Below are 72089 nucleotides of genomic sequence, written 5' to 3' on the forward strand. Positions count from 1 at the left end.
ATATTTGTTATTGCCCACGTAATGGATTGCCGAGCTTTGTAACGGAAGCTTGTCACCTGAGTGGGGGCATTAAGATGAAGGGACATTTGTTCAGCTCTTTGAGACGGATCCCGTGTGGCTTTGCCATGGCTTGCCCGTTCCAAGCCAGGAGTTGTGCTATGGGACCTCGGTGAAAACTGTTGGTGTCATGGCTCCTAGAGTGAAGGGTACTGCGTGAGGCTGGTTTCACAGAGCAGCGAAGATCTTCCTCTCTTGGCAGTGGGAGGATTACAGATATTTACTCATAACTCAGAGATTTCCAGGTTAAAAGTTTTTTCAGACATTACTAACGAATTATTAGGAATTTTTCATACAAAAGTATGATCTCAACCATTAAATCAGTAATTTATTGGTTTAAAAAACAAATTCTCATGTTACTTTCTCATTCAGAGTCAACTTGGACTATTTTTACCTCTCAAGGGCATTTTCGTAATTTCTTAACTAGATAATTTCGGTATTAACTCTTAACGAAAATAATTATACTTTAGAGATTCAATGGTTAATTGTTTTCCCAAACATTCTTTGATCTCGAAATGATTCCTTAACGGACTTCTAGTATCTTGCATAAACCTTATTGGGTTAAAACCCGGTTATCCAAATTTTCTAAGCAAACTAGCATTTCTTGTGCACATCTGTAGTTTTCTCAGATCAATATATCCTTTCAAAGTTATTAGTCAACTTCTAAGGACAATTCTTGTCATCTTACAACATAAGTGTATTTTCATAATTTTACCCTACCAGAATATTCTCATAATTTCCCATCCAAGTGCCTTTGATGAAATAAATTATATGTTACAGATCCAAGTTGATTCCTTTATCACTATACACAGAACTTGTAATTTTAATTCTAACAATCCATCAATTTCTTATAAAAATCATCTGAACCATAATCAGTTATCGAATTTTTATCGTATTCGGATCTAGTGTAGAAATTAATTAACTACACATATGAGACCAATATTATCTTATTCGTGTATTTACCAATATTCACATGTTCCATAAAGCATAAAGAGGTAGTAAAGTATTACTTCGATTTCCGTGCAATACTGATTTACCATTAAATTCCATTTGAATGCCCTCGATCTTGAAATCATCTTCCAATATTTCCTCAGATGCATATCAACAGAAATTACATAAAAAAACTGAGCTTAATTTTGAAAAACGGATCGAATCGGGTAATAAATCAGTCAAAAACAGCTTACCAGGTTCGAATTTGGCGAAATGGACTTCGGATTCGGATTCAAGACGTCGAAAGCATAAAATATGACTTTTCGAAAATTTGGAATTTTCGGTCAAAATCAAAGTCAACGGGTTTGATTGGCAATTTCGAGGTCTTCGGGTCCGAATTTCGAAAAACGAACTGTGGAATCGGATTTGGAACATCGAAAAACATCAGGATAGGTGTACTCGGTCAAAGTCAAATGTCGTTTAATGCCCGGTCAACGCCGGTTAAAGTTTTGGTCAACTGTGATCAACGTCAGTCAACAGTCAATGGTCAACAATCGACCATTTTACACAAATATCACCCTAACAGAAATTAATTACAAAATTAGCCATCTTCTGCAAATATTTACTAAACGAACACCTGAATTTTACACAAATAGCACCTAAACATAAATTAATTACAAAACTATCACCCATACGATGCCCACTCTCGGGGGGTGGCGCTGCGGCGCGTGAATAGTACTACGGTATCGGAAAATTCCCAAAAAATTTCCTAAAAATTATTTTAAGCGATTTTGAGACACTTACCAAGCTCGGTTCAAAATTTTGAACAGCGGAGAGCTCGATTCTGAAACGTCAGAAACTTTGACAGTCTCACCCCTCCACGCGCCGTCGACGACGGAGAAACGGAGAACACTGGCAAACTCGGAACGGTACAAGGAACACAATGGTGCGGGAGGTGTCGAAAACGGATGACCGGATCGTCGTGAATCGACGAAAAACCAACGAAAATCGAGTTAAAACCGACGATACTTCCGACTGAAATTTACGACGAACGGCGATGATTCACAAAGAAAGGTTTGAGGGGTTTTGTTCATCAGTTGACAACAAACACGATGGTGGTTTCGGTTAATCAAACGGACGCCGGACAGTGAGTAGATCGGAGATCAAAATAAGTTGACTACAGGAGGAAAATAATGAAATTCTGCATAAAAACAATAGGGGGAGATGTTATAATCATGCCTAAAGAAAAATGGGTAAATAATGAGTTTAGTCACTGAACTTACTCCACTTCTTAAAATGGTCTGCCAACTTTATGATTTTATAATTTAATCCTCAAGTTTCTTCCAAAATACCAATTAAATCCACCGCTTTATAATTTCTAAAATTTAGCCTCTAAATTGGGGTGTTACATCTTGTTTGCAATTGGGAGCATGTTTGCTTAATGAGATAATCACAAATAACTATAATCACTGTGAAGGACAACTAACATAACATCATGCCTATAATACTCGTACTTGTAGCAGTTTCATAACTTATAACAAATCATCAACTTGAATTATGAACATGAACATATATAAACATATACTTAATCTTTCTTTATCTTACAAGTAACTGAATCATGGAATCATATTCAATATTTAGCCCAATGGAACTTAATTAACTATGGATATATGAATCCTTACAATATCACCAAATCGAAGCATAAATGATCATACATGTCATCATTGTCAAAAACCGACTACACACTACCTCTAACATCGTCAAAATGATCAAAATCATACTTATACATAACCTCAATTGGACTCTATGACATGCCACACATATCCGACACTTAACTAATGTCCGAAGGTAATATAATATCATGTTTAAGTTTACTTATATGTCAAATTACATAGCAAACATAATAAAATCATAACTTGATTTTACATATCAAAGTATCACATAATTGAGCCTTAAAGCTCTATATTTATTCCGGATTGTACATCGAACATTCTTTCATGTACTTGGCATGTAAAAAATCTTTAACATACTTATATACAAGTCATCATATTCATTCTTAGTATTTCACAATCGATGCATTATAAACACATACTATTAGTAATTAGCTTATCATACATGAAATTAATCGTCATCCAACATTACTCTATAAGAGCCACTCATGAATTTAATCTTCAGCAATCAAACTATTATTAAAACTAATCCAAAATAACATACTTGACATTAAACTAGCACAAACTTCAGTGACCTCAGTGGTAAAGAAATTGTTGTTATTCCTTAAGGTTTCGGGTTCGAGCACCGTCAATTCCTTGAGGTAATCGGTGGTAATACCATTTATTATTATTTCAAACAATTAATTATAAGCTTAGGATACCAATCCAAGGACTGAAAGCACAAAGAACTTGTTGTAACCGCTTCTATTTTCTTCTCCGTAAACCATCTAGGCAAAAATGTCATCAAAGATATAAACCATGTTCACTGGTTTGCATATGTTAGAAAAAACATAACAACCTTCTTGTTTCTTTATGTGCCAGCTTCAACCATATGTGAAAATTGTATTATCCATCATTGACTTGGATCCATTTGAGTTGAGTTAAATGTTATTGAAAGTGACGTCCACAAGTAATTATGGTTAGAAAAGAGATGATTAGTCATTCACCTAGCCACCTACCGGCAAGTATTTTATAGAACAAATAATGAATTTCCTTCCTTCATCTTCTCATTTCTTCGCTTGATGTACCTGGGGGTATAAATGAGATATTGTATCCGTAGGCTCTCATTTAGCTTTCTTTTGCTGGTAAGCAGTTTACCTGCAGTAGCATGTATGGTTAAAATAGAACAAAGAAAACCATTTCCTCTGTGTTGAGCTTTAAACATATCACATAGCCACTGCTTAATGCTTTGCTGCACCAGCCGAGTTAATGAACACACTATGTCCTTTGCAATGAATCCTTTCCCTTCCACAGCTGGTAATTCACACAAGAACTATCAGTAACTGACTTAAACTATTCAAGCACATTATCTAATGTGTAACATTTTCAGTAGAAAGCCTAAACAACAGTGCATAAAACCAGCCAACATGTTACACTGCAGGAAATGAATTTGTTCGCTGTCTTTAGGCCTATTCTATTCAATTACTCTTTTAAGCTCTGTCCATTTTGATGTCTCTACTTTTCATGTTCAAATGTCAATCACCTTTTTCAGGCTTCAATGTCAATTTTACTAAAAAATTTCTACAAAACTTCCAACAGTAGAAGCAAAAATGAGCAGTCCTTATCAACAACATCAAAAGGTCAGTTCAGATCACCTTCTAATGAATGAAGCTTGAAGGGAGCATTGAGGGACAGTTTTCCCAAAAAACACCAATACGTAGTCAAATTGATATTCTAATTCAAGTAGAGTATTGTAGTATATTATTTGCATGCCTTTTAGAATGTTTGGACTGTGACCAAATAAATAAATACTGAAACATAACATAAACAAACAATAATTTCAAAACACGATTAAATGAAATGTTTATAAAATAAAAATATACAAACATGAAGAAAAAAAATTCTAAAATCTATTTTGACATAAGAAAGCATAGGAGTGCTATGCTCTCCTCAAAATGTCCAATTAACATGTCGTATAATTTGTTTATTAATGATAACAAAATATTCCAAACGAAGTCGTTGTAGTATAGTGGTAAGTATTCCCGCCTGTCACGCGGGTGACCCGGGTTCGATCCCCGGCAACGGCGTCTGCTCTCTTTTTCGTCCTTTTCAAAGAAAAAAGCTGAAAAACAAAAATTTATGGCTTCGCCCGGATTCGAACCGGAGACCTTCAGTGTGTTAGACTGACGTGATAACCAACAACACCACAAAACCTCTTCGCCTCGTGTTCAATGAAATAATTTATAATTTTTTTTTCTGTCATTCAGATTATGTGCTGTAAGGGCGTGAAGGAACGCCTTTTGCAGGTTGGCTTGATCATGTTCTTTCTCAGTTCATCCTGAAAGTTGGAACCCTATGTGGTATGTATCAAGGTATTTGGATTATGTTCAATTGCGAGTTCCTTTTCATTGTTGTTGTTGCACCTATAACTGTCACAAGGTGTTGTTTAATAAACAGTTGCCAAATATTGTATTTGCATTGTAAGCCCTTTGAGTTAAATTCTTTTTGTTTAATAATGCTGCATACTTACAACCGGGTTTCTCTCTTTCATGGTGAGACTTGATGTTTTTCTTGTGCTTAAATAATTTAGACTTCAATTTTGTTACTGGGGATACGTCCTTTGCTTAGATGGATAGTGCGAACACTACTGCTGCTTCTCTTTATTTTTGGCAGCTCTACATTCAGAAAATTGTTTCCGGAGTACGTGGATAAGTACAAGAAGCAGCAGCCTGTGTCAGATCATTTATCATCAGAATCACCTCGAGGAGAAAAATCTAAATTTGAGCTTGAAAAAGTTGTGAACACTTCAGAGGAATATGTTAAAAAAGTAGATACCCTATGGGTATGCGAAGAAACCGGAAACAATCTTTACCGACATGGATCATAGATGATATTGTTGCTAGTTTCGACATGGATGATGTTTTAACTTTCTGTGCCGGTAGTCAGTTTAGCAGTAGCAGAGCATGTATGGTTAAAATGGAAAAAATTCAGCCATCCAAGAAGTCATGAACATTAGAAAAAACATCTTAGAAGAAAGAATCCCACATGGATAAGCAAGATCAGGTATTAGTTTTTTATATTTGTTGTTACTCACGAAATGGATTGCCTGGCTTTGTAACGGAAGCTTGTGACCTGAGTGGGGGCATTGAGATGATGGGACGTGGGTTAGGCTCCTTGAGTCGGATCCTTGTGGCTTTACCATGGCTTGCCCGTTCCAAGAGAAGAGTTGGACTATGGGACCTCAGTGAAAACTGCGTGTCATGGCCTGCTAGAGTGAAGGGTACTGCGTGAGGCTGGTTTCACAGAGCAGCGAAGACCTTCCCCTCTTTTGCAGTGGGAGGATTTACAAGCTTCATTCACCAAGATCCAACATGTCTCAGCGAAGCCTACCTTAACTGAACCATCATCTTTTCTTTTTTGCCATCTCTCGTTTTAATTCACAACCCGCTCAATTTTCTTCTGCCTTTTAGCCCTTTTCCTCAACATTAATTTTGGGGGGATCTTACATCGAAAAATGTTTCTGGCCAGGTACCGAATCGAAGTATATTTGCTACTGCTATACTTTAACTCTTTTTAATGTTTGGTGATTGGACTGTGAAAGACAAAAAGAAGGTTTTTAATCATAATGATTTCGTTGGCATGTTTGATAACTGGTTTAGATGTTGTAACTGGAACATGAAAAGGAACAGAGCTTGTTACAGACATTGATCTCCTGCTACATGGACGGAGGTGGATCAAAGGAAGAGAATATGTTTTACACTTTGGAACATGACAAAGCATTGGTTATAAAGTACTGCAAGATTTACTTTTTATTATGAAAATGTCAAAATATTATTTCATTATGAAAAATGATAGAAGAATTATAGATAAATGTTGGGAGGTTAATGTCTTGTCATGGTTTTGCAATCAGAAGTTTTTAAAGGTTGCTGCTGGTAAAGACTGAGTCAGCTTTGTGATCGATTCTGCTTCTTTTTTTCTATACAATCTGTCGGCCCTTTACTCATATATTAAAAGCTTCTTTACTTAAAATCTTAGAAACTTATTAGCCTAAGTATTGTTCATAGCATACATTCACCTAATGACTCATGCTTAATTCATTCGACATGAGTAACAACCTAATATATGCATCAAATACCAACCAAAACATATAAGCAACGAATGAATAAAACTTTACAACTTGTGCCAATATCAAAATGACTCAAAAATAAAACACATATGTATACATAAAACGATCATACCATTAAAAATATAATATATACCACATTAAACATGCAACCAACTCTAAGAGTTTCAGAACAAATATTTAAAATGACAAAATATTTTGTGACTTGTTGAACTGTAATATGATATATAAAACTTATAGAGTTCCAAAGAAAAATAATAAAAAATACAGAGTGTGCTCCGAAAAGTTCAGTGAGATTATTGTTTAAATACACACTCATATATATAACACATATATAACATAATCTTTTTCGTATAAAATATATTATAATTGTGCAATGTATTGTGGCATAGTCTACTAATCATGATCAACATATTCAAATTATAATTTTGGGTAATTTAGTACAATTTAACCTAATTTGGCACACGGTAACCTAGTGTATATGAATACATGAGTCTAACTTCTCATCTCCAAGGAATAATGCCAGAATGTTATCAAGTGCATCCCTCCATTTCATGGAGATTCAAAATCTTTTAAAAACACAACATATCCCTCTGCCTCACCATAAATAATCGCAATCCCTACATAGACGTTATAAACTCAATGATATGCTAATTGTACATGATACAAAGTTAAGATAACCATGACAACATTTGAAGTAGAATTCACCGTTTGATTTTCAAAACACAATACGTAACATGATTCGAAGCACTTAACTTGTTATATTTTCATCTTTTTGCATTATAACACAATTTTTATTTTTTTATTCATCTTATATGTCAATCAATTTAATACAAACCTTTTGAAAGATCAAAATCGTATCAAATACATATTCAAACATACCTCAAATGAATCATATGATATCCATGAGGTTGGTACACATCTAAATATCTTAATTTAGAACATTTTAGGAAAACATGTTTCACACACAATGTATATTGCACCCTTAATGATTGGATATAAAACAGAGCTTTTAATCTTGATAATTATCTGAACAAATTTCTTTCAGTGTCACTTATCCCTATTGGATACCAAAGTGATAAAGTTGGATTTGAAGTGAAATTAAAAGGTGCCTAGAATTGGTACATCCTATCAGATCGGTGAGGAATTCGATACCCTATGTTTCCAACCGTTATCTTTTGCAGACTTGATTTACTATCACTCTACCCCTAAAAGATTAGTAGCTATCACGTAATTCCTTGTGGACAATTGGACATCACTTTGTATAACATTAAGCCTTTTAATTTCTTGTTGCAGCTCTCTTACATTAAACCTTTTTTTCCTCCGGACTCTTGGTCATCAACCCATCAATGTGGAGCATGCACTGCCACAGAAGAAGAAGAAGAAGAAGAAGAAGAAGAAGAAACTGAGCAGACCAGATAGGGCTAGGTAGGATCTAGAAAGGAATGTCCTCCTTTCTCCCTAGTCTATAGGACATTGAAGCTTTTTATGCAATATTAGCGCATACAAAACATGGTTTAAATCCATAAAAGATTTATTCAATATGGTAAAAATCCATGATGTTTCTTTTATTCTCATAAAATTAGTTTGTGTACAAGACTTGTGTTCATAATAAAAAAAATATTAAGGAGACGGATTTGCAGCAAACCAGAATATGTTATCTGAAACTCTTGCATCGTCTCATGTTGAGGGTATGAGGTCCTTTGGCAAGCATCTAATCAGTTTTTCTCTTTTCTTTTTCTTTTTTCAGTCCTTGATCGATCTTGTAAAAACTGGAACATTGAGATTGAAAGCTCTCATTGGCTTTCTTTGCTGAATTTGAACTAGAACAAATTCAGCTATCCAAGAAGACATGAACATTAGAAAAAACACCTGGGAAGAAAGAATCCTACATGGATAAGAAAGAGCAGGTATTAGTTTTTTATATTTGTTGTTACCTACCAAATGGATTGCCGAGCTTTGTAGCTAAAGCTTGTAACCTGAGTAGGGGTAATGTGATTGAGGTGGCAAGAGTTGGACAATGGGGCCTCAGTGAAAACCGTGTGTGTTGTGGTTTTTAGAGTTAAGGGTACTGCGTTAGGCTGGTTTCACAGAACAGGTTTTCTGTTTTGCTATCTCTATTTTCTTGTGTCTTTTAGCCCTTTTCGTCAACTTTAATTTTGGGGGATCTCACATCAAACATTTACCGAATCAAAACATACTTGACATTAAACTAGCATGAACCCTATGTCCTTTGCAACGAATCCTTTTCCTGCCACAGCTGGTAATTCACACAAGAACTACCAGTAATTGACTTAAACTATTCAAACACATTATCTAATGTGTAACATTTTCTGTAGAAAGCCTAAACAACAGTGCATAAAACCAGCCAACATGTTACACTGCAGGAAATAAATTTATTCGCTGTCTTTAGGCCTATTCTATTCAATTACTCTTTTAAGCTCTGTCCATTTTGATGTATCTACTTTTCATGTTCAAATATCAATCACTTTTTTCAGGCTTCAATGTCAATGTTAATAAAAAAATTCTACAAACAGTAGAAGCAAAAACGAACAGTCCTTGTCAACAACATCAGAAGATCAGTTCATATCACCTTCTAATGAATGGAGCTTGAGGGGAGCACTGAGGGACAATTTTCCTAAGAAACACCAATACGTAGTCAAATTGATATTCTAATTCAAGAAGAGTATTGTAGTATATTACTTGCATGCCTTTTAGAATGTTTGGGCTGTGACCAAATAAATAAATATTGAAACATAACATAAATAAACAATAATTTCAATACACAATTAAATTAAATGTTTATAAAATAAAAATATACAAGCATGAAATAAATAAATAAATAAAATTCTAAAATCAATTTTGACATAAGAAAGAATAGGAGTGCTCTGCTCTCGTTGAAATCACAAGGCATTAAACATGTTTTTTAGTTTGTTTAAGAATAATAACAAAGCATTAGCAACGGAGTCGTTGTAGTATAGTTGTAAGTATTCCCGCCTGTCACGCAGGAGTCCCGGGTTCGATCCCCGGCAACGGCGTCTGCTTTTATTTTCGTCCTTTTTTGTTTTTCAAAGAAAAAAACTGAAAAACGAAAATTTATGGCTTCGCCCGGACTCGAACCGGAGACCTTCAGTGTGTTAGACTGACGTGATAACCAACTACACCACGAAACCCGTTGGACGTACCTTCCATGAAAATTATTAATAATCTTTTTGTTTTTCTAATTCAAATTATGTCGTGTAAGGGAGTGAAGGAACGCCTTTTGCAGGTTGGCTGTTCATCCTCAAAGTTGGAACCCTATGTGGTCTGTATCCAGGTATGAGGATTTTGGATTTTTTTTTTTTGCACCATCTGTTCAAACACCTATAACTGTCACAAGGTGTTGTTGAATGTAAAAATAGTTGCCAAATATTGTATTTGCATTGTAAGCCCTTTGAGGTGTTCATCAGGGTGGCGCTCGTAGCCCAACACAGGACTGAGGATCCAGGCCAGTCAGATGGTTTAGACGGTAGAGCTAAATAGTATGACAGAGTCACGATTTTATAGTGTAGAGTGACAAGTATGAGTGTAAATGAACATAACGTTCGACGACATGTTCATGAATCATTCTTATAACATTTATTTATGTCCGTTGATTAAGTTAAATAAATGAGTATAAACGAAAAATTTATGTTCATTTAATAAATAAACGAATACTAACATAAGTGTATTCGGTTCCTTTATGTTCACGAACAAGCTCGCTTATAAATTCGTTTATCGACTCGTTTATAAGCTCGTTTACTAGATTTTCAGTTTCTTTTTATATTTTAAATATCGATGAAGGTGGGGATTAAATTGAACATAAAATTTGAAATTGTTTTGGTTTAGTGTGAAATTACACCATGGCCTAAGGTGAAATGGTTTTCATTAAGCAATTTCAATTTCAAAACAATTTCACCATTCGTATATTTTAAATTGAACATAAACGAGCAGTGAAATTACACCATGGCCTAAGGTTAAATGGTGAAATTATACCATTCGTTTATCGACTCATTTATAAAATCGTTTACTCGATTTTAATTCTTTACTTCCTTCTTCTACATTCGAATGGCCTAGGGTTAGATATAGAGAAAGAACCAAAACAATTACCTTAAATCCTAATTAAGTGATCAATTTTAATGTGTGCTTAACCTTGTTTAAAGCTCAAATTGAAGTGGGTGACGACAAGCATGGGCAACGAAAGGGTTTAAAATTAGGGATTGAGAGATTATAATCAGAGATTTAGAGGTTTGGTGTGTATTATCAGTGGGTGGCCGTTCGACGACGTGGGTGGTGGTCCAAGATAAACGATAACGATAATGAGGATTTTGGAATTAGATATTTTCGAAAAAATTTAAACTTTTTTGAAGAAAAAAAAGAATAATAATTTTAAGTTTTCTTCAATTAAAATTAAAAAAAACTTAGCCGCGATACATGTCAAATAGAAATATTTTAAACGGTTATTATAGTGTAAGTACTTGAAAAAAACTAATGTTTGTTAGACAATTATTTTGAGAAAAAAAATTTAGGCGCACAAAGTTGACTTTGTGGTTGGGTTTTGAAACCAATATCATATTTCTAAGACAAACCCCAAAATATTCCTTCATCAACAAGAAACATCAAATATACACCAAATCACTTTTTGAAATTAATGGAATTAAGTCTTGAGCCTAAATTTGTATGGTTTAATTACTTTTAAGACCTTTAATCTCTTAATTTTTATAGTTTAATTACTTTGTAGGAATTTATTTGCTATAAAATTAAATAATTTGTCTCCTCATAGTTCGACTTGGACTCCATCTCTAACCATAACAAGCAAGAAACTTTGACATGGAAAAAATAACAACAAATCATGAAGTTATTGTATTGAACCTTAAAACGAAATTATCCACCAAGTGAAGCCACCCTTTTCAAAGACAAACAAACCTCTACAGTTAATACGAAATCGATTTCAAAAATATTTCCGACAGTCACGGGTCTTATTGATGAACATTTGCTTAATTGTTTCATTTCGGGTCTCTGTCTTGATGTACAACGAGACCTACTAATTTTGAAACCTTAAGCTCTTGTCTTGCTAAACAACCTCCATCACCACCACCTTTCCCTTTCGCTGTCTTAGCCCGACTAAAATATGAGAGTAGGCATGGACTAGAGACGTACTGTTAAAATTTTAAAAAATAAAATAAATTATTAATTAAGATTGTCATGTTCGTTTCCCCTTCGATCCATCCTTCACATGATCATACAACGTAAAAATCAACCATCCAAACTTCGTCCTTGATAACAAGGTTGCTCTTGAAGGAGTGAGGAATGATATAAACCACAATTCACCAAAGTCAACAGCGATTAAAAAGCAAAGTAAATGTCAAAGTTGGACAAAAGACTTTCGTCATGGGACGACAATCAAGCCAAAAAAACTTTGACTTGGGAAAAATAGCAACAAATCATGGAGTTGTTGCATTGACCTCGTATCCATGTTAACATTGCTAAAGAGTGCTTACCATGAGAGACGAATTTTCAAAATTTTAGGAGGAGGAGAATAATTTATAAAATTTGAAGGTACAAAAATAAATTTTTAAAAGAAAATACATAAATTAATCAAGAAAATCATAAGATTATAAAATTTGGATTAGGGGACGAAATTTTAAAATTTGCAAGGGACTGTCTCACCTGCCCCTTGTTCCATCCGTAAAAGAGTGATAAGATTTATGGAGAAAACCACAAGATTAGCCATACGATACTGGCTTAATAAATAATGTTAAAAAGCATGAATAAATATATAAGCAATAATCTATTCTCTCCCTCCTTTTATCTTCCTGCAAGATTCCTATCAATCCTTAACTCCGGTACGTGTCTTATCCTCCATTGCATCACCAAGTGGTCCTGTGCACATGTCGACATTGCCATATGGCCCGTACTTTACTCGCTGCTAGTTGGTGCCATTTTCGCAGTGTGCGAAGGCCATTGCATTCATTAGCCGGCTAGAACTGGACAGTGGACACTGCGAAAGGGGACCAAATTATAGCAGACAGCCTATATATATATATATATCAAAAGACAGAGATTTAAACTCACACAGTAGATTACGCTGCTCGGATCCGGATCTCTTAGGGAGAACAAAATTCTCTTAACAATTGAGATCACTCCAAGGATTCCAGCCTAAATATATTTAAGTGCCGATGGAGCAGTTATTAAGTGTCACACCTCGGAGAAGTTTAAACATTAATCTCATATCGAAAAGAAAAGAAAAAATCTTGTAGTTTAAAAGTGGTTACATTGTACATTCTGTTAGACATTGAAAAGGAAAATATATTCTAAAATTTAAAAGCGATGAAGGACATTTTCAGACATTTTTGAGAAAGAAAATAATAATCTTGTGATATAAGGCACATGTTTGATTGATTATACTATGCATCTGTTGCCCTAAGATACCTGCATTAATCTATAACATTTCCCTATATCTTAGATGGCATTGGAATAATATATGTATTCATTGCATTAGTAACTACAATATTGCTCTTAGCATTATCATTTTCAATAGCGTATACATACAATAACCAATAGTAATATTCATATCCATGTCTTTTCGTCTTCAAGAATTCAACTACCTTTCATCAAATCACTAGAAACCATCACAAAGTTCATAACAGCAATTGACACACTCGAAGCAAGCGAGAGCAGTGCAGATTTGTGACAAAACGATCGTGCATTGGTTATTCATATACGAACAAGCTTGGATGAAGCACATGCAACAGCAGCGATCAAGGAGCATGCTGCAGCAGTTGGAAGCAGCCTTAACCAAAATATCTGCTCCTTCGGGTGACTTGGGTTCCTCGATACCCGGAGGGATATTCTTAGCTGTAGCAGTGAAGTTACCAAAGCCAACACCCAGGCATCCCAGTAAAATTATCTTCCGACCAATCGGATCTCCCTTGCTTGGCAGCTTTATTTTGTTAAATATCTGGTTAGACTTATAGAAACTAAGTGAGCACAGACAGATTCATTTTCGGCCTAAATTATATAACAACCAATGTAAAAAAGAAGAGTAAATTTATGCATAGCCTTAGGCAAGTAATTCACCACCTGTAAAACATACATACCTCACTTACTACAGTCGAATCCAGTACTTTCTTCCCACTATCAGTCTGAAGTAAAACCAAGCAGGTATACTCCGATGGAAAACTTGTTTGCAGACTTATTTTGGCAACCTGCACCAGAAACAACACAAAAAAATGGTTAGGTGTATGTTTAAAAATATAAACCTGGCCAAATAAAGCTTAATAATTTCAGACAATTACATGCATTCGTAAGGGTGTCAATGTGACCAAAAACATAGACCTGATTATGCCAGCCACGATGTGATTGCAGACCAAACAATAGTTTGGCTCAATACCAAACTATACCTAAACATGCCAAAAAATATATATACCTTGAGCCGGCCCGATGTGTTAAGGTGAAGCGAAGTTTCGGAAAAGTTACCTTCTCTTCTAGCTCTTTACTCTCTGACAACCAAGCATGACATGTAATAATATCGATTTGCCTCCTTGTGAGTATCTGACAACATAACAATAAGAAATGTAGAAGCATCAATAATCAATCAATCTTCTATATGTGCATTCTATGGGGGATAAACAATGTGTTGAATTTGAAAAGATAAACCACGGGCCCAAAATTTAATTGCCGAAATCGGACTTTAAGGGAATTAGATTTGTACCCTCAATACTGTTTCAACAATTCTGAAGTAGATTCAATCATATCATTGGAATGCATATTAAGGATGTAAGAAAATTTAGAGCAAACTGGGCGAGTTTCATGCAAACAGAACATTCAATAAGTAAGAGCTGGCAGGGGTGAAAGGCAATTAAGGCAGACTTGTTAAAGGCATAAAGAAGATGCAATTTTCTTTATTGAAAAGAAATGCTTTGTTCTTGAATTTAACTACTGTTGTTGTAAACAAAAAGATATGAACAAGTTGTCCAGTATAAACTCCAAAAATTCAGCGATATTAAACCCGGATGTAGAAAATTTACTCTATCAAAAGGCACGTCCTTTGCATTTTGCACTTTCAAGTCCGTTTGAAATGTGCTCATATCTTCTAACGTTCCATTAACTTTAATAACATCTGGAAATTCTCCTTTGTATCTGCCTGATACGATCAAAGGACTTCCAAATGAGAGGTCCGGAATATGTGATGGAAACAACTGCAAGATAAAAAATGAGTAAGATATCTTGTTAACATGGCTTAAGAGGATAGTAGATCTGGACAAGCTCTCATCTTAAAATAGATGGTAAAATCGAGACAAACATATAGAAGCTCATTTGACAAAGAAAATGATCCGGGAAATCTGCAAACAACTCCGATGTACCTCAAGAGAATCAAGATGTTGAGGCATGTCCAAGGTTATATTGGCTAGAACAACTGAAGAAGCTGTAGTAAATAATCTCTCCATTCGTGATTCAATATTGTCTGGCCAATAAAGGTGAAATCAGAATGAATACCACCAGATTCCCTGATTATACTTAATTACGGAATGATAACAAAAGCTTACTACACCGTACTGTAATGGCCTCTCCCATACAATTTATTTCATAGAAGCTTGGAAGAATTAGAAAGAAACTAACCCACATCATAAGCGTAACCGTAATGGCCTCTCCCAATTTGAGCCAGCATTTGCAAGAAGTAATGATTGCAATACAAACCTAGAGAAAGATTTAAACACAAAAACAAGTAATAACGTTGCAAGAATGCGGTAGACAAACAAATATGGCTCACATAGGCTGATAAAATAATGAAAGAGTTATCGACAAATTCATCAGTGGTATTGACACCGTAAAAGGACAACTAAGGCAGTCAAATTGTGTCTACTTGCAGAAGAGAAAGATAATTTACTGCACACCAATGCGAGATTTAAGGCACTCGAGAATGTAAAGACAATTTGTAGTACAAACAAGAACTATTAAGTTCAGATTTTAGATTTTCTAGAAAGAAAGTATTATGCTAAAGTTGCATGAAAAACAGGGAAAGAACTTCAGAACACCTAAAAACTCACCAATGCCAAAAGTACATATACGAGGAGAAACCGATCCTGTACTTTTCAAATAACCTTTCAAGACATTGCAGATCTCTCTCTCATCTTCAACAGATCCATCAGTTATAAGGAAAATAAGAGGAATTGAATCACTTGTGTCAGACAATAACTTCATTGCCTACAATAAAACATAATTAGATGATGAAACTCTTCTATGAGTCATTAAACAGTTAATAATTTACATATCTGAAAGCTAGAATTGTTAATTCTTAACTGGGAATTGATCAGTCGAGAAATGCTGATAAAAATTAGTACCTGTTGAAGGGCAAGCATGATATTTGTACCGCCATCTGCGGTTAAATTACTACTAAGCCAATGAGTAGCCTTTAGGATTGATCCACGAGTAGCAGGCACCATTGTTGATAAGAACAAGTGAATCTCGCTATTGAAAGCAATAATGTTAAAATAATCTTGTGGATTGAGCTTAGAGACCGATGCCAATAATGAATTCTTTACATTCTCAATTGGGCATCCTTGCATACTTTCACTTATGTCAACAACAAAAACCACTTCTCTTCTGAATACCTATCAGATTCACCTCATGGTATAAGAATAGATGAATAAGACTTTTCAGAATTTTGAACTCTGGATAAGTTATTGTTTCAACTAACCTTCCTGTTCTGGTTATTTCCAGGGAAAAGATAGAAGAAGAACATCTCCCTTTCATCAAAATCATGCAATGGTGGAGATTGCAAGAGAACCTGACCAAAAATGTCACTCGAAGAAACCTGTAAAGGCAGCAGCAGTCAAACAGGACGACTTAATTATGCATCAATTCATGCATTATGACCCTCAGAAGTCCAAAATTCTTCAATAAAATGGTCAGTTCTCAAAAGATCTTACCGTATAAGCAAATTTGAGGTCGATAGTTGACCATGCTGGTACTTCTGCTTCGTATATGAAACTTAATTTACGAACATCCCGACTTAGCTCCTAGAAAGTTATAAGATCATGTCATTTCATCCAGATTTCAGAAGCCAGATATTATTCTTAGATCGTCATACCTTTAAAGGGTGGCTACTACATTTGATCAAAAGTTCCGTCCCGGTACAAGAATTAACATTCAACTGAATCTTTTCTCTCTTCGGGATTTTCTTCCCAGCAGGAATTACATATGCCGGAAAACTAAACGGTACATTAAGGCAAAACTGACCATCTTGGTAGGATAACTTCTGTGACCATCTGACTTTAACCGATATATTAGACCCTCCATCAATCTAACACATGTTAAGTAGCTCGGTTAATGCAAAATCACCATAAGATGTAGTATCCAATGGATTCGAGATCCAAATGTCAGCGTTTACGACACAAAGGGATCAAACAAAAAAAGTAATTACTTGTGGAATTCTGAAAGTATATATATCATGAGCCAGAAAGTATCCGTCTCCAGATTTCACAGTTTGTCCCGTCTCTTCGGAATCGGCAAATGTGATCCACGTGGAGTTATAGGACCTCTCAATCTCAGAGACGTTAACCTCAACACCTAGAAGTGAACCCTGTTAGCCACACCACGTTTATCTTGAGAATTTATGAAATAAAAGTCGCATCAATTTTTTCAAAAGAAAAATAAAATTGTCATTATCTGGTGTATTTATATATGGCCATGGTGAATCTTCACTCATCATAATCAGACAAGAAAGATTAAGGAACAGTCAAAAAGTAGCTGCATATTGTTTTCTGAAGTATGATTCTTGGTGAAAATGACCAAATTCAAAGGCCATTTTTTTCTTTGCTTCCATTATTGCAATCAAACGATTTGGCCCACACTAAGAAATAAAAATTTCGGTTTACCTTTACGATTAAACAGATTACAAATTTAATTTCGGCAAAGATTTAAATAATCATTGTTTCAGCAACAAACTCTCCACTTGATTATAAAGTAAACAACATTAGCAAAGTTAAAGTATTACTGAAAACATTTTTTAAAATAAATAATAGTGGCTTTTTACTTTAAGGTTACCTGCTGTCCCATCGGAATAGCAATTCGGCAATCACATCTTCGACCGGCCATTATACAGTGAACGCGCCACGCGCCGCTAACGGTAACGAAGGCGGTATCCATACAACAGTCCACCTCCATGGAAACCTCGTGCATTTGTAACGGAATCAACGCCGGCGGATCGCACCGACCGTGCACGTACGGCTGGTAGCTAGGGACGTCGGGGTTATCCACCATGGCCGGCTCAGTAACTACCGCGTACGCCATCACCGCCGTCGGAAGGTAACTCTCGGTCGTCGATGACAACGACCTCGACATTACAGCCGGCGCCGGTGAAGCGCCTTTGCCATAGTAAAGCCGCTTTGATAACATGAGACCACAAGTGACCGACGCCGAGAATTCGCGGGCCATGATGCTGGTGGTGTTTTTTTTTTCTCCGGTGAGTTTATAGAAGCTGAAGGAAAACTCTTTTTGCTGGTGAGTGTTTTAAATGGAAGGAGATAGTGGAAAGCTGTTGTTTTTAAAATGCAGTTATAAAAATTGGAAGATGTGGGATTTCATAAAATTAATATTTTAAGCAGAAAACTAATCAACTATATGTGCCACGCGGCTTTCATTACAGGAAACATACAAATATATTTCATTACATCCTATCAAATTATAAATTATTTCATAACATAATAAATGAGGTGATCTCAATAATAAAAAAATATTTTTTTAAAAATTTAAATTCGAAGAGCTATGATTAGAGAATGACGCGTTATTTTGTATTAGAAAGAAAACTTATAAAATTTAAAGGAAATATAAATTTGTAAAATTTTAGATGAGATAAAAATATATTTTCAATAAAAAATATCTAAAATATATAAAATTTTGAAATATTTTTAGAGAGCAACCACCGTCACCATCCCTATCTAAATCCCATCTTTGATTGTGTCTATAGGATGTGCACATTTTGTCAATTAGCTAAGAAAATTTTTAATAAATATTATATTTAATCATTTCATATGTTTTGTATTGTCTTTGTTAACGTGGCAAGAAATTTAACCAAAACTTTTAATATATGTATTATTTGAGGTTAAAATGAAAAAAAATGTACATATTTATATGAGTATAAGTCACACGACGACAACATATGTAAATAAGGTATGTCTTTAATCACTCAATGAATGCATATTTAATTAAGAATGATGATGTCACGCTCGAGCATAAAAGGGTATTGTAATGATGAGCATCATTAAATTAATTTATAAAATATTAAATTATAAAATACAAAAAGTATAATTATAATTTAATTAAAATATAATATTTATAATACATTAGTTTTTATAATCTTATTTTTATTATAATTAGATTACATATTAATTTGAAAAATTAAATCTTAACTTATTTTCATAGCTTTGAAGCTCCCTTGCCGCCGCCGCCATCGTCGTTGTCATCCTTCATCACCAATTAACGATAAAGATTAAATTGACGGTGAAATATGATATCGGTGGCGGCGACGATGGTGACGACATCGACGGGGGCGACGATAACAACGGTGGTGGTGGCGGCGACGATGGCTTCAAAGCTATAAAAATAAATTAAGGTTTATAAATTTTCCAAATTAATATTTGATATAATTATAATTAAAAAAATTATAAAAACTAATATTTTGTAAATATTGTATTTTAATTAAATTACATTTAGATTTTTAACTAATTTATAATTATATGTTTAGTACTTTATAGTTTAACGTTTTATAAATTAATTTAATGGTGCTCATCGTTAACCGTGATCATCTACGCTCGACGGGCGTTGTAAAATTTTTCATTTAACTAATATATATATAAAGATTTAAAGACTAATATCTAAATAATGTGGGAGTTAAGAATTTTATTTTCAAACATATTGATTTTTAAACTATCTAAAATAAATTCTAGACTTTGATTAGACTTAATTAGTATGATGGTTAAAAAAATTGGATACTATCTAGATTGAGATTATATGTAATATTTTTCTAGTAATTTATTTATAGGTCCACGCCATTTTTGTTTTATTTATTAATAGTGTGGTATATTAGAGTTCATTGATGATATATAGAACGTATACACCAATAATAAATCAAATACAAATTTCATTTATAATTATAACCGTACAAATAACTTTAAAATAATAAATCATTTTCAGTTTATTTAAAATAAACAAGGATTGCGATTAACGCGAATGGTGCATGTTACTAAATAATTACAATTATTATCCATCATTATTATAAAAAATAATGTATTCTTATTGGTCGAATTATTTTATACAAACAAATATTAAAAATGTAAAGGTTATTTTTAAAAGAAAATTATTTTGATTTTGTTTGGCTAGTTGGGTTCTAATGACTTGTTTGTCATGCGTAACATGGATTTAGTAACTTTAATATTATTAATATTGTTTTGCTAAAGTAACTTTAATGATTTTGAAGATTCACTTTGGAGTTCTATTTTAATTGTTATTATAATATATTGTTTTAAAAAGGTTATTGTTGGAATACATAATCGTTACGTTTCGAAATAAAATTAAAATTTTAAACATATTATTTTTTATTGTATATACGATGAATTAATTTTTGAAGTAAAATAATTTAGTGTAAAATTAGACTAGTATGATATGCTATTCCATGAGACACAACATAGATAGTTTTAAAAATAACTTATGCATGATAAAAAAAATCAACATGCCCATAACGAAATAGGTAAAATTAGGGTATATTGTAGATGAAAAAGATTAAAGACATATAGATTATGAAAAATTATTTACGAAAATAGTATAGACAAGAGATATCGGTAGTTGAGAATAATTTTTTAAAGTCATCGGCAATTATCGATGATTTTACTCTATTTTCTTTTGTAATGTTTGGGATCAAACTGTAAGGAAATGAAATTACATGGACTAAAACATGGATTTTAGAAATGATCCCTTTAAGTGAGAATGGTGAGCTTTAAAGAATTAAATTTTGATGTTTGTATAATAATATTGTAAAACTTTGAAATAAAATTAAATCACAGGTACCAAAATGAAACTTTATATAGAAAATTAGAAGTAAAATTTTGCATTTAACTTAATATAAAAAAATATTGTGTGTTCGTTAACTTAAATCGACATTGTCAAAGTTGATGATAGTTGGCGGCGAGTTTTGATCTGATTACAATTATATTTTGCACCATAGGGACCAAAAAAATAAAGAAACTAAAATTATAGAGACCATACTGAAAATTTCAAAAATTCTTCAAAAAATTATGTGTATCAAATACTTATAAATAATTATATATTTATGTAAAAATCAAATATTATAACAAATTCTATAAATACGAATACATTTAAATAATAAATTTCAATCACTACAGCAAATTTTATAAAATATAAATGAATCAATGCAAGAATGAATACAATATAAGAAGATAACTGAGACATAATATAACTCAAAACAACTTAAATATTACATTAAAGGGTGAATGGTTGTAATCTAAAAATACATCCATAAATATATATATATATATATATTATAATATCTTAAATAAGAAAATAACATCTATTTAAAAACAATAAAATAGCATAAACATAGAGATTATTATCTGGTTTACTATTAGTGAAAAAATAATTCCATAAGTAGTATTAAAATGGTGATAAGTAACTTTAAATTTCATTTTAAAACTTTAAAATTAAACAAGCATAACACTCATAATCTTATAATCGATTATAAAATTATTTTTTTCATTGAGAGTGCACCAAATAATAAACAAACATTTTCCTCTTATTTAGCTTCCTTCTATCGTAATTTTATTTATTGTTTTATTTACAAAAATAAATAAATATATAGTCGATTATACCCCTTAAATTCACGTAATCTAAATGATTAGTTGTCTCAAAATTGGAATTTAGTTATTGATGGGTTGGAACAACTTTAAATGGTTGGAATAGATTTGGCAATAAATAATTGTTATTGTAATTAGTTCAATAAATGAGAATGTTATAATGCTACTAATAGTTGGTAGTCTTCAATATGGGTGTTCAAACTTTGGTTTTAACCAGATTAACCGATAAAATCAAAGTTTTTTCAGTTAATCGATCGATTAATTTTAAATTCGATCAATTAATGATTAATATTTTTTAAACTTCGATTATCGTTTAATTTTATTCAAAATCGGTTAAATATTCGAATTAACGAAGAATATTCAATAAATATATTATATATTATTTATATACTACTTTATCTTAGGAATGTTAAAACTTCGGTTTTAACTGAATTAATTGAATTAACTGAAAATATTTAATATTTAATTTATAAATTTCGGTTCATTCAAAAATTGACTGAATTAATCAAACTTTTTTCTGTTCAGCTAAAAGATTTAAAAAAATCGTTTTGATTAACGATTAAAGAAAAAAGTTGGTTAGTAAGTTTTGTATAGCTCAGATCGGTTAATCAAACCGACTGTTTAAACACCCTTAATCTTCAATTGGTTTAACACAAAAATAAGTGCCTAAACTATGCCTTGAAAAAACGTCTTAGTGCCTAAAGAATTTTTCGCTAAAAATAGGTACCTAACGTGTTATCTATTACCATTTTAGGTGCTCGGGCATTAACCGCCGTTAAAAATCTCCGTTAAATTACACGTGTCACATTTGGGTAATTTTAAGAATATTTATTTAAAATAAATTATATATTTAAAAATAATAATTTTTTTCAAATATTAAAAAACCCAAAACTTTTAAAACCTTAATTTCAATCCCTTTAGCACCGTCAATCACTACCAACGTCGTCAATCAATCAAACACCACATGACGTGTGACTGACCAACCACCCATGATAAAAACCCCATACTTTCGCAATCGATCGAAAACCAAATCTCCCTAAATCTATAAATTCCTAAACACAAATTCTTCAAAACCCTAAAATAAAATCTTTCATTTACACTATTTTTGAGTGTTCTATTGGTTGCAAAAGTACGGAGGTTTTGGTCATGGGTGGTTGGCTAGTCACACGTCATTGAATGTTTGGCCGATTGGCAACGTTCGTGGTGATCGGCGGTGGCAACGAGATTAAAATTAAAGTTTTGTATGTTTTTTAAGATTTGAAAAAATAAGGTTTTTTTAAAATAAAATTTTTATTTTAAACTCAAAATTATCATAATATAACAAATGTTACTTAACGAAGGTTTTTAATGGCGGTCAACGCCTGAACACCTAAAATGGTAACAAAAAAACGTTAGACACCTATTTTTAACAAAAAATTATTTAGGTACTAAAACGTTTTTTGAGACATAATTTAGACACCTATTTTTATTTTAAATCTCTTCAATACCTTTCTTTAACTCGTCCAGGTATAACTTTTGCTACTAATAAATTATCATTTATTTATCTTCATATTTTTTAAATAATTTAAAGTGATTAAAAATAATATATATTTATTATTTTTATATTTTTTTAAATTCATATTAAACTTAAAATAAGGAAGATCACACTTCAACAAATTTTTATATAATTTGTTTTGGTCATACACCGATCTTTAGAAGCACTAAGAGAAAATCATCTCGTGAATCAATATTTTTCTCTTCTAATCATTTAATTATAAAAAAAAATTATAAAACGATTATTTAACTTCTCGATTTTATTTTATTTACCTGTTTTTTAAGTCAATGAAAAAAAGATAAATATCTGTTTCTTAATTTTGTAAAACAATTTATTTAGTCCTCAAAATTTTTACATTATCTCGATTTAATCATAATTTCAAAAGCTTTCACCCTTAATATTCACATATCTTTCAATTTCATCTAGAAAGGGGAGATCCATGCATCTCCTGATCATCATCATCACCAAAAACTGGACATGTTAGTTTCTTGGAGGCACAAAAAATTATCACAATCGACTAAATTAGCCATAAAAAAAATTAAACTAATGTCGATTTTTATATCAGTTACTTCTAAAAATTAAATTTGAGGTCTGAATAATATTAACGAACACCAATTTAAACCAATGTCATTTTCTATGTCATTTATGTTCTAATAAGATTAATTCAATTAAAAATATGATTGGGAAAAGACAATAGATTTAAATTATCAAGAAACAGAGGATATTAGTCCAAAAAAATTATGTGATTTATTTTAATGATTTTTTTTTTTTTTTACTTTTCATAATGTTCTGACTTTCTAAAAAGAAATATTTTTTAATCTATATCGACTAGCTAATCTGGCGGTCTCTCAAACTGAGAGTTTAACGATCCTGCAAACTGCTTCGGAAGAGATGAACCAGCTTTTGGAGGCTGATAGAAAAAGTACTCTAAGGTTGCGTTTGGTTCACATAATGTAAGATTACCAGTGGAAATGTAAGATTACCAGGGAATAAGATTACTGGGAATGTTGTATTTTGTGTTTGGTTGGCTTAGCAGGAATGTAAGATTACCGTGTTTGGTTAAATGAATAAAAGATTATTGGAATGTATATTTGATCAAATTGTCCTTATTATATATTTTTTTAATAAGTTAGAAAATATTTATATATTTTCTTTAAAAAATTTAAATTCATAAAATTTATATAATTTTTTTTTACAAAATTGAAAATATAAAAAAGTTTAATAAAAGGGTAACCCCTGAACTTCATATAAAATTTTAATTATAGAATTTTTTTATAATTCTAAAATAGTTTAAGGATAAATTTGTAATTTAATCTTCGTAGAATTTTTTTTTTCAATGACAGAAGAAGAATATTTTTGAAAGAAAAAAAAATTAAGGGCATTTTAGTCCAAAACGCTGATAATCCAACAATACCTAAGGAAAGGAAGGTAATGACATTCCCGGTAATATACCAAAAAAAAATCACTATTGGTAATCTTACATTACCGGGAATGGAATTCCCGGGCTAACCAAACGGGGAATGTGGATTCCATTCCCATGGGAATCTCACATTCCCCCATCCAAACACCTCCTAAGGGTGCGTTTGATTCACGAAATATAATATTATCAGTGGGAATAAAAGATTACAAGGGAATAGAATTACTGGGAATGTTGTATTTTGTGTTTGGTTGGTTTAGCAGAAATGTAAGATTACCGTATTTGGTTAAAGGAATAAAAGATTATTGTAATGTATATTTGACTAAATTATCCTTATTATATATTTGTATAATATTATAAATTGTAAAATATGTATATATTTTCTTTAAAAAATTAAATTCATAATATTTATATATTTTTTTACAAAATTAAAAATATAAAAAAGGTTTAATGAAAGGGTAAAAAAAATTTAACCCCTGAACTTCATATAAAATTTTAATTATTTTTTATTTTTTGTAAATCTAAAATAATTTAAGGATAAATTTGTAATTTAACCTTAGTATAATTTTTATTATTCAATGACAGAAGAATGATATTTTTGAAAAAAAATAAAAATTTAAGGACATTTTGTCCAAAACGCCGGTAATGTTACAATACCTAAGAGAATGGAGGTAATGACATTCCCGGTAATATACCCCAAAAAATATACTATTTGTAATAAAATATTACCGGGAATTAAATTCCCGGCCAACCAAACATGAGAATGTGGGATTCCCATCCCATGAGACAATCCTTGAACCAAACACACCCTAAGGGTATAGGAGTTTGGTCGTCCCCGATCCTTGTTGTAAAAAAAAAAAATCAACTATATTATAACCTAATATCAATATTATAATAATCAAACATAATTTATGTCGATTAAATAATTCAATTAATATATATCTTTTAAAATTTATTATAAAAAATAATTATTTTGTTTTTAAAAGAGTTTGAGGCTTATATAGACCTTATCTAAAATAGATGGTAATTTTAAAAGGTTAAAGCATAAGGTAAAAACAACCTCATCATTCATCTTGAAGATCGGCATGGACAACTGTAGAAGAGTGAAGACCCCACCTATGATGTGAAAAGGAAAATTAAATGATGCAAAGATTGCGACACCACAAACATATTTTATTAGTTTTGACGACATCACGTTCTAAGGGGTCGAGACTATAGGCGGGTGATTTATTTATGGGGTAAACTACACAAATGATCACTAATATTTGAGTACATTTTTGTTTCCCCCACTAAAGTTTCATAAATAACAAATACGTCACTAACATTATTGATTTGTAATAAAATGATCATCTCACTATCATCCATGTTAAACCGATGGCGTAAAAATGTTAACAAAAATGTTAATATTTAGTTTTATTATTAAACTACTGCTAAAACATCAAATAAGTCCTCAATTTAAAATCATTGTTTAAGGACATGTTTGATGCTTTAGTAGTAGTTTAAGGATAAAAGTAAATATTAAACTTTTTATTGACATTTTTACATCATCAATTTAATGGCATGACGATGGAGTAATCTTTTTGTTACAAATCGATAACGGTAGTGACCAATTTATTACTTTTGAAACTTCAATGGAGAAAATGAATACTTACGGTAACATTTTTGATCGTTTGTGTAGTTTACCGGTAGTTACATTAGTATAAATTTAAATAAATTTTGTATATTTCTATAACTTCTTATGATTAATATTTTAATTATTACATTTTATACTTTTTATATGTAAATTATACATGTTATGTTTTGAATAAACTAAAAATATTTAATTATTTATTTATGTAAAAAATAAATTGTTGAATATATATTATTTTTTAGTAAATGACTACTTGAAATAAAGAAGAAGATCAAAATCAAAACCTTTCTTTATTTTAGTTTGATTTTGAAAAAAAACAGTTGGATGACAAAAACGAAACTACGAGAATAATTGAATGGTTAAATATGTAATTTATCATTTTTTAACGGTGTTAACGATTTTAGACAAATGAGGTAACTATTTAAATTTCAGAGACAATGTTTTGAAAAATATTTTAGGGGGTAATCCAAAACAAAGTGAATAGTTTAGGGGTAATCCATATATTATTTTATATTTCATAAAACAATATTATTAAAAAAAATTAAAAACAAATTACTTTTTAATATTTACTCGATTAAAATTGATATAGTTTTTCCCCCCAAGAAGATAATATCATTTATAGCTGTGTAACTGCTGCATAAATCACAATAAAAATATAAAAAAAACAGCAGAATTAAATATGAAACAACTCTACATTCAATATTGTGTCTTCTTCAAGCATTTTGCTTGAGCCCAACTTAGATTTAATTTGGGCTGGCCGAGGAATTTTAATAATTTTTCTTTACAAAATATAACATAACTTGGATTAGGCCGAAGCATTTTGCTTGAGCCCAACTTGGATTTAAATTGGTCTTTTATGATATTGGAATATGGAGGAGGCATGCTTGCGTTGTCATTAGAGAAAGGTGAGAAATTTATGTTTATAGCTTTGGATTGAGCTTCAGTTTGATATTAGATTTGTTTTTGAAGTTGATACTATAGAGAGACTTTGGAAGGTACATGTTTTGAAGAAGATGAAGGAATGTTAAGAGAGAAGTTTTAAGAAAAGTCGAAGATGATGGAATCCTTTCCATCGTTGTTAGTTTGCTTATCGATGTTTGTCCGTATGTCTGCTCTGAGTGTTGTGTGTGAAAGCATGATGTCTCCGACTTGATGATTTTGATTACATGGATAATATTGTTACATGAATAGCATGCTCTACATTTTATCTGTATAATATCATGTTACATTCATGCTTCACATATTGAATGCATTGGGTGTGAGTCTTAGTGGTTTATTCGTACATTAGATGTTAATCTCACATCGTAGTATCTTGTGGTATTCTTATAATGTGGTTGTCACACCTTGTTTTCTCGTGGTTTTTTTGGATGGTTCTTCATTTGTGGATTGACAATTCCACATCTTATACTGTCCTAAACCATATTATTTGATAGTATTTCTATGATGTGGTTGTCACATCTTGTTTTCTGATCATTTTTTCTTATTGATTCTTACATGCCGGTTCTTCCATTTACAGATCGATAATCTCACATCTTATTATTTTAGTATTTTTTTTATTTATCAATTCAAAATCTCACATTTTTAACGAGAAGTTTATACAATAAAAATTAGCTGACCCTATTTCCATATGTAATGGGGTGAGGGGGAGGTAAGGTAGTAGGCTGCCCCCAACGCCAGGTTGAGAGCAGCTTCCGTGAAAGACCTCCGGCAGTCAAAATTATGAATTGCCCATCGTAGGACTCGATCCCACAACCACAAGATTAAGAACCTTACGCTCTACCAACTGAGTTAGACGGGCAATTCGAGAAGCTGATACAATGTTTCGAGGAAATCATCTTGATATAGTGATTAGAGGAGATTAGATAAATGTGAGTCACTAATCGTACCATGGTTCATGCATTGGGCATCCTAGTTTTATGCATCATTTGTCATGCTATCTTGTATCTTTTGTTCAGCTATCTTGTTATGTATTCCATGTGTGTGTTTTGTTCATAAAATTTATTTGTACAGTTTTTGGGTAATACTGAGTTTCTAATTCATTTTTTTCCATTTTAAATGTCTTAAGGTATTAAAATTTAGTTCGGATGTTGGTGTTATATTATAAATTATTAAAAATAAAAGGATAAACTGTAAGAGTTAAACAATGCAAAACAATTAAATTAGCACTGACAAGTACAATATCACTACAGCAAAATTGTTCTACAGCGGCGTTTTAGGAGTAAACGCCATTAATTTTAAACATATAGCGGCGTTTACATAGCAAACGCCACAAAATGGTAACTTTAGGAGCGTTTTTATAAAAACGCCGTAATAGGTTCATCGATATTGGCGCTTTTTCAACAAACGCCGCAAAAGAGTAGTACTTTAGTGGCGTTTTTATACAAACGTCACTAAAGACTTGTAATTTAGTGCAATTTTTATACAAACGCCGCTAAAGACTCGTAATTTAGTGGCATTTTTATACAAACGCCGCTATAGAATTGTATTTTAGTGGTGTTTTTATACAAACGCCGCTAAAGACGCGTACTTTAGTGGCATTTTTATTCAAACGCCGTTATACACTTGTACTATAATGGCGTTTGTGTTTACAAACGTCGCTAAAGACTCGTAATTTAGTGGCATTTTTATACAAATGCCGCTAAAGACTCGTACAAATGCCTTCCATTAAAAAATCAAAATTTAACCCTGAGTACGGGTGACGAGTGTTTTTCCCACCCTTCACCTATTTTTTTATTCCCGCTCCCTCCATTTTTGAAAAATAAAAAGTTTCAGCTTCTCTCTTCCCTCTGGACAAGTTTAATGTTACATCTGTATTTAATTATTTACTTATGTTTTCTGATTCTCTCATGATTTTGTTTTTTTATTTGTTTTGCTCTTTGAAGGTAATCGGATCTGAAGAATCAGCAAATGGTTTCCTTTGAAATGAACGATCGAAAAAGTGAGCTTTTATGTTCCTTTTTTGTGCTTTCTTTGTTTCTTTCAATTCAATGAACGCGTCTTTGAATCTACGGTTTTTGTCTTTGAGCTCGTGTTTTTGTTTCTTGTTTGTAATTGATTACTGGAGCTAGGGTTTGTTTGGGAATTTATGTGGCGATGATTTAGCTTTTGAAAATAAGCTTTTCTATGGGTTTAGCTTGAATTGAATGGATTTTATTTCAGTTTTGTTGCTTTCAGCGCTCTGACATGCTTTATCGATTGGAAAGTTGATTTTTTGTTGCATTTTTTTAAATGAGCAAGTATTTGTCTTTTGTAAGCGAAGACTCATCGTTTTCGGTTTGGAATTTGATTAGAGGTTGTTCTGTTTCTTAATATTTTTAGATTTTCATTATTGAATTAAGCCCCAATATTATTTCTCTTATTTCAAGTTGCCATTGGAAAGCCAATAGGTGTTTTCATTCTCATTTACTGCTATTTTTCCTACTTTGGTTTTGTTTAACTTGTGATCTCAATCTTCTTGTTTTGCAAATGTTGAGAAATGATTGGATGTACTATATCTATACTATCTCTCTTGTACTATATTATTTCTCTTATTTCAAGTTGCTATTGGATGTACTATACTATCTCTCTTGTACAACTAATCTTCTGTTTCTTCATGCTTACATGTACTATATCTTTATCCCATGAAAATTGCTATCTATTTATTTATTTCTCTCTTTATTAAGACAAGTATTTTTATTAAGACAATAACGTAAAACATGGTTCCTGAATTTCATTTCGTGACTAAGCAAGCAGACACAGTAGTTATTGGGTTTAAGTTGAAAGTGTTTTTCATTGAGGTTGGAGAAGTTGTCTGGTTTCTGATGGTTGTAATTAGCATCTTGTTTTTTTAGCTAGTGTTGGATACCTTCAAAAATTCATCTTCTTTCTTTGATTCAAATTCTTTAGAATTGGGTTGAGTGGGAAGAGACATTTTGTACATCATTTATTTGTTCCCCATCTCTATTTTCCCTTTTTTCACATTTTTATTTTGCAGATAGAACCAATCCCAAGTGGAAACCTGCCACCCTGGTTTTGATTCAAGTACTTGCCGCAGTGTCTGAGTGTTTGCCTAGATTTTTTTTCCTTCCAATTTCCTCGTTCATCTGCATTTTGTGCATCTTCTGTTTCCCTTTCTTAATTGAGTAACTTCCCACTCTTTATGCTTATAACAATAGCATTGTCTATTTTCCCTTTTTTCACATTTTTATTTTGCAGATAGAACCAATCCCAAGTGGAAACCTGCCACCTGGTTTTGATTCAAGTACTTGCCGCAGTGTCTGAGTGTTTGCCTAGATTTTTTTTTCCTTCCAATTTCCTCGTTCATCTGCATTTTGTGCATCTTCTGTTTCCCTTTCTTAATTGAGTAACTTCCCACTCACTTTTATGCTTATAACAATATGCATTGTATACCATTTCCTTAATGAATCTGGTGATTGAAGAATGTTATTGCTACCCTTAATGCTAAATTCTGAGTTGTTTTCTCTTTTACTTGATGATTGAATAGTTTTGGGAATGTTATATCTTTTATGTTCTGTCGTTTATCTAACAACCCAAGAAGTTACTTATAGCCTTTTATTTTGTTTCTTTTCTTTTTAAACTTCTAGTTTTTATTTTGAGAAACTGCAGGTATGTGGGAAATATCCATACACAAGTGACTGAACCACTACTCCAAGTGTTTTTGCAAGTACAGGTCCTGTTGAAAGTTGCTAGCTTGTCAGAAAGGAAAAGGTATTGTTTTCAAACTAGTATCCTCTTTTCTTCCCCATATATTGTGAGGATGTTGTAAGTGTTCTATGGTTAACTTTCTTTACTAGTCTTTCTCTCTTTTCCTTTTTCCAATTGGTTGTCATATGATTGATATGCCTTTTCTTTTCTCTCTCTCATTTAGCAGTCGTCATACGGATTTATCCACTACTTCGATCGTAGATCAGCTGCCCTTACTATATGATCTCTTAATGGAAGGTATTTGTTGTCATTTGCCTATGATTGGAAAGTTAAGAAATCACTTATCTGTTACTAGGTGATGGTGCCGTGAACTGTGAAATTGCTATGCTTTCTTACATTTTAGCCGAGTGAATAAAATTGTCGTTGAAAATTTTATGATGTCTATAGAATTGGGGTTTATTGAAGTAATGATTACTTTGAAATCCAAGGTCTACAAATTTAACATTAAAGCAATTGATATTTCAATTTCTTTAATTCTGTACAAGTAGTGCATTTGCAAGCTCAGTTCCTGAAATTATATTCAAAATTAGATTTATCACATGTAAAGTGCCTACAATTTAGGTTCAAGTTTGGACGCATAATTGTCAAGTGATCCATCTAACTAAAGGGTCTTAATCTTCATGTAGAACTAATTAATATGGAACTGTTCCTTAAGATCATTTTATAAAGTGTATTCATGTTGAACTCTCTCTTGCTTACTCATCATTCAATTGTGACTGGAGTGGTACATCATAATTCTCTGAGTTTGGAGTTTTATAAAGTTTTGAAACCATGAAGCTGCTTTTCTTCTACAGGGACAAGCTCTGGCATGCTTATATAATGTTTTTCTGGTTGGTTTTGATAGTCCTTACTAGGGTATTTGTACCTTCATTTGGACTAGAATATAAATCTCCCATTCTATTTAAAAAAATTTATTTCAAATTATCAATTTAAGAGTTCATGGTCCTTGATTGTTACTAGCCTTCCAATTACTTCAATTGGAGAAGAAATTCAGTATAAGCAATGAGTAGCTTTTGGTGCAAATACTTAAAAGAGATTTTTTTTTGTTTACATCAAAACAACTTCATGGTGAAGTGTTATAGTAAGATGATCTATTCAAGCTTTAAACTCGTGGCCAATAAGCATGCTAGTAACAAATACAGGTAAGTCCTTGAATATATTATTCTTTTTATTTTTTTCTTTTTGTTTATATTATACCGTACTGAGGTCAAGCTTTCATTGGCAATGAAAGAAGAAAATATAACCAAACTCTCGAAAGTTTTATGGTCCATGTTTTTTTTGAAAGCTTCACTCTAATAATTTGATACTTTTCTAGAAGCTGCGAAGCTCAAACTCAGATTTAATATATTTTCTTTGTTATCTCTTAGTTTTCATGGTTCCTGACTTCCTGTTTTTGTTGTTTGTTGCAACATCTTTTTTCAGTTCTCAATCACTCACATGTATGTTATGAATGCAAGTTCTGCTGGTTGTTTCCTTCTCTTCTTAGTCTCATCTAAATTATTGTAATTGCAGTAATCTTGAAGAACAAACTTCAACAAAAAACGGCTTCTTCAATAGACTGGCACATCGTTTCCCATTTGTTTTTAATCTATTGAGGAGAGATCATTCACTGTCAAATGATACTTTCAAATAAGATGTCAAGACGATGAATATGACAAATTCCAATGAAGTGTGAAACAAAGTAGTTTTAGAAGGCATATCTGGAGGTTATGATGATGACGCTAGTGAAATTGAGGATGTATCGAACAACAAATCCATGTATATCTACACTTTGAGGTTCAGTTGTAACTCATTTGTACTTTAATGTCTTTTAAGGTTCTCTCTCCATAAAAAAAACTTTAATTTATTTTGTTGTTAAGTATTTTTCTTTATGTTTTTTGTCTTAATTAAAATGTATGGTTGTTGTTAATTAGATAAAGCTAGATATAAATTTAGGTGATGTATAGCAGAAATGAAATATGCAAAATCAATTAATATTAGCTAAAGAAAGGTAATTAGCGGCGTTTGTATCCAAAAACGCCGCTATAGGTCTGACTTTTTGCGGCGTTTGTGTTTAAAAACACCGTTATAGGTCTAACCTTTTGCGGCGTTTGTGTCCAAAAATGCCGCTATAGGTTTAACCTTTTGCGGCGTTTGTTATAAAAACGGCAGTATAGGTCTTCTCTTTTGCGGCGTTTGTATCCAAAAACGCCGCTATAGATCTGACCTTTTGCGGCGTTTTTTTTTCTAGAAACGCCGCTATATATCATAACTTTTTGCGGCGGTTATTCCAAAAACGCCGCTATAGATATCGACCTTTTGCGTCGTTTGTTCAAAAAACGCCGTAATAGATATTGACCTATTGCGGCGTTTTTTGTTCTCAAACGCCGCTAACTTTAGCGGCACTGGTATTGCAGAAACGCCGCTATATATCATAACTTTTTGCGGCGACGCCGCTATAGATATCGACCTTTTGCGTCGTTTGTTCAAAAAACGCCGTAATAGATATTGACCTATTGCGGCGTTTTTTGTTCTCAAACGTCGCTAACTTTAGCGGCGCTGGTATTGCCGGCGCTTCTTGGGGCATTTTTTCTATCGCCGCAAATACTTTTAGCGGCGCTTAAAAACTCCGTTATAAGACTAAAAAAACACCGCTAAAACTCTGTTTTGCTGTAGTGTATAATGAAACAAATAAGAAGAAATTGTTACTGCACCATGGTAGCCCACTGCCTTAGAAGCGAATTCGCCCCCGACCGGTGTAATGCAAAAACGAACATTCGCCCCCAAGGTTAACACGGTACTCCCTGTTTCATACACTCAAAATATGAAGCTGAAACTCAGTTGATTGCTCTTTTCTAAAGGTTGAAAGATTTAAAAAAAGATCGAAGATAGCAGAAAGATTAATCGACTAGCAAGGGTTTAAGAAATAATAAAAGAAACTTGATAGTTTAAAAGAAACCTAAGAAATGAAATAAGTGAGAGAGAAGTTGATGATTGAATTGGATGAAAAATAAAAAAAATGCTTGTTCCATATAGGGGTAATAATGGAAATAATAGGGGGGAAATATCCCAACTTTCACCATAAAAATCTCACCTAAAACTCACCATAATCTTATTGTTATTGAATTTGATATAATATTTACTAAATATTATATTTGCATTATTCACATGAACTATACCTATAACAACTTAAATATGGAGTGATTTTAATTTGATCATCAATTTGCCAATCTTTTCATTTTCGAGACGATAAAAATTAATATAATTACTCATTTGGCAAACATGATAGAGATAATTTAAGCAAGTAGAGGTTGAAACCTAAATCCAAAGAATGGCTGGAGCACGTCATTGTCACTGGGCCGAACCCAAAACTTAAGACACGAATTCCAACATTATATATATAACTTATATTAAGTTAATGTTAGAAAAATAAAGAAATTAAAGTGGTTTAAGGAGATTCAATCAAAGACTCTCTAAGGGGGCGTTTGGATGGAGGTATTTAGGATTCCCGGTAGGAATATTTTTTTCCTAACCAAGTATACCCATGTTTGGTTGAATATCATTTCCCAAGTTAAGGTAATATTTGTTTCCCATCAGTGAATATTCCTGGGAATGTTATTCCCTCGCACCCCTTAGGTATTCTTTCATTCCGTGTGTTAAGGGCTAAAATACCCTTGTTTTTCCGTTTCCATCGCGATGTCTTTGTATGTCTCTCTGTCATTTTCGTGATCGTTTACCATCCATTTTCGTGTGTTAAGGCCTCTGCAGTCATCGTCCCAAGCGAAGCATCACGTCGTTGTCGCCTGTTTGTAGACACCAACATGTATGTCTCTCTTCTCCGGTAAGATTTATTCCCCTCTCCCTTTCTTCTCCTCTCCTTTTCTTTACAATGTTTTACTTGTTTAATTTTTCCAGAAAAATTAGTGTAATCGATTTAAGTTAACCTTGAGCGATAGTTTCTTTATAGTTGTTGTTTTGCTTGGATCCATTCTACCATTTTTTTCATAATCTTGTGCAGTATTTGAGTTTTAATGGAAGATTGAATAGTCTTAAAGAGGGGTTGTAAACTGTAAAGTAAAAGCAAGGATATTTGATAGGGTCCAGTTATATTCATAGTTGAATCAATTAGGGTTCTTCAAAAAAAAATTAACGCCGAGTTCTTTTCCTTGGTTTTAATCAAAATATTTTCCACTCCGTATATCAATTTAATGGCTGTATCGTCCTTCGATTCACTTCTGTTGTCGTCTTTGTTGTTCTGTTTGGATTATTGTTCAGTTTTTCGTTTCGTCGATAATGGGTTAATTTCAAAGCTATCTCATTCTTAGATTTTTAGTAGACCTTGTAGTTCTAACATATTACAACCGAAGGCGGAGAAGTAATCACCGATATGGGTAAACGTAGGATTTTTTGTTCCGAAATTCTTTCTTTGCGTAATTTTTGCTAATTAATTTGATTAACGTTTTGCTTTTACCTTCTTTTTCTTATATAGTTTATGGGTATTATCTCTCCAAATTGATATTAATAGTTGCGTTTGAAGAATAAGAATTTTCTATCATTGTTTTGGGGTGTGTTTGGCGTTTATTTTATTTATATTTCGTTTTTTTAGCTAAATAAAAGGAATATATGAATTTTGCAGGTAAAAATCAGCGTAAGAATAAGATGATGCTAGATAGTGACGATGATAGTAGTAGTGTAAGTTCATCGTCTACCATGCAATCGGATCAATTCTCAGTTTCTGGAACTGAAGAACTCGAATTTAAAAAGGATAGTTTACTTGATGAAGCTGTGGATACTATGTACGAAAAGAGGTCTGATATTGTTATTTTTTTGCTATATTAGCTTACTTATGTTTTGGATGAAAATTTGATGAAGAATTGTTTACATTTTTAGGGAAGAATTGTTTGGTTAGATGAAATTAGTTACGTAGCCATATTTTAGAGATTTCTCAAATTTTTTAGAATTATTATAGTTTTGAGTTGGATTTGACTCAATTATGTTTTTCACCTTTGTTGATGAAGGGGTTCTACGCTTGAGAAGGCATTGGCCTCGATTATTGAGGCTTTCAACAGCGACTTGCAGCATCAGTTCGTGGAGAAGAAGTGAGTTGCTCTTTTTCCAAGTGTTTCTTAATCTTGGTTTCGATTTATTTTATTGCAAGGATTGCCCAATGTATTAGGACCATGGTTCTATGAGATTTCATGTAGTTTTGATTGGTTGGCGAGAATTCATGAATTGGTTAAAACATTGGCGCCCGAAGAATTAGAACTATCTCTCATTTAGTGGGATTCATTTGTTAATCAGACTTCAGATTCAATACGTTACATTAGATTGTGATTTTCTATTGCCGAGCAAATTTGCAGTTGTGGTTGCAAATGTTTCTTTTGATTTAAAATGTGGTTTGAGTACTTGAATCTATGTGCCTCTAATGGTCATGTTATCTTTTTCCGTTGTTCAGATTTGCTACATTACTGCACCAGTGTCTGAATTCTATCAAAAAGGGGTCCAACAAAGAGATATCTTTAGCTTCCCATGTTATTGGTTACTTTTGAAAGCTTTTGCAGATTCTAATGCATAATGCATGGAAGAGACCACACGAATTAAGTATTCAATCTGATAAATTTCTTTTTGTAGGTTTGCTGGCTTTAACTGTTGGTCCTGGAGATAATGCACGGGAAATATTGGAGGAGTCGATAATGCCTATTTCACGGCTTCTAAATCTGGTTCTGAATCTTCTAAGATAGCTTCGGTATGCAAGAAGTTCAATTGAGATTTGTTCTACTTCTAGTATTTTGTTGGTACTACAATGCTTAACCAGTTTCTTTTTACCTGATTTCCTGTTATAGTTACTGGAGTGCTTGGCTTATCACTTTTGTTGGGGGGATCGATCCAGAGGAAACAAAAATCAATGCAAATTATGTGGCAATCTGTTCATCCTAAGTTAGGTTCTAATGTAAGTATCCTGATTTTCATTAATTGAAAAACATCGAATAGTGTATTGAGGTTCACTGCATCAGTTATTGTTTTAAATTGTTCTTTTTCTAGTGGGGTGTAGTCTTAAATTCTCTTCATATATATCATGGTTATAAATGTACTTTTGAGTTTAAATATCAGAATAGTAGGTTAAAAAACCTTGTGAGACTTCAGTGTTTCCCCAGTATAATGGGATGAGACTGATCAATCTTGGAAAAATATGCAGATCCATAGCATATTTGTCTACTTTGCTAGATAAGGATGACCGATCTTTCCGCATTGCTGCTGGAGAAGCACTGGCAGTAATTTTTGAGATGGGAAGCTTAGAGAAGTTTGTTGCTGAAGCTAAAGGTTCAAATATTGGCTCAATATCTGAAGGAAATAAATCTAAAGAAGGATTCTTACAGATACAAGGACTGAGGGGGAAATTCTGAATCAAGTCAGAGACCTCTCTGTGGAAGCTGGTGGTAAAGGTTCTGCCAAGAAAGATCTTAATAACCAGAGGAATTTGTTTAAAGATGTTTTGGAGTTCCTCGAGGTACTAATATTGTTGTCTTTCATGTTCATGACTTGCAATTCTAGGACATCTCATGTTAACTTTTATCATCTTGGTGATGTTAGGATGGTTATTGCCCGGAGACATCAATGAAGATTGGCGGGGATTCATTGCAGACATCAACATGGTCTCAGTTGATTCAGGTTCCTCTTCTTCCTCTTCCTGTTCTTTGGTTTCTTACATTAGTTATATGCCATGAATTCTTATATTATATAAAACTTCAATGCTACAGCTGAACTTTTTGAGGCACTTTCTTGGTGGAGGTTTCACAAACACATGCAGGTCGGTCTTCTTTTAGTGAAGTTGATGCTTCTTGGTGCAGTTTGCTTGTATTCTATTTTCCGGTTGATTAAGCTCGACATATTTTGTTTTACTGTGTGCAGGAAAACGAGTTCTTTCGAGTTGTTTTTGGTTTTACTCCGAAAAGGAGGAATCTTCTAGGCAGTGCACATATATCCAACGGTCAAAAGTCGGTTAGCTTGACCAGAATATTTAATTAACGATGTTAAGTGTTTTGTTTGAATGCTTTCTATGATATTCTGATTATAGGTATAAGATATTGGTCTATAATTCATTAGGCCATCACTGAGGCATGAACCGCTATATAGTTTTGACAGAATATTATATTCTAGGTTGACGTATGTGACTAGACTTTCTCGGACATGCGAAATTGATATAGATTGGGATTGTGTGGTACAGAGAATGTTGAAATCACCAAATTCAGTTATCAGCAAAGCAAGAACCCAGATCTTGAACAAGCAGCGGATGCAATCTAAGGTAGGTTTTTTCTGTGTTTGATGGGGGACATGGATGTAGTGTTTCCCAAACAAAGTTCCTGGTTAATGTTTTTGTTTTTTCTTGATGTATTCAGGATAGGAACTTTGGGCACTTTGCTGTAAATGCTGGTGAAGACGACGCATAATCTTCTATATGACAGTGATTTATTGAGATTCAAAACTGATAATGTTAAATTTTTTATTTTATTATATAGTTTCATTATTGTGTAACGTTGATTGGTTTGTACAAGGCACCAATGAGAAATTTGGATCGGAATTGACATATAATGAATAAGCAGTTAATCCGGATGATCACTTCTGTAATGATCTAATGATGTATCTATTGAGTTGTGTTTACATAATATTACTAGGATCGTTATAAATTTATAGATAAAGTATGCAGAATTAAATATAAATATAAAAGATAAATAAATAAATTATTGTACATATAAAATATAATAAATATTATATCTTAGATAACAAAATAATTTCAACTTTTTATTATTATGAATGTCTATGATAAATTATTGTATATAGAAGAATGTAAACCTTGTCGATTGAAAAATACAAGAAACCTTCCAGTGAATGCGTCACGTATGAACCGAAGCTAATTTTCACAATATAAACATTTAGTTAAATGTTGATGAAAAATTTTAATATATTTTTACATAAATTATGTAAAATTTAATATTAATTAAAATTAAGATAATACATGATATATTTAAATACTCAAGTAATATATACAAATATAATTTTTTTATAAATAATTTTATTTAAATATTTAGAATTTCACTTGTTAAAAAATATAGAACAAGGACAATTTGGGTAAAATATACATTTCACTAATCTTTTATTCAACCAAACACTGTAATTTTACATTCCTGCCAAACCAACCAAACACAGTAATGTAACATTCCCAGTAATTCTATTTCCTGGTAATCTTTTATTCCCACTGGTAATCTTACATTCCATGAACCAAACGCACCCTAAGGAGTTTGAAAACATCTAAACACTAAACCAAATCTAATCATTAATTTCAATTGGATAATCTCATATATATATATATATATATAATTAATACAAGATTAAAAATAAAAATATAAATACATACCTTTTTTTAATTTTCAAAGATTATTTCTTTTATAGACATTCTTCCAATAGTCAAAAGAAGCTGTGAATAAGGAAAGAATTAAATAAAAATCTGGATACTTAAATTGACATCTTATTTGAAGGAAAGAATCCACGTAATTAATTTAATTGTTAAATCATGATCTTTATAAATGAGAAAACTATCAATTAGGTTATCAGACTAAATTGCATTCTCCAACATCTTTAAAAAAAATTAAAAAATAATTTTTATTTTAGGACAAAATAGTGAATATTATCTCTATATAATTGATCACTTATAAAAAACAATCACTACCCTAAATCAATGGTGATCTAGAAATACTTTTTGAGCGAGTACACATATATTAACAACATAAATATTTTAATAAAATAGATACAAATAAAATTTCAGGATAGTCATTGTTAGTAAAATAAACAATTAAATGAAGAAAATTCAAATTTTAAAATGGACAAATACCACACTTAAAAAATATAGATACGACATGTCCTAGATACAACTTATCCACTAGCATAATTTATATTTATTTAAAAAAACAATATAAAGTATTACATTATAAAAATAATATAAAATATTTTATTTTGTTAAAATCTAATATTAATTAATAAAATTCAAACTAATCTAAATCTAAAATAATTTGAATTGAAGTAGATTTTGTCACCTTGAGAGGCAACAATATATAACACCTGAATAAATCGTTCATCCAGTCCACCCTTCCGGAAAGGTTCAATTCCTCCTCATAGATAAGCTAAGGTCGGTTTAAAATTTAAAATACCTATTTCTTAGCTCCTGATCAATCAAATTCTGCCACGTGTACTCCAAACCGACATCACAAAAATTCTATTAATTAACCCCATATTTCCCCACCCACCAAAAAATAAAAAGAAAATCGAAGGAAGTGACAATCGTAAACGCGTTGAGTAATCAATAGGTCTTCTTGTACACGAAGCTAGTTATCGTATCAAATCGGGGAATTTAGTGAAAATCGAACACTTCAGGTTCGTTAATCATAAATATTCTGATTTGTCAAGTTATTAGGGTTTTCTTTTCAAGATTTCCCCTCATGTTTAGGTTGTAGTTTTTGTTTCCCTTTTCAACGTGTATTTATATATGTTTTCTGGTTTAATTTGGTAGATTATGTTTCACAAAAGTTTACAACTTTGTATTGAGATAGGGCACGTTGGCTATTGGAAATAGGATTTGAATTTCGATATCTTTCTTTTTCTCTAGTTCTCTCAGAAGCCAAATAAAAGGTTATGATGATGGAGATCGTGATCGTTTCTCTTCTTTTTTTTCATTTTTGTTTTTATAAAGCATTCGCTATATTTCGTTGCTATATTTGCATTTTGAATTTGTTGAATTTCGGCCAAATAACTGTGCTTTTATTTAATATTTTAGGGATAATTCATGGCAACTGCAACTATGGCTACTGCAGCTGCCCTTTTGTATTATACATTGAATCGTAAACTGCAGACGGATAGTTCTGGTGATGATGGCAATGACAATGACAATAACAATGAAAATGGAAATGATTCCAATAATTCTCCATTGGGACTTGATCGTGTTTCACATAGGTTAATTCAAGCTCCTGCAACATGGGTAGAGACGATTTCTACATTGTCTGAAACTCTTAGGTTTACATACTCAGAGACTCTCGGGAAGTGGCCCATAGGGGATTTGGCATTTGGGATCAACTTCTTTTTGAAGAGGCAGGTACCGTATGTGTCGTTTGATTTTACTTCTGCTGTATTGTTTGACACCATGATTATTTTATTGATATCGTTTTCTTGGTTTGAGATTTAAACATATTTGCTTGTAACTAGGATACGAGTGTTTGGGAGTGGTGGGGAAAGTTGTTCATAAAAAAGTTGGTAGTTTAATTTACATAAGATAAATCTAAAGGCTTTTGCGTTCCAAATCAAGTGATTCTGTACCAGTTAGTTTAAATCTACAGTCGTTGAACTTATTTTTAATTGCAGTGTTAATATTAGATCTTGAGATTTAACTTTATGGTAAGGTTTTTCATTGAAAGGCTGAATACAGTGCAAAGGATTTTTTTTAAAAGCAAATGTTATTAGCTGTTTTGAACCTTGTTAAACCCTTGCATGTTTCTCAGACTGAGTTAAGATCTATCATGTATCTTTCCAACAGCTATAGTTGTGTATGTCTAAAAATTTCAGCATTGTGAACCTGATGCATCTTGGCATGAGCATCAGTCAACTAGTGTTTTGCTTTTGTGTAGCCAAGATGCTTTTTTTTTTATCAAAGTTAAATTCATTTGATATGCATGAAGTCAATATACTGTACATGTATTGGTTCTTCTTAGGCAGAAACATCTTGCTTTCTCCCTATGATGCTCTGGTTTTATTGCAATGAGATAATTATAAGATCGAACATGTTATCATTTCCGCCTCCAGGAATTTCTTTTATTTTGTAATCAAATAACCAGATGAGTTTTTTATGTTTTTATGTAGTAGTGTTAATAGAAACACCTAATAATTTGTTGTCTAATTGATTTATTTGTATTGGCTCTACATAAAATATAGTTTTTTTTTTCAGGGGCATTTACATGTTGCGAGTGTATTTGGTGGTAAAGATAGCACTGAGCTCAAAGGGCCGGATATAACTGCTGAACTTAAATTTTTGTTAAACTTGTTGACTTTGTGTTGGCATTTTTCAAAGAAGCCATTTTCTTTATTTTTGGAGGAGACTGGTTATGTGGAGGATGATGTTCTTCTCCAAGAACCCAAAGCAGGAGTAAGTCATATATAGTTTTGAAATTTTGTTTCCTTCGACCCCCCTACTTTTTGGATTTTTTGTGTTAAATTTTTAATATTATAGTCAACTTTCATAGGTATGATAGTTCAATTGTATTGTTTATGTGCTTTTGAATTAATGATTAGTGTTATTGCATGTATTGAAATCTTGCAGATTTTGAAGCCTGCATTTACAATACTAGTAGACCACAAAACAAAATGTTTTCTTCTACTAATTCGCGGAACACACAGTATCAAGGATACCCTGACAGCTGCAACTGGAGCTGTAGTTCCATTCCATCACTCTGTTGTGCAAAAGGGTGGAGTGAGTGGTTTAGTTTTAGGTTATGCACATTGTGGAATGGTAGCAGCTGCTCGGTGGATAGCTAAGCTTGCCACTCCTTGTCTCATTAAAGCGCTTGGTCAATATCCAACTTATAAGGTTAAGGTAAAGGCATAATTTGCAATTTATGTTCTTAAATTATTCCTGTGGCTATTTTCTGTTCATATGCTTGCTTGACCTTTAAAATATTTTTAAACAAACCGGTTTACTTGATCAAAAATTGCTAAAATTAATAGATTTAATAGATTGTAGGGCATTCATTGGGAGGAGGCACTGGTGCACTTTTAACTTACGTGTTGCGGGAGCGAAAGGAGTTATCAACAACAACCTGTGTCACATTTGCTCCAGGTTTGTGCTCTCTGTCTTCTGTTAGTCATGAAGAATATATGTCACTTTACATGTTACTGTATTGAACATCTCTGCTGGCCCTTGGAATGTTTATATAATGTTATAACTTCATTCGCTGAACATAGTTATAAGACTGACTATATATTCTAACATGCAGCTGCTTGTATGACATGGGAGTTAGCGGACTCTGGGACTGATTTTATTACTTCTATTATAAATGGAGCAGACTTGGTGCCTACATTCTCAGCTGCTTCTGTGGACGATTTGCGTGCTGAGGTAAATGATAGCAGTTCCGTAGAAATTACATTCTTTCCTTGTGAAAAAAGGGATGCTGAGATATTTCTACTGTAAGCAGAATTCATTAGTACCTTGCATGTTTGATTTGATATGCATACGCTCCTCCTTAAGCTTTTATTTCCTTTCAATGGAGCATGGTAAATCCTACTAGAATGATTTTGAAGCCCTTAATAGCAAATAAATAATTGGCTCGCAAACTCTTATTGGCCTCACCTTCAGTTGTCTGCCTCTCCCTGGTTCTTCCTCTCATATCCCGTGTTGTGATTGAATGGTCCTTATCATGGTTTGTGGCTTTTGATAGCTGATAGATTTAAGAAGTTTGAAACAAATAAGATTTCATTGAAATGTTGTTCTGGAAAGTATCTGGTTGATGTGCTTAAAGGTTTTGTAATATCAAATATGTATCATGAAGAAACTGTTTTTTCTGTTTAGGTGATGGCATCTGCTTGGCTGAATGATCTGAGGAATCAAATTGAGCATACAAGAATTCTAAGTACTGTTTATCGATCTGCTTCAGCGTTGGGTTCTCGCCTTCCATCTATAGCCAGTGCTAAAGCAAAAGTTGCTGGGGCTGGGGCAATTTTACGCCCAGTTTCTAATGGTACACAGGTAGTTGAATTGATGAGCCCAATTCTTACTTCTTCATTACTATGTTTTTCACTAGATACTGTTGTTTAGTTCTAAAAAGCTTTCCAAGTTGAATTTACCTTAAAATCTTAGAATTGTTATGTATAGGTCGTTATGAGGAGAGCACAGAGCATGGCTCATGCAGCATGGAAGCGTCCCACCATAGATTTGTCTTCCTGGTCATGCATTGGACCCCGTTATCGTGGCTCAGCTGCTCGATCAAACTCGAATGAAGAAGGAAGTCCCATAGAATCTAGTCCCAAGAAAGCAGAAACCTTTGAGCCCCTCCCAACACCTTCCCAAATAAATTCATCTTCAAGTACAAAAGAAGCCTTAGAACTTCCTGTGTCTTCATCAGTTGAATGGACTACAGAAATCGAGTATCCATGTTCCAATGATGAACGACATCACAATAGAGATGTTGATCTCAAAGATGGCGAGGAGCTAATAAGCCACAACTCACATGATGACCGCATGAATGAAGTTGAGTTGTGGCAACAACTAGAGCATGAGCTTTACGATAAGACTGAAAGTGATGAGGCGGATGTTGTTAACCAAATAAGGGAAGAAGAAGCTGCAGCCATCGCAGAGGTGAGAAGCGAGGGGCAGTCAGATACTTCAGTTCCGGAAACAAAGGAAGCGCACAGGTTTTTCCCTGCTGGAAAGATAATGCATATAATTACACTTCAGTCTGATGAGGTGGAGTCTGAAGGTGATAGTTTGAGCTCCAGCGACTCCGATAACGGGCAAAGGACAATGGAGCCTAAGATTGGGATCTTCCTTACACCAAGATCCTTGTATAGTAAATTGCGGCTTTCCCAGAGGATGATAGGTGATCATTTCATGCCTGTTTATAGAAGACAAATAGAACAGCTAATAAAGGAGCTTGAAGAGGAGCAAGCTCAGAATGTTGGGAACCGGAACCAGGATCATGGTGGATATTCTGGTGAGGTAGTGTTATAGGAAATACTTCCCTCTTTTTTTCTTTTTCCTTATTTTTTCTGGATACAAGCAATTTATTTTGGGAATCTATTTCTTTAATATATATGTTAAACTTGCATTTGCTATAGGGGAAAAAATCATATTAGATTGTATTTTCCTTCCTATCTATCCTCACAGCTTAGCGTCTCTTTTCGGCTTATGATGGTATTTTTTATGTTTTGTTTTCAAAGACAGTGCAACTTCTGATGTCAGGTATGGGCCAATTAAAGGTAAGATTTCAAGAGCTAATAAAAGGCTTAATTACAAAAATAGAAAAGTGTTTATATTATACCCCTTTTCTTATTTTGGTGTTTAAATCTTTTTTGATTATTTAATTATCTAAATTAATTTCTAAAATTATTCTTAAGATTCGTAAGTCTAATCTTATCATCTGATTACGATTGGCGCCGTTACCATTTCAATTCTCTCTCTGAGGAGGTCCGATGAATTTGAAATCCATGGATTTACTCCCCGGTAGGCTGGTTTTTCCCTGCCAGCTCCTATGTATAATGCTCCGAAAATGGTTGGTTCTAGGGGTGCACAAAAAATTCGAATATCCGATTTTGCGAAAAAAATATCCGAAACCGGATTTGGGAAAAACCGGTTTTTTTTAACCGGATCGGATTTTTTTAAACCGGTTATTTTAACAGGTTTGGAGAAAAAAATCCAGATCGGTTTTTTTACCGGATAAAAAACCGGTTTGAAAAAAATCGGTTAAAAAATCGGTTTTTATCCGAAAAAAAAATCGGTATGGGTTTAAAAAACTAGCCGTTAATATAGCCGTTTGTGACCGTTTTGACCGTTTTTTTCTTTAAAAAATTATCATTTTACCACCCTAAACATGTATAAATAGGTTGGAGATGTATTTGGTTGATTACAACTTTCTCAAATCTTATTACACAACACTTAAACATATCTCAAATCTTAGTTTTGTAATTTTTTGTTCATCATGAGTAACACGGCTGAATCTTCCGTCGGGGTAAACCTTGAAGACGTGAAAGTGATCGAACACACTCGAAACAAAGATATTTGGGATCACTACGATTTATGTGAGATGTCAAATGGCTCGAGGAGGGCGCGTTGTAAACTTTGTCTAAAGTTTCTTGCATCGGAAGGAAACACAACGTTGAAGAACCATTTGACAAAATCATGCAAGACACTTCGCTCAAGATCGGATCCTAGTCAATCGAATCTTACTTACACTGCAAGGTAGTGTTTTTGTTTACGACAACGAAAAATTACGAGAAGCGTTTACAAAGTTCGTGATTACAAAAGCATTGTCGTTCGACCACTTTGATGATGAAGATTTCACGACAACAATTCAACAACTAATGCAACCACGTTATACTCAAGTAAGTCGTACTACTCTTAGAAGAGATGCTATAAAAATGTGGCGTACGGCGAGGGAAAAAATGATTTTAGGATTCCAAGAACACCGTTATGGTGTGTCGCTTACATGTGACGTTTGGAGTTCCCCTCATAATACCGGAAATTCTTTTTTAGCCGTTACGTCACATTGGTTAGATCAAGATAATTGGCAAATGATGAAAAGAACAATCGCGTTTGAATTATTCGGTGAGCCGCATACCGGTGCTAATTTATTTACACTTTTAAAAAGGGTAATTTGTCTTTATAAATTAGAAAATAAAGTTTTTTCTATATCCTTTGATAATTCATCGAATAATACAAACGCGGTTCCAAGATTGAAATATTACTTTCACCGATTTTAGACGGTGCGTTTTTTCATACCCGTTGCGTTGCACACATAATTAATTTATCCGTGCAAGCCAGTTTGGAGGTTATTGAGCCAATTAGATTAGAATTTAAAACAATGATAAAATCAGTTCTTTGTAACAACAACAAAAGACTAAATGATTATAAACGATTTTGTAAGTCTGTTAATAAAAAAGCTTTGGGTCCTAATTTGGATTGTCCAACTCGTTGGAACTCAACTTGGATGATGATGCATACTGCCTTAAGGCAAAGGGAAACATTGCAAACATTTCACGATCGGCTTTTCGAAAGGGGTCATGTCCCAAACATTTATCCGGAATCGAGTTGGGAAACTATAGCCAAAATAACTGATTTGCTTGAGGTTTTAAAAATGCAAAATTTTTATCCGGTGTTATTACCCTACTAGCCCGTTGGTTCTTAATCAAATATTTTTGTTGGCTACCCGACTAAATGACTTTGAATTTAAAACCGAATTTTTTCAAGAAATTGGCTTTGCAATGAAGGAAAAACTTTTAATATTTTAAGGGATTCCCCCCATTTTTACTTGTGCCGCCGCTTTAAACCCAACGTTAAATGTTGGTGGGGTTGAAACACTAATTGAACAAATTGTGTTTGCTTTTAATCTAACCGATGATGAACCCAACTTTGTCCAAAACCAAATAAATTATTTTAACAAACGTTTTCGAGACATGTTTGCAATTTATTTAACTAAATACGAATCAAGTAGTGTAATACACGATCAAATGAGAATGAATGCGGAATCATCTAGTAGACGTCCAAGTAACATAAATTTGAATATTTTTAACACTCTTGTAAATTCCCAATCCAAACGATCACGTACTACCACCCCAAGTAGCGAGTTGGGAAATTACATGTTATGCGATTTTCTATCAAAAATGACATTTGAAGAGTTTGAAAGTTTGGATATTTTGGCTTGGTGGAAAGAAAAGGAAGCACAATTTCTGATTCTAGCCGCCATGGCCCGTGATTTACTAACCGTCCAAGCTTCTACGGTAGCTTCAGAATCCGCTTTTTCTGTTAGTGGCAGAGTTATATCGCAACGGAGATCAAGACTAAGTCCCGAGTCGGTGGAAGTATGTATTTGTTTAAAGGATTATTTGGATGGAGCGGCTCGTAAGCAACATATCACCACCCTAGAAGATGCAATTGATGCCGATTTGGAAGCAAACTTACACATTGAAGAAGTCGAACTTGGAATATCCCCTCCAAACGAAGAAGGCGAAGATGATGAAGAAGAGATGGCAATGTAGTTTATTTATAACTTTATTTCAATTATCGTAAACTTTGTTTCAATTATCGAACTTGAAGTTTTTAAGTATTTGAATTTATCGAACTTGGAAGTTTTTAAGTATTTGAATTTATCAAACTTGGAAGTATTTAAGTATTTCAATTATGTTGAGTTAATTAAGTATTTCAATTAAGTATTTGAATTTATCGAACTTGAGGTTTGATGCTTTCTCTTTGATTCTCTCTTGATTCTAGTTGCTTGATGTTTCTTGTCTTTGATCAATGGCTTCTAAGCTTGCTTAAATACACCTTGAATCACTTCTGAACGTTAGTGATAATTAATGAAGATAATATAGCCGTTTAAGTGTGAAAACATTTAATAAAAAACTTGGAGCGTGGGGGAATCGGTACCCTCTCATAGGGAATCAGTTTCCTCTCATAGGGAATCGGTCCTAAGTGTAAAATTCAAATATTTCGACCGTTGAATAGGGGGCGGTACCCCTATGGGGGAATCGTTCTCTCCGAGCATTCTGGAAATCTCGGAGCCAAACCATTCAGTGAGGAATCGGTACCCCCTTGGGGGGGAATCGGTTCCCTATGAGCAATATGGAATATTAAAATCGGTTTTTTTATAACCGGTTTTTTAAAAAAACCGGTTTTTTTAAAACCGAAACTGGTTTCACCGGTTAGGATATCCGGCCCTCCAAACCGGTTAGAAACCGAACCGGTTATTTTATAAACCGGTTTTTTTCTATGGGAAAAAACCGGATCGGATAAAAACTAATCCGGATCGGATTGAAATCCGACAAATGTGCACATCTAGTTTGTTCTATTGTTTATAACTCGAACTAGTGTACTGCAATGGAGCTTCGAACTACATCGATGACTATCTTTTACGGTGGTCAATTGATGATGGTGTTCAATGTTTTTTCATTAGAGAAAGCAAAGGAGATCATGCTTTTGCCTACCAAATGCAGCTGTAAAACAGTTTCAACAGGATACAAACATTACTTCTAGCATGCCCGAGTGAAGGTTTAATCGATGATAATGACAACAAAAGATAGTAACGGATATATGTAAAGATATTGAAATTAGAGTTTTTAAAGTTTTGAGGTAAGTTTAAGATTTGAAAAAAATTGAGTTATTTTTTTCAAATAGATATTATTTTAAATAAAAAATTTAAAATTTTATGAATATAGCATATATCGTTTAACGAATTTTCTTAATAATTGTTACAATTGATACACACTTAAAATGACAATATTTTTAGTGTTAGAGACCCACGTTATCTTATAAAAAATTTAGAGACCCAAATAAAAAAGTATATAGTTTGGAAATTTTTTACATTAAGCTTTAAGATAATCCAATCTTTGATAAAATATTTTAGTTAAAATTTAATGTTGGTTGTTAAGTTATTAACATTTATTCCGAATGAAGATCAAATCTGAAATCAACTGATATTTAATTACCAAAAATATCTAGCAAGTAAACATGCCCAGAAGGAGAATCTTCAAAGTTGTCCCCCTTACACGTTTTTGGGTCGCACGTGGCAGAAGATGATTAGTGGGCAAAGAAGGTTCAAACTTTCCCTCCACTCACAAAGGATATTTAAGGAAAGGTAGTCTAATATAATATTAAGAAAATATGTTATTAGAAATATTAATATTTTTTAAAATTTTTAATAAAATATCACCTAAAATGTTATTTTTTTATCAAAAATATTAATATCGAACGTTACCTAAAATATTAATTTTCTATCAAAAATGTTTATATTTATAAAATATTCATTTTATATATTAAAATTAATATTTTTAGTAAAAATAATAATATTTTAAGATCGAAATCCAGAAAGAAGAGAGGAAAAAGGAAGGGGATTGAAGGAAATGATTTTCATGTCTGAGATTTTCTTCTCTGCTGGAAAGCTGGAAGAAGGAGAGTGGGAGAAGGAGAGATAATAATAATAATAATAAAACACGTTTTTCTTCTAAAAACCCGTTGCAGCAACAACAACCTCAAAGTTTTGTTTCATCTGCTGGTAATTCTTTTCAACACACTTTCATGTTGTTTCTCTTCTCTGTTGTTGTTTCTGGGTTTTTTCTTTGTTTTAATAGGTTTATGTTAAAAGTGAATCTGAACATAATCCGTTGCTTTTAGATTACACTGATTATTGACTTGTATGAAAGATCAAAAAAAGAATGATAATTTATTGGTTTAGTTGTTACTTAATGCAAAAACGCCACCTAAATGTTAGGTAAGCTGTAACATATCTCAAAAGTCAATGTTCTTCATTCACTTCTTTTTCACCATTTTCACATCAAAACAGGAAGCCAGAAGAAGAAGAAAAAATTTGTTTATTCACCTTATTTATGCCTTGTTTGCTTTGAAACAGCTTTATTGGCAATGTCTGCAACAATAATTGGTGATGCCATGGCAGTATCAGCAGAAACTCAAGCCACATCGGGAAAACCTGAAGTTGATTCGGTGAAGTGCGATTGCTGCAGGCTGACCGAGGAGTGTACCCCGACGTATATCGAACATATACGAGAACGATATCAGGGTAAATGGATCTGCGGCCTCTGTACTGAAGCAGTGAAAGATGAGATTACAAGGACACAGAGGCTCATTAGTACTGAAGAAGCAATGGCCAGGCACATGAAGGTTTGGCAAGCGTTTGTGTCCTCGGGACCGCCTGCTGATCCTACGGTTCATCTCATATCTGCCATGAGAAGTATTCTCAGAAGGAGCTTGGATTGTCCGAGAGGTTTAAGATCAACCCCGAGTAGCCCTACGAGAAAAGTGGGTGAAATTCGGGGTCCAGGGCTTACTCTGTCCGAGAGTTGTTTCCCTACCCTCTCCGGTTGAAAGAGCTGTGCTGCTGTAAGACACAATTTTATGTCAAATATACCTCTTTCAGATCAACTCTACTCGTCTTTTCCAGTCGTGTAAAGCTTTTGTAGATTTATTTGTTGCATATTTCACTTCCTGGGAAATTTTATCTATGGGGCTAGCAATAGCATAAAATTAAGGCTCAACTAATTCACTTCTATGAACATCTTTATATTCTTTTAATTCGAATAATTATGTAAAACTTGAAAACATTTCAAGTACAATCTTTCCTGCCAACATCTTCGTCCGTCTCTGAATGGAAGCGATCGTGGACAGCTCTGCAGCGGCTAATGTACAGAGCCGACAGACACAAGATTCTGGAAATGGGAGCAGTGCATGCATGGCTGTTAAGTGAACAATAACAAGTACGACAGATCATCTTACTCTGTTTCTTTGTTTTTATGATAAAACAAAATTGATTGTAGTTTTAAGTCATAAATCACTTAAATTTATAATGTTAATTATATTGTGAATAAAAAATTTAATCATTAATTAAATTGTATTTTTTTTTATAATTTTAGTATTGAATATTAGTTGGTAATTGAATTTATTTAGTAATTAGATATAGGTTTCTCAATGATCAAGAATTACACTATAGATATAGAATAAGTCTTAACTTTTAAAAATATGATAAGAGAATTGTTTTGTCCAGATGTAATTCTTTTTTTGGATTTATGTTACTTTTGAGATTTCAGTTGTAGTTGTAGTAACGATTTTATAAGAATTATTAGAGTCTTTCTGGGATATATTAAGTTTTAATATGTAATATCGAACTATGAGATATATAAGATATTATATATTTATAATCTTCATTTGATTATTTATTTTTTCTCATTAAAAAAATAAACATGAAATATTACCATTATCTATTTTCCACTTATAAATTCTTAACAAAGTTTCAAAATAAATTTAATAAACAAAACCGCACCAAAACCATAGAAGAAGTTTTATGGATGGAAAAGTATAATGTAAAGGACAAAATCAGTCGGCATATAAAGACCAAACTACGATGCATATAAGATTTTGGATAAATTACACATGGTTTGAAAATGTTTTGAGTTCAAGTATTTTCATGTAAGATTTTGTATAAAGAACAAATGGTTTGCCTATAAAGTTTAATTGAATTGGAATCTAGTTCGAGTTTAAACTTCAATCGAACTAAATTTAAAAATATTTCGAGTTCAAGTATTTTCATGCCCTTGTCCCTCGACCTTCAAGTCTCTCGTTGGGGAAATTGTTTCTTTGGTTAAGGAAAGGGCTATTATTCTGTGCTTTACTCGTACAAGTGGAAATACAATGGCTGATGGTTCGGCAAAACAAGGGATTGGATGAATTCTTGTTGGACAGTTAGTGGAACTTGATTTTTTTAATAATATTTATGAGGTATTCTTTTTTTTCATCTGCTATCTAATGATGTATTCCTCAGTAAAGATACTAAAGAGTAGGAAGGGTTTTTTTTAATGAGATCTCCAATTTTTATTAAAATAATATTTTTTAGATTCGAATTGTGTTTCAATTTTTAACTTTAAATCGAGGTTGAAAACTTTAATTTTGTGAACTTTTGAATCGAGTTGATTTTTAATTTTGAGTTCGTATTAAACTCAACAATACTCAAGTATAACTTGATTGGTTTACAACCCTACTTATCTGCATTGGTTGTATGCTTTTTCATCAACTTTAAAACTTTATTCATTGATTTTTAGGCATCATTTCAAAAAAAAAATATTTAATTTTGATTAAATATTTTTTTTTATTTTTTAATAAAAACATCTTAATTCTTAATATTTTATTTTAGATTAAAATGAAAATCGTCAACTAATTAATAATTATTACATTAAAATAATAAATATAATTATCTTACATACCATCACACTAATGTAACAATACCATGTATAAGTGTCCTCAATCATTTGAGTTTTACGTTATTACATATAAACAGATAACACTTCTTTTGAATCAAACAAGTAACCTCAATTGAAAATGAAAAATTCTAAACTCAAACATCTACGTCTGTAAAATATATATGCATCGGAAATTGACAATAAAAATTCTAAATAAATATTACCTTATAACCACTCCTATATAAAAACGAAAACCAACCATTTGGTTTTTAATTGCAGGAACTGTCATCTTCATTAAACATGTTTGATTATGTACATGTAATGTAAACAAATTCTGACTAAATTAATGTCAGTCTAGATAACAACATAATTTAAAAATATTAAAATATTATTTTTATAAATAATAGTTAATATTGCAAGACAATACTTTTATATTTTCATACTTGATAATATTATAAAAACACGAAGAGAACGATGTGACAGAGCCAAAGTAATGTGCTTCTGTGATCAGAATTATTACAGCAGGTACATAAAGAGGAGTTCGAAGGATAGTTTAATGCTGCATGAAAATGGTTAATATGTGCTTTTACCATGTGCAGATTCCTAGCCAAAATTGATTCCTTGAGCCAGCGGTAACTCGTCCCCGTAATTTATTGTGCTGCAAAACATATTAAACACAGTTCATTCAGAATGTCGATGGAAGAAAACCCCAGTTTTGAAGCTAACCGAAACGATGAAATGAGGAAATGGACTTCGTATGTTTACCAGGTTGAGCGTCGCATATATTGTTTCCAAGAATCACTGCCGGCTTCACGACCCCCTCCTGTAGCCTTTTCGCCGCCAAAAGCACCACCAATTTCAGCCCCGTTGGTAGGAATGTTCACATTCACAATACCGGTGTCACTTCCTTGTGGCCTGCACATGAGATTGTCTATATTATCATTCCAAAGCCATATTAATTATCAAAAGTTTCTTGTTAATGGACATATTTTGATAATGGTAACAGGATTAACAAGTAACCGGATAGACAGACTCACCCGATCCATTTGAAAATGAATTCGGGTTTACGAGTGAAGATGGAACTGCTCAATCCTTGAGGAACAGAGTTGTTTATTTCAATTGCTTCCTTCAAAGTCTGCAAAATTAGAAGTTTCAGACGGCAGCTTGTTGTCAAAGTTCCCCTCGGACTCTATTATACCACCACCAGTAAGAATCTTTCCCCCCTGGAAGCAATCACAAGATAGAAAAATTTCAAGATAACCAAAATACAAAACAATGGATATTCTAACCAACTTGGGTTCTACGTTCATAAAACAAAACCATACATAAAGTCGGTTCATAAAGCTTCACACCGCAACACTGCGTAGAGAGTTTCAAGACTACCTCCAAACAGTGTTGAAAGTCAACAATACAAGAAAGTCGTCATTTGATTCTTTACCGACACCCAAAAACTATTTTATAGAAGATGGTAGAAACCTTAGACATGGGTTGAACAAGGTCTAGGAGTGAAAATGAAGAACACACCTGTGATTTGATCGTCTCTATTCCTTTCTCAAAGTTCTTCCTTGAAGTAGAAGTATGCAGTGGCCCAAGCAAGGTACCCTTTTCTAACGGGTCCCCTATTTTAACTTGTTTGTACACATCAAGTAGCTGGTCAACTACAGTCTGATATATATTTTCATGAAGAAGCTTCAATACAAACAAACAGAAAACTCAGCAGAAAAATCATTTGCAGGTTTCAATACCCAATATATATATATAGATATATATATATATATATATATATATATATATATATATATATATATATATATATCAAAGTCCAGAAGAAAATTCACGTAAATAACAAATACCAGTCTACGGCATGTGGTACATCGCTGACCAGCAGTACCCACAGCAGCAAATAGTACAGACCGAACAGCTAATGGTACGTCGGCATCATCCATGACAATTATTGCATTGTTTCCACTTAGTTCAAGCAAGCATTTACCAAATCTCTCATTTACTGTTTGTTGTACTTTTAAGCCCACCTGCAGTTAAATGTAAAATATAAATTAAAATCTAGGTGTAATGACAGTGTCTGTGTATCTAATAGATATGTAGAGAAAAGTTTTTGTTATTTGATATGAAAAAGGATCAAATTTGGAATGTTTCTTCAACAATTAGTAAACCGTAATTTCCTTTTACTTTCTTCAACAAGGATATACAATATCCTATCCTGTCATTCCAAATAAAATACATAATAACGTAATTCCATCAAATAGGCACGGGATAGAAGTACCTTTGAACTCCCTGTGAATGAAAGTAGATTAATGCGTGTATCTTTTGCAATTGCTTCCCCAATTTCAGCACCGCCACAAAATGATGTGAAAATTGCACTGGGTAAATTATTATTTTCCAAAACTCCAGCCACTAGCTTTGTCATTGCTATTGTGACCAGAGGAGTGGTTGGAGCACCTTTCCTACAATTCATGCCAGTTTTGAAGCACCGAGGTCGTAAGTTAATACATTAAAGAGAACCTTAATATGTTTAAAGCAAATTATGCCAACTAAAGAAGACATGGTTATTAAGCATAAATCATTTTAAGGAAGATTATGCAATTGGATTATAGAATATAAAGTGCTGATCAGCACGGCCAACACATCGATAGAAGTGAAATAATCAAAGAGTTCTCGTGATCTTTCACAAGTATAAATATCTCATTATAGCACTACAGAATTGAACCGATTTACAGTTTAATGGAAGGAATGAAGTACATGCAATTATTAGTGTGAAATAAAACAAAAGAATTTACTATCCCATGATTAGGAAGTTCCATCAAAGGGAACCAAGGACATAAAAGCCGTAAGTAAATACCAAATGCAAATTCAAAAATGAAAAGGATAAACAGGAATTTTTAATCCAGAAAAAATGCATAGTACTTGATATACTGGAATTTAAAATTAATTAGAAAAGGCATAATGGATACACTAAGAATATATATCATCGTAGGGGTTCAAATAATCCCGAAAAAAGTGGAAACATAATCATTGAGAAAACTTTGACATCAAGCCTTACCAGACAACGCAGTTTCCACACACCAGTGCAATGCAGGCATTCCATCCTACACAATGCAAAAATTGTAAATAGAATAGCTATCAAAATATTTATAGCAAGGTAAGTTATTAGTTTGATACAATGCCTACCATAAACAAATTCTTTATAGGAAGATCAATTATCTAAAATTGTGGTCCATAGATATGAATCCAGTTGAATAAAATCCCAGAAGCAACAAAATCAAGAAACATAAAAATAATAAGAGTTATTAAAGTATCAGTTGTGTCAAAAAAGTTTAAGCTTCTCTGCAACGACAATGGCAAGTGCATAAATAAAGGAAATGCTACTTACCAAGAACAGCGCATGGGAAGTTAAATGCCGTAATTACACCAACAATTCCGAGGGGATTCCACATCTGTCCCCAGAATACAAGAGCAAAATATAAATTTTCTTCTCAGACATGATCTAGGAATCTATGTTAAAAATGTTTAAACCAGTAGCTCACCTCCAACATCATGTGATTTGGACCTGTTAGAATACAAGAGCAAAATATAAATTTTCTTCTCAGACATGATCTAGGAATCTATGTTAAAAATGTTTAAACCAGTAGCTCACCTCCAACATCATGTGATTTGGACCTGTTAGCAAAAGAACCAATCATTTTAGTATGAATTCCTATCATCTATATTAACGTACATATGTATTACTTGACTAAATTTTACAGTATCAATAGAATTTTTATACTTTTTATACTATATTTAATACAAAATCCAAACTGATGAAGGTAATTATAAGAAAATGCCAACAGCAGTAAACATGCAAATTTAAACATTCCAGCAAAATTTATAAACTTTGGTAATCACAAGATCATAAACAGAACTCAAGCCATCCAGAAACCAACCATAAGAAGATGTATAAAGTAGTGATGACTAATGGACTTATGCACTTACGTTCTGAAGGTATTACCGATCCATTCAATTGCCGGCTCAACCCCACAGCAAAATCACACATGTCAATGATTTCCTGCAAGATTAGCATTTAACAAAAGTAAAGATGAAGAAACTACAGATATAGTTAGTGTGTTTGTCAAGCATTTTTACAGATTTGTATAATGAACCAGTAAAACGACAGAATAGACCCACTAAATAAAAAAAGTTATAGGAATGTCACATCATGAAAGCTAACACAGGACAAAATGACAACAAAATCGTATAACATGTGGCAGACTAACAATGTTGCACCTGCGTTTCATGGAAAATTTCATGATCTCCTTCAATAATGTTATTGACAAAAGAAAATGGAGAGTGCTTGCTGTAAAAGAGAAATATCTTAAATTAACACCGTTACAAGATTTGGTGAACTCAAACTACATACATTGAAAACCTCAAGTCTTGAAGAAAGGTCTTCTTGCTGCATTGCTTTGACTATTAATACACAAAATTTTAATTTATTTATTTTCCAGATAATAGATATTGACAGACTCCTAATACAAAGTACCTCTTGATTCATGTGAAGATTCAAGAAATGTTTAAACTAACTCAACCAAATGCTATATTGCTAGAGAAGCCAAGACCGCTAACATGTAGTTCAATATGGGCCACCTTATAAAATATTAAATGCAAAGAATCAATGTGATAACAGTGGCAGAGCTCCATAACATACTTGAACTTCCCCAATTCCTTCAGGAAGAATTTTTCCCATCTCAAGAGAAACAAGGCGGCCAAGTTGCTGTAGTTTGGATCTTAATGCATCACCTATTTGCCGAACAATGTCGCCTCTCTTAGGGGCTGGAACCTGAAACAATAAACACAGCATAAGAGGCTCAGAGAAGTAAAAATGGCATCAAGAAATGTAAATCTTCCATCCAATTGTAGAGCACGGTATCCGTTCATCTTACTTGCATCCAAATCTTTGCTGCTTCACTGCAAGCTTGCATCCCTTCCTCATAATCTTGGATGGAACCCTCACAGACGTCTGCAATTTTCTGTATAAGCAACATTGGAATTACACTAACTTTATACGAGTGACGAAATTAATAGTTTCCAAATGCATGGATCAAGTAGATTTGATACTCAGTTACTAGCAATTGTGTTTATAAAACATTACTAAACTAGGCAAATGAATAAGCAAAAATAAGAGAACCTGCAACATTGAAGTAAAAGATTAAAAAAAATCAACTATTTCAGACAGAAAGTGAATTAGTGTAAAAGAAACTGAAACCAAAGTATACTTTCACTCTATAGAAGCACCAGAAACACAAGGTCTTAACTTTGACATTATTTTATTGATTTTTAAATTCCGTATATGCTAGTTTTTCAGATGGGCAAATCCATCAATGATTCATGATCAGTCTCACAACAATTAATGATAAAACCATCTAGTATGAATAAAACATTCATAAAATAAGAACCTGATTATTAGCAGGATTAACAGTGGAAATCGTAGGGCCATTTCCTTTCCAAATGCCATTCACAAAACAACCCAAATTGCTAGAACTCAATCCAATCTCACTCAAGAACTCGTACTCTTTCCTTGAAAAACCCATCTCTGCAATTACACATACAAAAAGTTGAAGGGGGATAAAAAGAAGCTCCCTTAAAAATCTAACCGAAATAAAAAAAAAACCCAAAAACAGAAGTAACAAAGGCAAGATTTTGAGTGTTCAGGACACCCTTTTGATGATTCATCAAGAATTTGGCATCTTTTACCTTGGTTTCTGAGAGTTTTTTCTTGAGTACCAAACAGAAGGGAGAAGAGAAAATCTCAAAGTTAAAGAAGGGTACAGGTTGATGTGGATAGAATATAGAGACAGGGTAGCTGAAGTAGAGAACAGACATATACTGAGGTTTAGGCCTATGAGAGACGTGACGTGTGGGGGATGTACATACAAGATGAGATGAGATGAGATGAGATGAGATGAGATGTGATGAGATGATTAATTTTGTCCATACCACGTAATGGATATTAACTTATTAAGTGTTGTTTTTGGTTTTTTGATGAGCTGCCTCTCCCTCAGCCCTCATCTCATTGTTTTCTTTATTTTATAACACATAGCTATCTTGTCCTGTACTCAAAATCGAAATTAGTTTTTTTAATACTGAAATATGATTTTGAATTTATCGGTATTTAATTTGTCTAAGATATTAGATTTTTTAATCAATATTAAAATTTTAAATTTTGATTATTATATATGAAATAATTTAGATTAGAAGAGTCATCTTAATAATATGTCTCTGTAAAATTCAATCTATAATAATTAATTAATAAATTAAATATCAATAATTAGTTATAAAATATATGATCTTAAATTGTAAGATAAATTTTATTGGTAATCTTTAAAATTTTAAGACAATCATTGATTTTCTAATTTTTTTATTATAATTATTAAATTTTAAATTTATTTTAATTATAATTATTACCTGACGTAGTAGTATATTTACCTATTATTTTATCATCATTAATCTTAAAAGATTGACGTCTAATCAATAGATTCAACTAATTTAATTTGTTATATAAGAATATTTTTAATCATAATATAAATTATAAAATAATAGAAAAATATGATTTTATTATAATTTTATAACATCAATTAAAATATATTAAATTTAAAATATTATTTATAATGTATGTTATAAATATAGAAAATGATGTATAAAAATCAAACTAAATTAATTATAACATAAATTAAAAAATATAAACTATAAAATTAATTAAAATATATATTCATGTTTGAGTTTAATATATCAAATAATAAAATATGAAATAAATAATATTAATCATAAAGTAAAATATAAAATAATATAAAAAATATATTTTAAACATTAATTATAATATCATCATTAAAATAATCTATAAGAACATGACATGTGTCATGTTGTTATTGAGCACGTATAATGTTCTTTTAGATAAAATAAAATCAATAATAATAATTTAACGAAAAATTAAAGAAAATAGTTTAAGGCATAAAGTGAAAAAATCTAAGATAAGTTTATCGTCACTCATAATACTTATAACATATATTACTTTGTAATTACCGTTAACTTAATTAAAAAATCTAGAATGAGTCTACAACAAACTGTATATAATATTGTAAAGTGTAAACCATTAATGTTATACATTGATAGACATTATTATTATTTTTATATATATTTTAAAATCTAAGAGGATTTAAAGGGTAATTAATTAACCCTGTTCTTCATTGAGTTTTAATTGGGGAAGGATTCAACTCCCGCCCCCTTTTGTTCCAACTCTTCATTTTTTTTTCTCAAGACCTACACTTGACTGAAATATTGTTATGATTTCTGGAGATTCAGCGGAGAGAGCTTTGTTTCTTCCTGGAGAGAAGGTTGCCAGATTTAAGAGGTGGAACTCGATGATCAAATAGGATCAATGACAATCAGGAGACCAATGTTAGCTTAGTTACAACAGATTAGCGCGTTGGTACTCAACGAGGGATCTAGAAATATAATTGAAGGAAATTCGGATTTCAGGGTTAACACGTACTAGTGGTGCTACTAGAGTTAGAGGGCACAAAGCAATGAATGAGGATGACAATGCGAAGCTTGTTGTTCCTGGAACATGTGGCAGGGGTTGTGCCGGAAATAAACTTGCCAGTGAGGCACTTGGTTGAGAAACCTGCAGAAAGATTGGTTGTTGTCGAGGAAGAAGAAAGCACTAGTCCACTTCCTGAAAGGGTGCAAGTAGGCAACTCTCCTGTGTACATGTTAGATAGAAATCTGGGTAAAGGGGGTCTTAGACAAGTTTATGTTGGAACTCAAACAACCAGATGATGAAAGAAGATATGATTGCTTTTATAGCAGTTGAGGCAATATCCATTCTAGAGCAACTTCATCACAAAGGTTTTGTACATGCAGATGTTAAGTCGGAGAACTTTTTACTCGGCCAGCCTGGGACCTCAAATGAGAAGAAGTTATATTTGGTTGATCTGGGTTTGGGTATAGCTGTTTTCATATTACTTGCCGAAAGATGATTTACTATTTTTGTGGAGTGACCTTATTCTTGATCCTTTTCGACCGCTTCTTTTTAGTCGATAATCCAACTATCCAAGTGTAGGTTGTTGTGAAGCAATCGATCCACACAAAAAATATATCATAAAATATTCTTGGTTAAGCATGACCCCTTCACTAGTGTTTGGTGTTGGTGTTAAAAAGTATTTTTAAGTAGATAAATGTCTGTTTTAGACATTATTTTTGAAAATATAAAAAAAATATTGGTATATTTTCAAAGTGATTTTGGGGATATAAACAATACAAAACAAATAGTGGGTTATTTGATTTTGGGTTTTTGGCTTGCTGCTTTGTTTTACTTATTGGGCAACACTGCAGCTGACTACTTTTTCTGTTCATTGGAGAAGCTTTCGCTTCTGCTTATGTTGCTCCAACTGTTGCTAGGGTTACACTCCTTCCGTTGGGAAATGGGGCACCGATGTGTTTGTGAGTATAGCAGCGATTTAGGGGACAGATACAGGGGGAGTGGGTCTTAATAGTGTGTTGGGTGGTGGCGTTTTTGTTACAGATACATCGGAGCTTGGTCGAAGAGTCCTTCCTCGAACTTGTTCCTCAAGACAGCAGCTTGTTTTATACCATGGGCTTTCTCATGTCAGGACTAATCTGGGCACTTATAGTTTTGCCTCGCCCTCGGAATGACATGCAGCCTAGCAAGATAGGACTGGGTCTTGTAATTCTCTATATGATATTTCTTTCACTCAAGGTGACCAGTGATATGGGATATATATATCACTGGGTGGTTTAAGCTGATTCATTTTAAGGTGACATGTCAGATTGATTGATTAGCCAGATCGATGTCAGCAGTTTCCATGTTCTATCAGCTATCTAATTTATAGGGCGGAGAAAGCCTCTGATGTATCCCATCCCTATAGACAATGTAAGATTTACTTGGATAGGCAAAAATGATATAAACTCACCAAATTCTTTGTGGGGTTTTAGTATTTGTTGAAAAAAATCTCAAACCACTTCATTTGTAAATTCTACCACTAATCGTTTGTTTGATCATGTAGTATCCCTTGATCTTCAACTTTCCCTGAGGTGTATCCTTACGTTATCAAATAATATTTCCTCGGTGCTAGTTTTCTTGGCTGAACTCATTTTGACAACATAATCTTTTTAGCATTGATATTCATTTATGGCTTGCTTTTCTAACATGTGATTCTTTCATGTGGCATTAACCTGCAAAGTTGCGACCAAATATTTTAGTTTCATGGTTATGGCCTGAAGATAGCAGAAATGACTCAGTTTATGGTCTTACAATCTGATATGATGCAATTTCTCTCTTTTTCAGCTTTGATGAAACCCTGCTCTCTTTAGCTGTCGTTCCAGGTTTTGACTCTCTGCTCTTGTCTTTTACATTTTTACCCTTTCCCTCTGAGGCCTAAGCATTTTTCTTGCAAGAAAAAAAAATCTGGAATTGAAATGGTTTTTGTTGCTGGAAAACCCCTCTTTATATAAGTTGGTAAGATATTCTTGGAGAATGATAAGCCAAATGTTCAAGTATTATCAATATAAGCAAATTAATTCATGCATAAAAAAATTGCTTCTGCTATCTCTAAAAAGAAACCACCATGATATAGAGTTGTCTCAAGAATTTTTAGGAGTTTATTGACCTCGATTTACATGCTGTGTAAGGCTTACCATGAAAGAAAATTTAACAGAACATTGGATATCTTTATTTATATTGTTCAAATGCTAGAATGTGCTTATTAGAATCTATTCTTTGACAGCAGGGCTTGTTGTGGGATACCTCAGAAAATAAAAACACCAAACTTTGTTTGAAAGAGAATAATATTATGACTATCTCTACTTATTTGAATTTTTCATGAAATCAGGAAGGACTAAAAGTTGGTTTATTTATTTTTCTGTCCATCTTAAGCATGCAATGCACGTGTACTTATGTTTGATAGTGAATCATTTGGTCTTTAAGTGACTTGACATTATATACACAGAGGCTTGAAATTGTGGTATCTAAAGTTATATGCGCTCATCATGGGCGGGGAAAGTAGGACTGCTGCTGGTTTGGTTGCACGCTTAACTTAAAGACGCCAATCTTTTATAAGTCGCTGCTGTATATCATGCAAGTCCTACTGCTTTTTGTGTGGCTGCTACTTGGAGAATGCTACTTGTCTCAAATGTTACCTTGTCAAATTTGGAAATCTTAGGACTCATGTTGCGGAAGACGGCTATCGAATAGAGCAAAATCACAACTGATAATTTGAGAAAATAAAAATGAAGATAAAGAAGACACAAAATTTACGTGGAAACCCCCTAAATAATATAGGGTAAAAACCACGGGCAACGGTAGAAGAATTCCACTATGAGAAAATAGGAATTACAACTTCTCTCGATCTACTAAGGAGAAAACAATGATAATTCTCTCTTGATATAAAAGAGAAAACAACTCTAAATAAACTCTCTAAATTCTCTAGTATTGGAAGAAAGCTAGAATGCTTTGGGATGATTTTGAAGCTAAATGAGATAGGGTATTTATAGTTGAAGATTAAAGACTAATTTATAAATATCCTAAATTATAATGACTAAAAATGAGATTTAACCATTGTTCAAATTCAACCAAAAATTTCGGTGCATTAATTATACCACCGAAAGTTGTTTTGGCCATGTGGCCAACTTGGCTTTTTCAACAATCTCCCACTTGAAGATTTCATTGGAACAATTATATCTTCACACCATTCTTTCTACCTTGTACCATCATGTTGCTTACGTCTCTGACAGGCCACAAGAGGATCGACATCGAGTAAATGTATCAGCATTTACCATCTTTGTCATGAAATCTGCTATGTTGTCTTTGGAATGGATCTTTTGCATATCTACTGTCCCTTCTTTCACCTTTTCACGAAAGAAATGGTACTGAACTTGTATGTGCTTTGTCCTTGAATGAAATGATGGATTCCCTGCTAGATGCAAGGCGCTTTGACTGTTACAAAACAGAGAGACATACTCTTGATTGTGCCCAAGCTCCTCCAATAGCATCTTCAACCAAATTGCTTCTTTACTGGCTTGTGTAGCTGCTACATATTCTGCTTCTGTTGTTGACGTAGCCACAACTGACTGCAATTTTGAAACCCAGCTTACAGCTCCACCAGCAATTTTAAACACATATCTTGTAGTAGATTTGCTTTTATCCAAGTCCCCTGCATAGTCAGAATCTACATACCCATTGATTAGTAAGTTTGATCCTTCGTAACATAACGCAACAATTGGTAACAAATGGGTCTTCAAAATAAAGCAAAATGGTGACGATCAAGTTGAGAGGTATCGTGCAAGACTGGTGGTCAAAGGATATGCTAAAAAAGAAGGTATTGATTTCAATGAAATATTTTCTCTTGTGGTTTGACTAACAACAGTTCGAGTAGTTTTGGCAATGTGTGTTACATTGAACTTACATCTAGAGCAACTAGATGTTAAAACAGCTTTTCTTCATGGAAATCTTAAAGAAGAGATTTACATGCTCCAACCTGAAGGTTTTGAAGAAAAATAAAAGAAGAACTTGGTTTGAAGGTTGAACAAATCTTTGTATGGTCTAAAGCAGGCGCCGAGGTGTTGGTATAAGAGATTTGATTCCATCATTATGTGCCTTGGATACAACAGACTTAATGCATACCCTTGTGCTTATTTCAAGAGGCCTGGTGATAACGATTTTGTTATATTACTGTTGTATATGGATGACATGTTGGTTGCAGGACCCAACAAAGATCATATTGAAGAATTGAAGGCACAACTTGTAACAACCCGGAAAAATTTGAAGAAAAAATATATTATTAATTAAGTAATTTGGCAAAGTTTGAGGATTAAATTGGAAGTTTTAAAAATTTGAAGTTCATTTTAGAAGTTGTAGAAAATTCAATGACCAAACCCTGAATTATACCTTTGAGTGTCGACAGACATTTCTTTTAAAGGAAATGAATTGGTTTCTGCGTGAAAACACAGAAAACCAATTCATAAAATTCCCTTTCCTGCAACCTTCTTTTAAGATTGATCCCGACGCCGTTCGACATCCGATCGTCAAATTGAAACCATCATCGTGTTCATCTTCGACCCGTGATCAAAACCCAGTAAACCAATTATAGCGAAACGCTGCCAAACGACGTGAATTTCGAGTCAAAGTATCGATTTTTTTTAGCTCCACCGCCGAGAAAATCTTAAATTCATCTCCGATCGTTGATCGGTTTTCGAAAACTCCCGCACCATCGTGTTCCTTGTGTCGTTCCGAGTCTGACGACGTCCTCCTTGTCTCCGTAGGAGGCGGCACGTGAGGGAGGTGAAGCGGTCAAAGTTCCGATCGAGTTGAAATCGAGCTCTCCACCGTTCAAAAATTTGAACCGAGGTTGGTAAGTGACTCAAAATCGCTTAAAAGAATTTTTGAAATTTTTTTCAGGAATTTTTGGAGATCGGAGGAGGCTTCACACCTCCCATGCGCGTGGAGGAGTTACGAACTGTTGGGTGATGTTGTTGACCGGCTTGACCGGTCCAAATCGGTCTGAACCGGTTTGATCGGTCTAACCCGACCAGAATGGGTTGACCCGACCCGACCCGTTGACCCGATTCAGCCCGGTGATATTTTGGGAATTATTTTTAAAACGGTGATATTTTGATAATTATTTTTAAAACGGTGATATTTTGGTTATTATTTTTAAAATAGTGATATTTTGGTAATTATTTTTAAAATAGTGATATTCTGGTAATTATTTTTAAAACAATGATATGTTGGTAATTATTAAAAAAAAGTGATATTTTTGTAATTTTTGAATGTGGACTATTGAACCCTTTTGACCATAACTTTGACTGGCTTTAAACAGCCATTAAACGACCTTTGATTTTGTTCGAGTATACCTATTCTGACATTTTTGGACGTGCCGAATCTGTTTCCGAAGTCTGTTTTGCTAAATTCGAACCTGAAGGCCTCCAAATCATCAGTCAAACTCGTTGACTTTGATTTTGACCAAGAATTTGAATTTTCGAAAAGTCATACTTTATGTTTTTCGACATCCTGATTCCGATTCTGCAATTCGTTTGGCCAAATTCAGACTCGAAAGCCTCCAAATATATTGTCAAACCCGAAAAATGCTTATGTACTTAAGAGTTTTAACTTTGAATGACTGAATAAGACTTGAGACTGATAAATTATTAATGTTTGAAGGTACAAGAGACTCTTTTGACTGTTCAACAGCTCGACCCAACTCCTCTAGATTAGTTAAACCACGTGTGCCAGTATTCACCCGTAAAACCCGTAAATTTTATGGTTTTAGAAATTAATTATGTTACCCACTAGTAATATAGTGTTATTATGAATTAGGTTCGAAAACTGTAGCAGAGCGTGGTGAGACCAGCAATCAGTAGATCTACTATTTGAACCTATTATCGAGGTGTGTTCCCTATTTATTATTGAACTTTTTTATTTGTTTTAATATGTGGTACACTAAATTCTATGGTTACTGTTTTATTGATGCACCGATTTAATGTGATAGTTTATGGATTATGACTATTATCTGATTTTTGTTTTGAAATGGTATATGATTACCATGTTTACGGATTTATGGAATTTACGTCACGGTGCAATTGAATTTTTGGAATACGAATTTATAAAGTACATCTCAGATCAAGCTGGAAAATTTTACGGACCTAATGTGACTCTTAGGTAGGCTCTACGGCCCTGAGATCATTCTCGGATAGGCCCTGTGGCCCTAAGATGTGTTATTAGGTAGGCCCCACGGCCCCGAAATCTATCTTGGGTAGGCTCTGAGGCCCTAAGATGTTCCCTTAGGGTAACTCTTTTATGGGATTTACTGCAATATAATTTTTATGAGATTTACTGGACTATGATTTGTTTAGTGTACCTATCATGATTTTATAGTAATGTTGGGACACACTGAGCCTAGCTCACTTTTTGAAAATGTTTTCCCCTTTCAGATACTGTTGATTAGATACATCTGATCGAGCACTTGAAGGATCAACATATATCTTGAAGTATATCGTATTGTAATGTTTTATCTTTTAAGTTGACTCTATTTTGGTAACATGAGCCTTATTTTAAAGTATTAGATTTTATAATGATTACTCTTTTGTTATTTATATTCGGTTTATCGTAATTTGAATTTTTAAGACATGTTTTAAATTAATTTGTTACTTTTTAATGTTATATTTATGAATTGAGTTTTTATAGTATAATCTATTATAATTTCATAAATGTCATTTATAACGTGATTTTTCATTGATTGAATAACGGTTTTGGAAAACGTCTCTAAGAATCATGAATGTGATCCACTAGACTTAGTCGAAACGCATAGGTCGGGTCTAGGGGGATATACAACTGGCTAGGAAATTTGAAATGAAGAACTTGAGATCAGCAGACAAGATTCTAGGGATGCAAATTCACCGAGACAGAAGTAATAGGAAGATTTGGCTTTCACAAAAGAATTACTTGAAGAATATCTTGTAAAGATTCAACATGCAAGATTGTAAGCTAATTTCTACCCATCTTACTATTAACTTCAAATTATCCTATAGTATGAGTCCTAGCAGTGAAGAAGATAGGATGGAGATGTCTCGAGTACCGTATGCATCAGCAGTGAGAATTTTAATGTTCGCTATGATATGCACAAGACCAGACATTGCACAAGCAGTGGGAGTGGTTAGTCAGGACCGGTCCAATGGATTTTAATACCCTGGGCGATATAATAATTTTATGCCCCTATACTTGTATCATATTTCTTGTTCTTGTTTTTTTCGTTTTCTCTTTTGGGAACCCGATGGTTGTTTCTGAGGTAACATATTTAAAAGTAATTAATAAAACAGATATATTAGCAAGTAAATAATAAAATAGATATATTAGCAAGGAAAGATACAACCTGATCGGTGACCGAAGTTTATGTTGTTGACTTGTTCTTTCTCACAATCAACTGATCTGAAAAATTAATGATGAAATCAAAATAATAAGAAGGAATCACTCTAAAAAATGTCTTGAACGAAAAATATTTAGCGCTGTTGTTTTTTTCCATCAAACTAAGTTTGCCACTACACAATCAAAATTCAAACAATCAAACTATAAGCACTATAGAAATCAAAAGCCATTGATATAAATAAAGAAAACAAAAGAGGCATGCTTTCGAATATTCAAAAAGAAAAACTCATCACCCAAATAACTCATATTGGTGTAATCTCAATACTTTTCACCTAAAGAAAAAGAATGTAACTTGTTTTCATACTAGTAACAATGTAACATCATCCAAAGAATACCCATTAACTCATTTTGTCCAAAAACTCAATAATTATGTTTTTTTTTTAAAAAAAAAATTAAAGCTAGAAATAGGGAAGGAAACATGGAGGTGGGTAATCCTTTACAGAATTTAGTGTTACAAGACCAGGCTCCTTTGTGGAGCCAAGAATATGGCCTAATATATGAGCAAAATTGATGTCCCTCAAATATTTTTACCCTGGTGACATAGGTATTTGGGCTGGTCCTGTGGTTAATCCATGTAAATTTTATGTATTCTTTATCTTTATTTTTATTTTCTTAAATTATTAATTATGATTTTACTATATCCAATAGTAAATATTCCGCAACAACTCATCAAACTGAAACAATTATGGTGCTGAAGTATATTTGGTGCCTTGAGAATTGCGAATGACAAAGACTCGGTCATTCTGGCGTTCTCGCCGCCTTATTGGACGGTGGTCATTTGGACTTTTCTAGTCAATCTGCAGGTTTTTCTTTGCCTTTTCTGTAGCATATTTATTTTGACAAATAAAAGGGAGGACTGGGGAAAAGGAAATGTTTGCCATTTGGAAATCTAATTCTCTGACACTTGTTATTTTGAATATGGTCATTCAATCTTGCCTAAATAAGTCTAGTGACTATTAGAGAGTAGATAAGTCAAATACTTTTGGCATGGCTTGCATGCTTCAATGATGCTCTACAAAAGATGATTTTGTGCTCCACTCTGCGACCAAGAATTGTAGGGTTGCTTGTTGGGCAACCAAATATTTTCAAAATCATACCTAACGTTTAGTCTATGTTTCATTTTGATATTTCGTTGTTAAAAAACTTAACAACGATGTTTACATGTCACCATAATATAACGCTTTGTCAATATTGCAAAAATTTCAAATCAATAGTTCTGTTAATTTTTTAACGATATGGTACCAAATTGAAACATAAACTAAACATTAGATATAATTTTAAAAAAAATAAAATTTAAGTACTCAAATGAAACAAAAATAACATTTTAAGTACTTAAACCTGTAATTTACCCCTTTTATATTATATATCCTAATTATTTTTTATTATAATATATCTCAGTTCATTATATATATAGCGTTGTTTTGGTATATTTTCATGTATTTTTCGTTTCATGCATTCATATTATTTTCATGTTATTTTCTTCGTATCTTATTTGAATTAGTGTTACTTTTCATGAATTAAGAATATTATAAATTTATATATAATTTTTCACGTTAATAATTCGTTTCATATAATTTTTGATGCTTTCATGTATGCAATATATTCATGTTATTGTTCTATTTTGACTCATATTTTTCATAGTTTATTATAAAGACAAAATTTAGAGGAATACATTTTAAATTATTAAAAGTTAACTCATCACATTTATTATATATATAATATATATATATATATTAAGTAAATATTATATTTAAAATTGATTATTTTTCCGAAACGAAGTGAGGGTATATTATTTTTCATTTAATATGTTACAAATTATATTGCATATATTAATCATGCATCCCATCTGCCACTCCCACACATAGCATAGCATCTTTCTTACAAAATTTATATTATGCCCCACCAAGTTGTTTGTTTATTATTTTCGTCATTCTTTTCCTACTTTAAAGTTGAAGTATAAAATAAATCAGCAGACTAATAAAAAAAATACAAAGAATAAGATGAACTTGACAAGATTTCGATAAGGATAAGAATTGAAGTTATACACGATGATCACATCATTAAAAAAAATAAACATATAGTATAATGTAGAACAAGGACACACGATTAAGAAAACTCCTGCCTAACACTCGTGACCATGTGTATAATTAATTATATTGCATGGTTTTATTTAATTCCATTCAATATAATATAACTCAATTCTCCTTGCATTAAAACCGACAAAATTATTATATGAACTAAGTTATCTCAGTGATTAAAGGGATAATTGTTATTCTTAGATGTCACAAGTTCGAACATCAGAGACAACAAAGGTATAAACTTTCGTTGTCGCGTGATTGAAAATATTTACAACATATATTACCTTACAAACACCCCATATTAATAAAAATTGATCAAATTGTTTGACTATTTTAGAAAGTTTGTGGCTTCTAACGTAATATCATTTTTTTTTACTTTAAAAAGTTGTCCAATTTGGTCATGCATTCCAAAACCATATAAACAATATGAAAAATGAATTAAATGGCACATCGATATTATATTAATATCTGATGTGATAATTAAATTATTTTAGGTTTATTTTTGATGATGTACGGTAATTTAATATTTTGATGGTATGTAAATTTATACACGGTTAATGTACAAATTTAATTTAACTATGATATATTAAACGAATAATTCATAATAAATATTATAAAAGATCATTGTAAGAACAATCTTTGTAATCAAATTAAATTCATCAACAACATCATAATTTGAAGAAAAATTATACAACATTCATCGAACGTAGATGAACACGGCTAACGATGAGTACCATTAAATTAATTTATAAAATGTTAAATTATAAAGTACAAATGCATAATTATAAATTAGTTAAAAATTTAAATGTAATTTAATTAAAATATAATATTTATAAAACATTAGTTTTTATAATCTTATTTTATTTATAATTAAATCACACATTAATTTGAGAAATTTATAAACCCTAATTTATTTTCATAACTTTGACGTCACCGCAACCTCCACCACCGTTACCACCATTGCCGCTACTGTCGCCGTCGCCATCTTTATTGTCATCGAGATCATCGTCGTCGCCGTCACGTTCGTCACCACTGTCGTCGTTATCGGTATCATCTTTCGTCGTTGATTTAGTCTTTGTCGTTCGCCGGTGGTGAAAGACGATACTTGCAGCGACAACATCGATGACAATGGAGGTGGCAACTGCAGCGGCGAGAACTTCAAAGCTATGAAAATAAATTAGGGTTTATAAATTTCCCAAATTAATATATGGTCTAATTATAATTAAAATAATATTATAAAAACTAAATGTTTTATAAATATTGTCTTTTATTAAATTATATTTAGATTTTAAAATAATTTATAATTATACGTTTAGTACTTTATAATTTAATGTTTTATAAAAACTAATGATGTTTATCATTAACAGTGTCTATATGTTCTCATCAAGCGTGACAACATCATCCGAATTTAAATTATTATTTTATATTATTAAATCAACTTTATCAGTAAAATTAAGAATATTATTGTTAAGTGCAAGAAAAGTGCCGTGATAAAAGAGTGTAGCTATGGGAAGCAAGGGAGGAAGGCAGTCTGCATTGAGAAGATGGATTCCGACCAAACTGGCTACACTTCTATTACCATTTATGGTCCCTATACAAGCACGTCGACTTCTAGAATTAAAGAAAAAAACATTAAAATGAGTCTAAGTTAAGGTCATTTACGTGAATTATTATAACTTTTTATGATATTTTGTGTAATTGTCAAACTTATGTAAAACATTATCAAATTATAATTTCTTAATACTTTTGGTAATTACGTAAAAAATACAATTCATGATAAAAAAGTTTATGAATCAATTGAGAGATTTTAATGATGGACGGAAATATTTTTATTCTTAGAAGATTGTAGTTTGGTCATCTATGTCTGAAGAGAGTGTGTATGTTGTTAATAATTAAGAAAAATTACAGATGGATATCATTTTATAATCACTTCACTATTTAGAATAGAGTTAATTGTATTATACATCCCTAAACTATGACTCTTATTATATATTGGTCCTTAAATTTTTTAACATTCTATATTCATCCCTAAACTATGATCCCCATTCTATGTTGGTCCCTAAACCTTTAAATACTCCAATAATATCTCCCAAAATCATTCAAAATTTTAGGGATGGAATTGGAATATTCAAAAGCTTGGGGAACAATTTAGAATAAGGTTCATAGTTTGGGGAATTTAGAATGTTTAAAAGTTTAGGTACCAATTTAGAACGAGGGTCATAGTTTGATGATGAAATTAGAATGTTCTAAAGTCTAGGAACCAATTTAGAGTAAGAGTCATTGTTCAGGATGTATGGCACAATTAACTCATAAAATTATGACTTTTTATATAATTACTAATTTTTAAAAAAACTTTTATCTTAAATTAATCTTAGGTTAAGATTTTTATTTTAAAACCCCTCACAAAGCGGCTAAAAATATTCATATTTTTAAAATTCGAAAGTATAGTCAAATTGAAATCTTATTTTAATAAAATTAAATTTAAATAGTGTTTTAAAATTTAAGTAATCTTATATTTATCAAACTCAGTTGGTAGAGCACAAAGTTATTAACCTTGAGGTCGTGAGATCGAGTCTCACGGAGGGCATTTCATAATTTAAAGGTCTTCTACGGAAGCTGCTCTCA

The 72089-nt window shown here is 32.6% G+C and overlaps 4 protein-coding genes, 3 non-coding genes and 1 pseudogene across 7 annotated transcripts; 4 read left to right on the forward strand and 4 right to left on the reverse strand.

The window, feature by feature from the left end:
• Positions 1-4651: 4651 nt before the first annotated feature.
• Positions 4652-4723, forward strand: TRNAD-GUC. Its single transcript has one exon. It is a non-coding gene; the product is annotated as a tRNA-Asp (tRNA).
• Positions 4724-4776: 53 nt separating this feature from the next.
• TRNAV-AAC lies at positions 4777-4850 on the reverse strand. Its single transcript has one exon. It is a non-coding gene; the product is annotated as a tRNA-Val (tRNA).
• Positions 4851-9858: 5008 nt separating this feature from the next.
• TRNAV-AAC lies at positions 9859-9932 on the reverse strand. The gene has a single exon. It is a non-coding gene; the product is annotated as a tRNA-Val (tRNA).
• Positions 9933-13352: 3420 nt separating this feature from the next.
• On the reverse strand, positions 13353-18300 carry LOC120217770 (inter alpha-trypsin inhibitor, heavy chain 4-like). The gene is made up of 13 exons (XM_039214848.1): positions 17827-18300; positions 17204-17362; positions 16871-17083; positions 16710-16799; positions 16478-16594; positions 16122-16391; positions 15828-15984; positions 15400-15477; positions 15144-15244; positions 14808-14978; positions 14257-14331; positions 13878-13985; positions 13353-13738 (listed from the first exon to the last, which is right to left on the reverse strand). The coding sequence occupies exons 1-13, from the start codon at positions 18214-18216 to the stop codon at positions 13400-13402; spliced, it is 2268 nt and encodes a 755-aa protein (XP_039070779.1). The 5' UTR covers positions 18217-18300; the 3' UTR covers positions 13353-13399.
• Positions 18301-35264: 16964 nt separating this feature from the next.
• On the forward strand, positions 35265-37766 carry LOC120217773 (annotated as a pseudogene).
• Positions 37767-40231: 2465 nt separating this feature from the next.
• LOC120217771 lies at positions 40232-44802 on the forward strand. Its single transcript, XM_039214850.1, has 8 exons — positions 40232-40337; positions 40738-41052; positions 41899-42096; positions 42271-42543; positions 42684-42786; positions 42944-43062; positions 43516-43692; positions 43819-44802. Exons 2-8 carry the CDS (start codon positions 40747-40749, stop codon positions 44671-44673), a joined length of 2031 nt encoding a protein of 676 aa, XP_039070781.1. The 5' UTR covers positions 40232-40337; positions 40738-40746; the 3' UTR covers positions 44674-44802.
• A 5256-nt stretch (positions 44803-50058) lies between these two features.
• Positions 50059-50544, forward strand: LOC120217772. The gene has a single exon (XM_039214851.1). It carries the CDS (start codon positions 50074-50076, stop codon positions 50533-50535), a length of 462 nt encoding a protein of 153 aa, XP_039070782.1. The 5' UTR covers positions 50059-50073; the 3' UTR covers positions 50536-50544.
• A 2269-nt stretch (positions 50545-52813) lies between these two features.
• LOC120217774 (aldehyde dehydrogenase family 7 member B4-like) lies at positions 52814-58249 on the reverse strand. Its single transcript, XM_039214852.1, is given in 15 exon segments — positions 52814-53058; positions 53166-53315; positions 53438-53545; positions 53547-53623; positions 53925-54089; positions 54254-54430; positions 54682-54862; positions 55459-55504; positions 55789-55852; positions 56053-56075; positions 56388-56460; positions 57100-57231; positions 57335-57421; positions 57848-57984; positions 58146-58249. Coding segments are annotated over 14 exon segments (1473 nt in total). The 5' UTR covers positions 57983-57984; positions 58146-58249; the 3' UTR covers positions 52814-53003.
• Between the last annotated feature and the right edge of the window lie 13840 nt (positions 58250-72089).

Source organism: Hibiscus syriacus, unplaced genomic scaffold, assembly GCF_006381635.1.
Source record: "Hibiscus syriacus cultivar Baekdansim isolate YM2019G1 unplaced genomic scaffold, ASM638163v2 tig00110187_pilon, whole genome shotgun sequence".
Classification (NCBI taxonomy): domain Eukaryota; kingdom Viridiplantae; phylum Streptophyta; class Magnoliopsida; order Malvales; family Malvaceae; genus Hibiscus; species Hibiscus syriacus.

Excerpts from the sequence above, each read along its gene's own strand:
- LOC120217770 (XM_039214848.1), bottom strand. The coding sequence starts at position 18,216 with ATGGCCCGCGAATTCTCGGCGTCGGTCACTTGTGGTCTCATGTTATCA. Across the intron at positions 14,332-14,807 it reads AGGACGTGCCTTTTGATAGA|ATACTCACAAGGAGGCAAAT; the intron begins GTAAATTTTCTA and ends TTATGTTGTCAG. Across the intron at positions 13,986-14,256 it reads GTAAAGAGCTAGAAGAGAAG|GTTGCCAAAATAAGTCTGCA; the intron begins GTAACTTTTCCG and ends TTTCTGGTGCAG.
- LOC120217771 (XM_039214850.1), top strand. The coding sequence starts at position 40,747 with ATGGCAACTGCAACTATGGCTACTGCAGCTGCCCTTTTGTATTATACA. Across the intron at positions 42,097-42,270 it reads TCCAAGAACCCAAAGCAGGA|ATTTTGAAGCCTGCATTTAC; the intron begins GTAAGTCATATA and ends GAAATCTTGCAG. Across the intron at positions 43,063-43,515 it reads TGGACGATTTGCGTGCTGAG|GTGATGGCATCTGCTTGGCT; the intron begins GTAAATGATAGC and ends TTTTCTGTTTAG.
- LOC120217772 (XM_039214851.1), top strand. The coding sequence starts at position 50,074 with ATGTCTGCAACAATAATTGGTGATGCCATGGCAGTATCAGCAGAAACT.